Here is a 69883-nt window from a genome sequence, read left to right as displayed (position 1 = left end):
CAGCTATACATGCAGGCAAAACAGCCATACACCTAAGGGAAAATAATTATCTCTTTCGGACAGAGGACATAATAGAACTAGTAAGTCAGCACAGAGTTCTTTCCACGAAGGATTAATCCCAGGATCCTCCCATGCATGTGCTCTTCCTATGAACTTTCCATCCGGCCAGTGTATTAAAATGTTTTCTTTTCTAGGCCATCGAACAAGGACATAATCCTTTCCCTCATGAGTTTACAGATGTGCAGGGACAGACATAAACTGACATTTATTTAATTATAGAAATGATCATTTGCAGCCCTGTCTGGCTTGGTACTAGTTATGTAAACCACATTGGTCTTGACTTTGCCAAAATCCTCTTATCTCTGTTCCCTAAGTGTTGGGATTACAGGTATGACCCACCGTGGCTCGCTATACTGACATTTATGCATGTATCTGAGGCAGTTTTCATCTTAAGGTGAGCCTTGATTCAAATTTCAGTCATTTCAGCCTTCAACCCAGAAAACAGTAGGAACACAGTGCTTGTTTCTTTGCCTCTCTCTGTTTCTGTCTCTCTCCTCCATTTAATGCTGTTTTTACACCCTGATTACTTAATGCTGTTTAACTCATTGCCTCCAAAGGCAGGATATAAATAAATGTAGCTACTTGAAATTCTGTGCCCCAGGCAGGACCCGGCAGGGGCAGCCCATCTTTGTTCCTTGTGTAGCTGTTGGTTGGCTCTCCTGGGGATGGAGCTTGTGAAGGCTGATTGGTGGGAGCTCAACTGAGGCTTGGCTCTCAGTGTGGCTGATCTGGGATTCTCACAGCTCGGAGGCCATGAGCAGAAGCACCACACGACATTAGTCGCGTTGGTCACAACATCTAAGTTCTTCTCCAAGTGTTGCTCTGCCATGCTCGTTACTACTCCATTGGCCAAAGATGCTCCCAATCAGGTCCTGAGCCAGTGTAGTAGGGGAAATACCAGGGTGAGAATCGATGGATCTACCAAAGGAGAAACTGTCAGAGGGAGAAAGGCTAAACAGTTCCCAAGAGATTCATGTCTCTCTGCTCTAGTTTCCCTATCTTTAAAATATTCAGGAGGGTCTGGGCATGTAACTCAGTGGGAAAGTGCTTGGCTATTTATGCACAGCCTTGGGCTTAGCACCAGGTGGGGGAAATCCCTTTTAAACTTTTGCTGATGCACACATGCTCAGGAGTTGGAGGGCAGCAGGGCTGAGATCACTGCTCTCTCTTAAAGAAAAAAAACCTCTTAATTTAAACAGCATTAAGACAGACATTTTACAAGACAGAAATAGTCTTGCAACTCTTTGGTTTTATTTTTTCATAAGCATTCACATCCCATCACCTATATATTGATGGTCTGCTTCTTTTCTATTGTAGCTGATCTTTGCTACTTTGTGGGATCTTTATTTCCACTCCATATTTCTCCTCCTAATACTAGAAGGGAGAGAAAGAAAGATGGAGGGGAGAGATATTCCTGAATCTAATTTCTTTTCTTTGTTTCGTCTTTGACCACAGCTACTAACAAAATGCAAAACACCTTCCTAAATGATCAACAACCACCCACCCTGCCTGTGGGGCCCTAGCATTTATATGCGGAAAAAGTTCCCAGAATTCTAAGTGTCATACAAATTATCTGCAGCTGGCAAAACCACGCCTCTTCTAGAGCAAGATGCAAATCACAGTCAGTTGCTGTGGACAGTCTGAAACTGCCCAAATCCCTACACCTGGATTAAAATGAAAACACATTCTTGGAATAGTTCAGTATTTTGTTTTTTTTTTTTTTGTTTTTTTTTTGTTTTTTTTTTTAAAGAAACCCAAATTCTAGGATTCTCAAAAATGCTACTACATCCTATGGTCTTTTCAAGATGGTTTTAAATTTGTGTGTATGGGTATATATCTGTGTGCATCGAGGCTGGGCTCTCGACTCCCATCCTCTGAAGAGCAGCAATAGTCTTGACTGCTGAGCCACCCCTCTGATCTTTCTCTAGTTATTTAAGAACTATTGTAAGTGTATGGCGTAGTTGTGTGGGTGAGAGTGCCTCGGGACATGTGTGGAGGACATAGGACAGCTTATGGGAGTTCTTACCACGTGGGACCCAGGGATCAAAATGACATAGGGTGGGGAGGAGTGGAGGAAGCTCCACGTTGTTTGTACAAACCTGTGAATAAAGAGCTGCTGTGAGGTCAGTGGGGTGAGTCACACAGGGTCCCAGTGGGGTGAGTCACACAGGGTCCCAGTGGCTTCTGCTCCCCTATTTTGTGTGTCTTTATTAATGTTTATAAGAAATTCTACCATAGACCACAACATCCATAATTTACACAAATAAACATCACTGAACTGAAATAATTTCTAACAGGAACGGCAAGATGGCTTAGCAGCTAAAGGCCCTACCATGTACCGTATAAATGTTATACTTTTATCTGTGTGCCCGACACTCTGAACTGGATTCCCAGGACCCAGACGGAGAGGAGTGGGAGCTGACTTCAGAGGGTTATCCTCTGACCTGCATACACTTGATGTGTCACGAGCACACCCACATAAACACACACATAAATAAATGCTTAAAAAAAAGTTTTAAAAAGAGTTCTAACAATGTCCACCAGTGGCCAGGCAGTGGTGGCACACGCCTTTAGTCCCGGCACTTGGGAAGCAGAGGCAGGCAAATTTCTGAGTTTGAGGCCAGCCTGGTCTACAGAGTGAGTTCCAGGACAGCCAGGGCTACACAGAGAAGCCCTGCCTGGAAAAAAACAAAACAAATGTCTACCAGTGTGATGAATGTGGGTGCTGGGGGTCACACTGCCTCTTTGTGTTTAGAAAGTAGGCCCTTCAGAGAGGTGAGCCAGGACATGAACCCACTCGGGAGGTAGTCACCAGTCCTAAAAGCAGGGGTTGGAGACAATAAATGTAACTGGTAGGTGGAGTCCTTTAAGGGAAATTGTAGGGTACAGTTTGTGAACACATCAATGTTTATAAGGCAGAAACTCTCTACTGATGTGCCAAGTACAGATACAACAGCCAGGGATTTGAGAATATTATCACGAAAATACAATCATAAAGCCTGTCACTACTTCATCATGAAGAGCATATTCTCCAGAACAAGTTTCTCATAAAACTTAAATATTTTGCTATTTGGCCAACGTAGTATTAGTTTGTCAAGTATGTTTATTGGGGCCATGGATCAAACATGGGACCTTGTGCATGCTAGGAAAGTTCTGTGCCTCTGAAATATACCAGCTCCTAACTACTATGCTTTAAAGATCATTGCAATTATAATGAAAATATTTCACAGAAATTCCTCAAAGACTTTCCTCCAGGTTTTGTTGTTATTGAGGCTTGGTTTTAGAGACAGGGGTTCTCTGTGTAGCTCTGGCTGTCCTGAAATTCACTCTGTAGGTTGTTCTTGGACTCAGGGATCTTCCTGTTTCTGCCTTCCGAGTGTTGGGACTCACGTCCAATACCAAGCCTGTTTTTTTTTTTTTTTTAAACCCTCTTCTAATCTTTAAGACATCGTCTCATGTAGCTTAGGTTGTCCTTGAGCTCCAGATCCACCTGCCTCTAGTTTCCACGTGTTAGGGTTAAAAGCATGCACTACCACACCCCACACAGTGTGTTCTATAAATTTTATATTTTTATCTTTGTGTCATGGCATCAAATAGCTGGGAGGCAGTAGGAGTTATCTAAAAAGACAAGACAGCACTATTAGAGTCTGGTAGGAGTACCACCTCAGGTTGGATTTTTCCACAAGCAGATACTCATGAGAGGATTTGAGTAGTTTGGAGATGATGCTAAGGCATGCCAAAAGAGAGAAAAGAAGTGAGCTGGAGACGGGAAGGAAGATGCACAGGTGGGTAAGGGTGACAGCTCTGGATAGCGGGGTGCTCTGGGAGACAGTCTGCAGCAGGCTTCAGGATTATCCGTCGAGGCAAGGGAATGCTCGCCCGTGTCCCCATGCCAGTTTCGTTAATGATCGAGGGACAGAGATGCTCTCATTTCTAACAGGTATGTGGGCAGAGAGGACCCCTGGAGCTAGAGGAAGCTTGCAGACAAAAATCACACCTTTTACAGAGCTGCTTGTGGATGTATGAAACCTGCCTGCGTGTACGTCTGCTTCAGTGGGTTGGGTCCATTACTACTAGGTGAAGGGTATTAGGTAATTATGGTTCTCCAAGGAGGAGGCCGAGCAAAGCCAAGAACAAGCCAAGAAGTAGCATCCTCCATGGTCGGTCTCACTTCAGCTCCCGCCTCTAGATTCCCACCTTGAGTTTCTGCCCTGCCTTCCCCACATGATGGACCAAAAACTGTAAGCTGAAATGAACCATTTTCTCCCAAAGTTGCTTTTGGTTATGCTGTTTATTACAGCAATAGAAAGAAAACCCAGACATTTCCAGATGACTCTCCAGAGGTGTTTTTTTCTTTTTTTAAATGCGTGTGTGCATGTGTGTATTCATGCTCCCATGTAAACACTGGCCTCAGTATCTTCACTGATGGCTCTCCACCTTACAAACAGGGCAAGGAAGGTCTCTGTATTGAGCCCAGGGCTGGCTAGTACAGCTTGTCCTGCCAGTTGGTTTGCTTTGGGGATCCAGTTTCTGCTTCTGCCCACTGGAACCACATACAGGTGGGCTGCCACAATCACCACCAGGCTTTTGTATGTGTTGTTGGGATCCAGGCTGTGGGCTTTATGCTTGCAGTGCAAGCACTTTACTTGTTTAGCCATCCCCCAGTCCCCTTCCAGTTTTATTGTGTTTACTGAATGATGAGCCCACACACAGCCCTATGTCATCTACTGCTAGATGTCAGACCCTTGCTCAGATATGACTACTGGCTTCCCACTAACAACTCCACTGTACTCTCAGCTCCCTTGGAGTTTTGTCAGGGATAAAATCTCCAGTACAGGCTCTTTGTAGGTACAGTGCTTCTTCTCTCCCACCCCCTGCCCTGAGGCCTAGAGCCTAGCATATAGGCTCCTTAGAACCTCTCTGTCCTGAGGCTTAGAGCCTAGCACATACTTGGCACCTCTCAGTCATATCCCTAGCCCTCTCCCCTATTTGTTTGAGCCATCATTTCAGTTTTTAGCTATGGCTGGGCTTTAACTAAGTAGCCCACATCTGGAATTGAACTCATGATGCTCCTCCTTCTGCCCTGAGTGCTGGTGTAATAGGTGTAGACCATTATACTCAGCAAGAGATGGGTCTGTCTTGACTGTCCTCCTAATCCTTCTCCTCTTTACTGGTTCTCTGGAGAATCTTAGCATAGCCTCCCCAAATACCAAAACAGAAATACAGTTTCCTAGCTGTACTCTCTTTCAGAACTCTATTTTCCTTTGGAGCAGGTCTGTGTGGATCAGTGGACCAGCAGACCACAGCCTCTGGCTGCAATTGCTTTTCCCTTAGTCCTGGAGTCTTGAAGTCTTAAAATGTCTTAAAGATGATCTTTAAATCCCTCTCAGGAACAGCCAATGCATCAACAGTTGAGTGCAGCCACGGCTAACCCAGATGCTGGACATCACCAGAATTTGCTAGATTTATTGATTTGTTTTCAAGAAACCATGAAACTGATTTTCATCTCTGTTTGGCCAAAACAGCAAAATCCAGAGTAAAAACAGACAAAACGATCTGAAGAAGAACAAGGTTAGAGACCTTACACTTTCTGATTTTAAGTGTCTTTACAAAGAGGCAGCAATGAAAACTGTGATTCTGGAGCAAGCATACAGTCACAACTACATAAAGAAGATAGACCAGAACCTAGATGTGGAGCCTTACATACACGTACATGCATTTCTAAAAAGGATGACAAGACCAACAATGAGAGAACAGTCTTTTCAGCAAATGGTGTTGAGAACATGATAGTCACAGGGAAAGATGCAGGAATTCTATTTTATGCAGTATAAAAACAAACACAAACTGAGCCAAAGTCCTTAGAAGGAACACAGAACTTCATGGCATATTTGGCAATGATTTCTTAGGACTTGACACCAAAAGCAGAGGCAGCAAGATTACAGGCAGGTAAGTTAGACACAAAATAGAAAGCTCCTGTGCATCTAAGGTCACAGTTAACATACTGAAAGGGGGATCTGAAAAAAATGGGCAGGAATGCTGGCCAGCTGAACAACACTTAGAGCAGGGAAAAGCCCTATGGGTTCTTTGTGTGGTGCTGTGGCTTGAACCTAGGGCTTCACATATTCTTGGCAGATGCTCTACCACTGAACTATATATCACCAAGCATCCCACCCCACCCCACCCCCAACAATAAGACACAAACACCAGTAAGTTGATTTTAAGATGGCCAAAAGATTTGGACATTTCTCCAAAGATGACACACAACTGGAAAAATAATCACATAAAAAGAGCACCAACCATCAGGGAACTGTAAATCAAAACCATTGTGGGTGGCTGCTTTCAACAACAAAAACAGCTACAATAACAAGTGTTGGCAAGCACACAGAGAAACTGTGTCTGGGCACTGTTAGAGGAATATAAAACCATGCAGCTGCCATGGGAAAGCATTATGGAAGTTTTCAAAGTATTAAAAATAAAATGACCAGTTGGTAAAGTGTTTGTCCCAGAGGTCCCAGCACCTAAGTTTAGATCTCCAGCACCCATGTAAAAGAGCCCAGTGTAGCAGCTTGTTGCTATAATCCCAGTGCTGTAGAGCTAGACAGGATGATTCTGAAACTTATGGGCGAATTTAACCTCACTGGTGAGCTCCAGGCTCAGTGAGAGACTCTATCTTAAAATTAAGGTGGGTGCCTGGCATGGTCACTACCCTCTATTTACAGCAGAGGCAGGAGGCTCTCTGTGAGTTTGAGGCCAGCCTGGTCTACAGAGTGAGTACACAGAGAAACCCTGTCTCAGAAAACAAAAACAAAAAGGACACAAAACAAAACTTAAGGTGGAGAGTGAAGAAGACAGTCTGGCACACACACACACACACACACACACACACACACACACACTGTAACTCAACAGTTCTGCTTTCCAAAGTATCTGAAGGCAGATTTTGATGTTTTGAACATCCATGCTCATAAATGTAGCATTATTCTCAATAGTCAAAAGACAGGAACAACCCAAAAGTTCATTACTAATTATCTGTAATCGCAGCACTTGGGGAACTGAAGCAAAATTTGGCATGGTAGTGCTCAACTTTAATCCCAGTAGTCAAGAGGCAGAATTTACTTTGTGAGTTCAAGGCCAGTTTGGTCTACATAAAAAGTTTCTGGACAGCCAGAGCTACATAGTGAGGCCCTGTCTCCAACAACAACAACAACAACAACAACAACAAACAGAGGCAGGAAGATCAGGAATTTAAGGTTATCTTTTAAGGCCGTTTTGACCCTGTCATTAAGAAATGGGGGAAAAGCAAGCAAGAAAGAATGATATGGGGGTTGGAGAGATGGACCGGGAGGAACACTGTCTGCTCCTCCCTAGGATCTGGGTCTTATTCCCACCTCACAATCTATTATAACTCCTGTCCTAGGGTCTGCTTTCTACTGGCCTCAAGCACCAGGTACACACAAGGTCTACAGACATACATGCATGAAAAACATCCATATACAAATTAATAAATTAAAAAAGAAAGAATATGGGCTGGAGAGCTGGCTCACCGGTTAAGAGTACTGGCTGCTCTTTCAGAGGTCCTGAGTTCAACTCCCAGTAACCACATGGTGGCTCACAACCGTCTGTAATGGGATCTGATGCCCTTATCTAGTGTATCTGAAGACAGTGACAGTGTACTCATATAAAATAAATCTTAAAAAAATTTTAAAATAAATAAAAACGCAAAGGAAAAAAATTAGCCTTAAAATGGAACTTTTGATGTGTGCCACACTGTAGATGTAACTTGACACCATGCTAAGTGAAATAAGTTAATTACAAAACCCAATAGTACATGATTTCACTTAAATGATATTTCCAGACTGGTCAAACCCATGGAAGCTAAGAGCAGAATAGTGGGGCTTTAGGGAGACAAAAAAACTAGTTGTTTGATTCATAGAGAAGTTGAAAGACGTTTGGCACATAGTACCCTAACAATGTGAACCCCGTGAATGTCTTAAGTGCCTGCCACACCCTCAACCATGCATTGTTCCAAACAACTTTGCTTTTCTGGTCAGTGCACTGCAAACAATGGATTAAACCATTGGCTAGGAAAACTCTGCCCAATTTTGTATAAATGACCCAGTTTAATTTGTAGCTGTAAAAGACACAATGGAGACTGCATAGAAGCCTCGGCGAAGAGGCCTAATCCTGAGGGAAAATACAAACTGTCGGGTCACCAGATCTGCCTTGGTTTCTATGGACCATGTTCTCAGCCTCGAGGTTTGCACAGCTTGAAAATCCTCTTCCCTTCCTGCTCTGATCCCAACACACACCTGCATCTTCTCTGCTGACAAAAGCACATCTTTCCCTTGTTCCCATGGACATCCTCCCATCCTGTCAGCTCCATCAGACAGTGGAGCCTGTTTTTCCACCGAAGAAAACAATAGTAATCCATTGATCAAGACACAAAAGAGCTCCTAGCTGAGAATGAGGGTGAAGGCCTGTGATCCCAGTATTTCAGAGGTAGAGGCAAGGGGATCTTGAGTTTGAGATTAGTCTAGGGCACAGTGAAACCTTGTCTAAACAAACAAAACAAAAGAAAGACAGAAAGACAGACAGACAGAAAGAAAGAAAGAAAGAAAGAAAGAAAGAAAGAAAGGGGGCCTTGGTAAGATTCAGTTTCGACTGCGTTTTACTCACGAGATAGGAATTCTTTCATCTGCCAAGAAGTCTTTGGTGATTTACAATACAAGACTTTTAGGGAACGTCCTGGAATTGCTATAAAAATCAGCACAAATATGTCATCCCAACCTCCTGCCTTGCAGATTGCCCTCAGTTCATTTAGTAAAGACATCATAAAAAAAAAATCTTAGCAGGGTTCCTCTGTCTCTCTCTTCAGTCTTTTTTTTTTCTCCTTTAGAGAGAAAGAAAAGTGTAATTTGAACGTGGGTGGTAAGGCACTCCAGTCTGTAGCTTAAAAGATGGCTTCAAAGCTGTGTTTGGTAGCTCACACCTGCAATTCCAGCACTGGGGAATCTAAGGCAAGAGGCGATTTCTCGCGAGTTTAAGGCTAGTTTGGGCTACAGAATGAATTTCTCTTACTAACCCCAACCTCGTCCCTTTCAAAGATGGCTTTAACATATAGCAAGCTTCCTAAGGAGGAAGAGCTAAGAGACTACATGGCTGCGTAGATAAGCCACGGAAGACTGCTATCTGAAATCTCTCCGGATTCAGACACAGGAAGGCTGTGAGCAAAGGAGTTATCCTCACCAGGCACAACTAGCTGCTAGGACCACTTTTCTACCTGGATATCAGGTGAGAGAACGTTTCAGCCAGTTGTTGAAAAGATACTGGAATCATCACCGGTTGCTAGGCAGCCGTTTGTGACGTCATCTTTCAGCACCGGAAGCGGCGAGGCGCGGTAGAGTAGTGTGGAGGTTTGTGGGTGTCCGCTGTCGAGGTAAGCTAGTGGTCCGCCTGCCTTCGAAGGTGGTTGGGTTAGAAGCCCGCAGGGGCGTTTGGCCCGGGCTGCTAACTCGGAGCGGTGACCTTGAGGGTGGAGTAAGAGTTTTCTTTCTTCTGGATGGATTAGGCTCCACCCTTTCGTCCTGCTCAGGTGGGCGTGTTTCAGAGTTTTGGTTTCCGGCCGCATTGTTCCGGGCCTCTCTCACTCCCCGCCCCCCATCCCCACCCGACTCCTGTACCTAGTTGGCTGCAAGATCAGCATGTAAAGATTTATAGGTAAGAGTGGACACAGCCCATGCCAACGGGACTGTACCGCCTGACGGAAAAGTATTTCTGCCAGAAACGTCTTCCAAGAGTAACTAGAGGTGCACAAGCAGTGTCCTCAGCGGGCCTTAAGAATGCCGGAAGTAGAATAAAGTCTTTTACATACAGTGGAGAGATTGATTCAACAAAGCAGGGGGTTTTGAAATTGTACCAATTTGGAATTGATGGGTAATCACTTTTGAGAAATCGACATCTGTTGGGGATTTCTTAAGAGTCTCTGCCTCCCCACTTAATTTGAGAGGTCTTATGTAGCCCAGTTGGACTCAAATTCCTGATCCTATTGTCCCTACCTCCCAATGATGGGATGGATAAAGGCGTTTGCCACTGGGCTTGGACAATTTCTTTTCTTTTTCAAGATGGGTTACAGTAGTAGAGTAGTATGACCTTAAACTTCTGCATATCCTGTATTACCCAGGAGCATCCTGCATTCTTGAAAGATAGTATGTGCAGGTAAAGGTACCTGTGTGTGTGTCTGGGGAGGGAAGAGTGAGGAGGGTGGCCACTTGGGCCAGTTCTGTGAAATAAGTAACCTCTGAGGAATTAGATGCTGAGAGTCTTTTTTTTTTTTTTTTTTTGGTTTTGCAACACAGGGTTTCTGTGTTCCTGTGTAGCTCTGGCTGTCCTGGAACCCACTCTGTAGACCAGGTTGGCCTCGAACTCAGAAATCTGCCTCCCTTTGACTCCCAAGCTCCGGGATCAAAGGCGTGCGCCACCACTGCCCGGCTAGAAGAGAGTCTTAAATTCAAGTCTATGTTGGACATTCGTCCACAGTCACTTGTGCTTATGTAACTTTAAGTTTAAAGTAATTGGAAATTCAGTTCCTTACTTGTGCTAATGGCCCTTCAAAAGCTCAGTTATCAGGGCGGCTTGAAAGCTTACTACATTTCCATTGTTGCAGAAAATTCTTGTGCTGACAGTGCTTCAAGATAGATTTCTGGCCCATCACTTGCCCAGATCATTTGGGTTCCCTGATGTCATGGTTTGTATATGCTTGACTCAGGGAGTGGCATTAATAGGAGCTGTGGCCTTGTTGGAGTAGGTGTGTCACTGTGGGCATAGACTTAAGACCCTTGTCCTAGCTGCCTGGAAACCAGTCTTCTCCTAGCTGCCTTCAGAACAAGATGGGGGAGGCCCCCCCCCCCCCCCCCCCCCCGGGCCGGGGGAACCTCAGCTGGACAGTAATGATGCACACCTGTAGTCCCAGCACTTGGGAGACAGATGCAGATGGATTTCTGAGTTCCAGGCCAGCCTGGTCTACAGAGTGAGTTCCAGGACAGCCAGGGCTATACAGAGAAACCCTGTCTTGGAAAAAAAAAAAAAAAGAGAGATGGAACTCTCAGCTCCTCCAGCCCCATGTCTGCCTGGATGCTGCCATGCTCCCACCTTGATGATAATGGACTGAACTTCTGAACCTGTAAGCCAGCCCTAATTAAATGTTTTCCTTGTAAGAGTTGCCTTAGTCATGATGTCTCTTCACAGCAATGGAAGCCCTAACTAAGAAACCTAGAAATCAAAAATAGCTGGGTGGTGTTGGTGGTACATGACTTTTATCCCAGCAGGAGGCAGAGGCAGGTGAATCTCTGAGTTCAAGGACAGCCTTGTCTATAGATCTAGTTCTAGAACAGCCAAAGCTACACAAAGACACTGTCTGGAAAAAGAAAAACCAACCAACCGACCAACCAACCAACCAACCAACCAGAATTAATCGGGGAATAGTAACCAGTGGTGTAGTCAGCAAATGGGCCATTGCAGAAGGGAGAGGGAATGGCAGAATGAACTGTTTTGGGGCATTCTACTTTAGGACAAACCCAACTGGGTGTGTTTGCACCCTGTTCATCTGAACACTCAGGAGGCAGAGGCAGAGGCAGGTGAATCTCTGAGTTTAAAACCATCCATCCTGGCCTCTATAGCAAGTTTTAGGCCAGCCAGAGGTACATAGTGAGACCCTGTCTCAAGGAACCCAAGAAGGAGCAGGAAGCATAGAGAAGGCAGAAATCCCTGAGAACTTTGTGGGGTTATCATCTGATCAGTTATCTGCCAACATTGTCGTAAGCTTGCTGATTTTTGTAGGCTTGTTGTATGCTAAGTAGGAAGTGCTGGAAATAACAGTGCTAAGGTAGGCATGATATCTGCTGTCATGATGCTAGTCTGGCTAAGGTTCTGGAACACCCATCCTTCTATGTCCTTATATTCTACAGTCATTAATTCCTACAGATTGGGTCTGGAGGCCCACATGGGTCAACCTGCTGTTTAAGGTTTGTTGTGTAAGCATTGTGCAGTCACTGCATTGGCTTTCCAGGAAGCAGTACATCAGAACATCACAACTTAAAACTTCCGGGATGTGTGTCTGTTTGCGGCAGAAAGAGTGCTTTTGCCATTGTCTTGCCATGTTCCTCGCTGTTCATTGGATCCTGTTCGTACTCAGCTGCACTGTCTGCTGGCTTCGTCAATCATAAAGCTTGTTTCTCAATACCCTGTAAGGACATGCTTCACTTCCTGTCTCTTATCTGCCCATCCATCAATATGTAGCAGGTCCGACAGATGCCCCACGGAACATTGAGCATTATAAATGGATCTGCCTGTCGTACCATCACCCCTAGGCCTGGGTTTAGATCTTAGATGAACAGCTGACTTTATATGCATATCAGCTCCTCTCGGAGACCTGTTGAATTGTTTTTTGGACTTTCCAGTCACTGTTTTAATAGCAGCATCTGGATTAGTCTCTGGTCCCAGCTTCCTGCACTACTTTGCCCACACCTAGCCGTTGGCTAGGTGTACTTGGGCTTCTGTTGTTTCATCGTACTCTGGCATGTAAAACTTGGCTTTGTCTCCTGCTGAGGCTTAGTCTCTCATCCTGCTGTTCTTTCCTTACTTTGTCTTTTTTTGAGCGACTCTTGAAGCAGCCTATTGGGAGCAGCCCAAGTCCACCTTCTCCTGACCCATGCTTCCTTGTGGAAGCCTGTGCTGTTACTTGTGCTCTTTGACCTGAGATGCCTGCTTCAATCCTTCCTGCTCAGTCCCCTTGGCTCCTGGCCTCCTCTGACCTGGTGCTTTTGGAGGCCTTTTCTGACTAACAGAGGACTTTGAACTCAAGCGGTAAATTGTTAATCCACTCTGAACTCCCTGCACTTTTGCTACCATAAGCCAAAATGCTCTGAATTTGTGAATGTAAGACACCCCTGCTGCCAGCCTTATGTTTAATATGTCCTAAGCAGCTCAAAGGCTAGGCCACTCTTGCTATACCAGACCCGATTTGGGAAGTGGCCCCCGGGCTCTTACATGGCTGGATGCTTTCTTTCTTGCTCCCTCAAGTCTGATCTCTCTGCTTCTCCGGTGATTCTAAAAACTCTTTCTCCTGCTCCCTTGTCTAGGAAATCTAAAGTCCTGCCTCTGTCTCTTGTCTAGCCCTTGGCCACAGGCAACTTTATTTCACCAATCAAAGCCAACTGGGGGCAGGGACCCTCTCTCAGTGCCTTTCAGGCAGACATGCTGGTTCCCATGTGAGTTTGGGAGTCAAATGAACACAAATAACATTAGAGTCAATCTGCAGCACTGAACCTCCTTGGCCTGCATGTGCTCACAGTAATCAATCCCTGGGGATGTGCTCCTCTGGTTCATTCTGTCTCACACCCTCTTGTCTTCGCAGATGGTAACAATATTCTCATTTTTGAGAATATGGTTTCTTTGTTTTTCATTTCTTTCTTTCTTTCTTTCTTTCTTTCTTTCTTTTTTTTTTTTTTGGATTTTTTTTTTTCCCCTGAGACAGGGTTTCTCTGTATAGCCTTGGCTGTCCTGGAACTCACTCTGTAGACCAGGCTGGTCTTGAACTCAGAAATTCGCCTGCCTCTGCCTCCCAGAGTGCTGGGGTTACAACAGGCGTGTGCTACCAGTGCCCAGCTATTTTTCATTTCTGACTACAACAATTGTGCAGAAGGCATGCATGCTGCTTGGGTAGGAGGGAAGATATCTCCCGAGCACTGATTAAGTTCTAGAGCAGTGGTTCGCCACCTCTTTTGGGGTCATACAACCCTCTCACAGGGGTCACATATCAGATATTCTGCATACCAGATATTTACATTACAGTTCATCACAGTAGCAAAATTACAGTTACGAAGTAGCATGAAAATAAACTTTATGGTTGGGGTCACCAGAACATAAGGAACTGTATTAAAGGATTGTAGCATCAGGAAGGTTGAGAAACCACTGCACTAGAGGATAGAGAAACATCCTCTGAAGACTGAGTCGGAGCCTTGCCATGATTCTCTCCTTTTGCTGGGTCCTTTTTTCTTTGCTTCAACTTCTCTCAGATATGTCCAGTTCATCCATTCTTCTGAGCTTTCTACTTGTGTATCTCAGCTTCACTCTTGGATCTTCCACAGCCAAGTCAGTTCATTGTGTTCTGCTGTAAAGATCAGGGCTGGGGAGTTAGCTTAGTGGTAGAGGGCCAGTTTAGCAAGGGCAGGGCTCTGGGTTTGGATCCCAGCACACGCACACACACACACACACACACAACACACACACAAATAAAAACAAACTCATCCCCCAAAAGCAATAAAGAGAACCAATATGAAATTGCTTCTTCATCTCTTTTCCTTTTTAAAAGAAAAATATTTATTTTTATTTTTTTAAATTACGTGTATGTGCTTGTGGGGGAGGGGTGTGTGTACATGTGACTGCAGGTGCCAACAGAGGCCAGGAGTGTCAGAGCCCCTGGAGTCTTACAGGTGCTTGCAAACTTGGTATCTCTCCAAGAGTAGTATGTACGGTTAACCTTTGAGTCACCTCGGTACTTTTTCACCTCTATTTCTAAGTAGTGTCTTCTAGAAATCCTTCAGTTTGTTTAATGGCACCATCTAAGTTAGGACTGTAGCTCCCACCCATTTTTAATTTTTTTTATTATTTATTTAATTATTTTTGAGATACAGTCTCATGTAGCCCTGGCTGTCCTGGAACTCCTTAGGTACACAAGGCTGGTCTTGAACTCACAGAGGTCTGCCTGCCTTTGCCTCCTTAGTGCTGGGGTTAAAGTCATGCATGATGTCTGGCTAAATGAAATCTTTTGTTTGCTCTCTCTTTACTCTTTTTTATTTTCCAAATGTCACCAGAATATAAGTATGTTTTTTAGAATCCTTGCCCTGTGTTTGAGACCAGGTCTTACATTGTAGTCTTGGGTGGCTTGAGAATTTGCTATGTAGGAGACAGAGGTCTTAGATCTCTGAGTATTGGAGACCAGCTTTGTCCAAATGGTTCCAGGCTAGCCAGTGCTGATGTGAGAAAAAGAAAGAGCAGGGCTGGAGAGCTGGCTTAGCAGTTCGCACACTGGCTCTGTATGGTGGTCGTAATGGCCGTACTCCTAGGGCCAGGGATTTTGTTGTCCTTTTCTGGCTTCTGCAGGTATTGTGTGCATGCAGTGCACAAACCGACAAGCACACACATTCTCTCTCACAAATAAAATAAGGACTAGTAATGTAGTTCAGTGGGCCAACACTTGCCTAGCATGTGCAAAGCCCTGACTTCAGTTAATTCCCCCTAAACCCAACCAAAAGAAAAGAGAAAGAGAGAGAGAGGCCTAATACATAGAAAGACACCAGAGATCTGAAGAACTTTTTTTTAAATTTAGGATTGTTTTTTTCTTTAAGAGTGTTTTGTTTGTATATATGTAAATGTACCATACACATGTAATGCCCTTGGAGGTCAGGAGAGGGTATTAGATTCCCTAAAAATGAAGTTAGAGATGGTTGTGAACCACGACGATGTAGGTACTGGGAACCAAATATGGGTCCTCTGGAAGAGCTTTAAGTGCCGTTACTACTTAGCCATTTTTCTTGGTCCTACATCTTTGTTGTTCAGTTCTTGTTCTCTGACACGACCCACTATACCCCCTTCTTCACGAGAGCCTTTTTATCACTCTCCAGGAGCCAGTCCCCCTCTGGGCTAATGTCATGTTTGGTTTCTCTCTTAGAGTGCTTGTATCTTATCGCATAACTAGTGTATGCATTGTCTGCCCACATGCCCTACTCCAGGCTCTTCAGCTTACTTCTGAGGGATACTGTGCATCAACCCAGTGCCCAGCGTAGGGTATCAACAAATGTGTAACAAGTGTTTGAAAGCTGAGCATGATTGGCAGGGCTGAATACTTACCTGCATGATGTCATTAATCCTCAGCAGCCTCCGAGTCCTGTCATTATCACAACTTTATAGGTGAGGAAGTTGAGACTAGAGAGATGAAGTCACCTGTCTCAGTGACCATCCTCGAAGTCACGTGTATGGTGAGGCTGGGCGTGGCTTGGGTGATTTGTTTTTCAGTGATTCTGTTTTGTTTTTAGAGCCAAGATGAGGGTGTGCTGGTTGGTGAGACAAGACAGCCGGCACCAGCGAATCAAACTTCCCCATTTGGAAGCTGTTGTGATTGGTCGAAGCCCAGAGACCAAGATCACAGATAAGAAATGTTCCCGACAGCAAGGTAACTAACTGGTCATAGCAATGTGAAGATGACTGTGTTTAGTTATGGGAGATAATGATAACCAGAGAAACACATTTCTTGCTGAAAAACCTATTGTATTCCAAAAACGAGGCTCCTAAGTTGTGTTCTTTTAGCTAACACCTGGGCTGGATCATCCTGGATTCTGCCTTTGTTGTGTAGTAATACATAAGGTAGATTCAGGTAAGGGATGGGTGGCTGACATCTTGTTACAATGGGATGGCAAGATTGAGTCTTGTACTCTGCTGTGTCCAGTAATTATGCATTGAGCAGAAAAACGAGTAAATTCTGGAATCGCCAAGCTGAGACTCTGAGTCCTAGTGGGGTGGTGTCAGCCTTCACACACTGCCTCACACAGAGGGGGTAGGTCTCTGTAAGAATGTGGCATCTTGTCTTTCAAATGGCTTATGGGAAAAGCTAAAAGGGAAACACAAACACAGACACACACACACACACACACACACACACACACACACACACAATCTCCTGCAACCTGTAGGCATGCTCAGGGTAAATTCTAAGGTTCTGGATTTAGAGTTGGGGTTCTGCACTGCTTTCTTGAACATTTTTCTTCAGGCTGGCTTGAACTTCTGTTTTCCAAGATCATCTCTTTTACCTTCTTCTCTGCTGAAGTCACTCAATGGTAATAGTCCTTGCCCTGAAGCTTATGCTAGAGACGCCCTCTACGAGTCCTCTGCTACTTTAGCTTCAGCCCCAACTCTTGGTAGGTTTTTTTCTTCTCCCCTATAGTAGAATCATATCTAATCATGGGCTAGGAGTGTTTCTCCTGTTGGCGGCCTGTGATCCCAGCTGGCTAGGGGTCCGGAGCGATTCATGGAAGCTGTATCACAGGGGTTCTCTTTTTCTTTCTTTCTTTTTTTGAGGCTCACTATGTAGCCTTGGCTGTCCTGGAACTCACTATGTGGACCAGGCTGGTCTCTAACTCACAGACTCTGATGCACATAAGCCGGGATCTAAAGGTGTGTGCGCAGCAGCAAGCTTCAGAGAGTGAGAGACGCTGAGCGTTTGTTTGGTTTTCTGATTTATTTTTTATTATTTTTAAAATTACATGCATGTCTGTGTGGGTATATATTTGACTTCAGTTCCTTGTGGAGGCCAGAGGCATCAGATTCCTCTGGAACTGGGGTCAAAGGTGGTAATGAGCTGTCCAGTATTGGGAACCAAACTTAGGTTCTCTGGAAAAAGCAGCAGCAGCTAAGTACTATTAGCCAATGAGCCATCATTCCAGCCTCCCCTCCCTCCCTCCTTCTGCTTCCCTCCCTCCTTCCCCCCCTAACCCCGAATACACACACTAATATAGTGTGTGTGTGTGGGGGGGGGCAGTTAAGATATTCTTACATATTCCAGACTGCCCTCACATACTCGGCTGCCAAGGCTGCCCTTGAACTGGTCTTGACTCTTCTTCCCAAGCCTGAGATTGCCACCATGCCTACCTAGCTCACTGAAGGACATTTTATGGAAGGGTTTGAAGCTATTAGAAGTCGGTGGGATTTGTAGGCCCAGGCCAAGCAGCACAGGCCAGCTAGGGGCTGCCTGCAGCAGCCAAGCTTTGTTCTCCTTTAGGGACAACAGAGTTCCCGTTTGGTTGCATCTGTGTTTAATGTTTTCTTTTCTCGTTCAGTACAGTTGAAAGCAGAGTGTAACAAGGGATATGTCAAAGTACAGCAGGTACGTGTGTTCGTGACTTGTCTTTCCACTTTTATACTGGATAGTTTTCTTATGGTGTTGCTTTAGACCGTGTCAGCTAATGAACGCTCCTCTGTCATGGGGAAGTGATGGAGTGAGCAGCAGGCAGGTAGAGTAGGCCTTTAGTGTAGCAGCAGCTCTACCGCGGCATCACTGCTGTTATACTTACATTACAATGGTGTATCCACAGATGGGGGTTAATCCCAGCAGCATTGACTCGGTCGTCATTGGGAAGGACCAAGAGGTGAAGCTGCTGCCGGGTCAGGTCCTCTACATGGTGAATGAACTTTACCCGTATGCTGTAGAGTTTGAGGACGTGGCTGAGAGCCCGAAGCTAACGCAGAGGAAGAGAAAGAGGTCAGACTGCGAGAGTGAGGCAATGGAGGCTGAGGCTGGGGCAGGGCTGGCGCCGGGGAGCAGCCCCAGCCAGTGCTCTGTGCCCCCTAAGAAGGGCAAGGACGGAGCCACCAAGGAGGTGAGAACAGAGTGATTGAAGGATGCTGTGGAGATGGATTGAGATAATGACGGCTTAATTGTTTTGTACACTGTAAATTGTTTGAACACAGTGAGGTGGTATTAATCTAATGAGGGTTTTTAACCATGATGAAAGAGTCACTTGCTTGTGGCCTGAAAATCACTTGGTGAATGTCCCTTTAGATGCTTTTCTATTAAGTTCCTGAGGTAAACCATTTGAAGAAAGACAGGGCAGTCAGTAATGACTGTGTGCCACACCCTGCCCAGCTTAGGGAGGGAGTGAAGAAAGGACAGAGACACAGCCAGAGAAGCTGGAAGTGGGTGGGCTGTGCTCTCTAATGGAGCTGCAGCACCACCAAAGCCTGGAAACTCAGCATGAGTATTTTATACATCTGAAGTGAGGAGTGGGTTTATTGTATATAGCTGAACAGGGAGACAGGTTTAGGAGCTAGGGAGCAGTCTCAGGCTATAAACATCTTGCAGGAGGAGCTGTGGTTGATGGTTTCTGCATATACTGCATAGCCAGCCATTTGTAAACACTGGCACTTGGACCAGAGGAGTGGATTGCCATGGCTCTGGACCTGATCTGGGGAATCCATGTAGGCCCTGAGGTCCGTGCCATGACTGGTCATGGCAACAGCACACATTCATGCAGGACCTCATCCACTCCCTACACACTATTCCCATAATAGTGTAATTAATGTTTAATACTGAAATGGGTCATTTGCTTGTCTTCCTATTGGTAAACACTGAAGCCTTCATAGATAGTGTTTTTCACATGTTGATGTCAAAGGAGAAACTTGGCTAGGCTGCGGCTGGAGTGTAAACAGGCAAGGAGGCTGATTTGTACTCTGGCAGGTTTGGTTTTATGGAACTTTTCCTGGGGAGATGTGAACAGATATCTCTTCACCCCAGATATGGCACTGATGACAGACCAACCATTCCACTCAAGTCTTAAGTTGGTGAGACAGTGAGTCTAATCGTGGTTCCAGGAGCATGGGTAACTTAGGTGTGACCACCCCGTCAGAGAGAGGCTTCATCTCCACCAGCTGATAGCTGATTGCCTGTCCTCCCTCCTCATCCCCTCCTTAGTAAAGGAATATTTGGCCCAGTCCTGCCACCGTTACTCAGGTAATCATAGCCTAGTCAGGATAGCAGTCCTTGATATTGGACAAAGTTCCACGGTAGGCCTCCATCCTTACACCCAGTTGTAGATGCAGAAGACACTGGGGAGGCTTGTGGTCGTAAAAGGTGATGGGCTGAAGTGAAGGAAGCCTAGTGTAATTCTCAAAGACTTATCTTACTTCCATGTTTTATTTGCATTTTGCTGATAAGTAGTATAGCTACATTTAATTATTAGCATTTACATTTACAGTGTTTTTTTATTTAGGAATCACTGGGCCACTGGAGTCAAGGCTTGAAGATGTCTATGAAAGACCCCAAAATGCAGGTCAGAATAAAATTGTATAATTTTAGTGTCTGTCACGTAGCATATGACCATGCTACAAAAGACGTAATTATAAATGACGCCAGGGGGCGCCAGCTCTTCCCAGTGGGATTCTGTGGCTGCATGTTTCTGTGAGTACAAGTATCACTTAATGCTGCGTTTCTTGGTGTGCTCCCTAAATGTTATACTGGACCCACACTTAATAGCTGTTTCCACATATACACGCATACATTATAACTAGGAGCCATATGTAGGAAAATTTCCTGATTTTGAATCACCTTGCTTAGTATTATACTTCTGAGTTCATCCATTTTCCTGTAGCTTTTGTGATTTCATTTTTCTTTTTCTTTTGAAAAAATTTTTGGTTTATTTTAATGTGAAGGGTGTTTTGCCTGTATGTATGTCTGTGCACCATGTCTGTGCCTGGCACCCGAGGATGCCAGAAGAGTCCCCTGGGACTGGAGTTACAGATGAGTGTGGACCGCTATGTGGATATTGGGAGTCAAACCTGGCTCCTCTGGAAGAACAGCCAGTGCTCTTAAGATCCTCTCTCCAGCGCCCCTCCCCACTTTGAGACTGGGTGTCTTTCTATAGCCCTGAGTCCTGCAGTGCCATGTAGACCAGGCTCTCCCCAACTCACAGAGAGATGTCTGCCTGAGTGCTGGGATAGAACCGTACACCTCCTCACCGGCCCCTGAGTTCCTGACTACTGTTCCACTTTGCACACATGGCACATTATCCATTCATCGTTGATGGACACGTGGGTCATGAAAGCATGTGAGCTGTTTGTAGCCTGAGCTCTCCAGCTTTTTCTTTTTTTGTTGTACATAAGTGCATAAACTGTAATTGATAGTGAACGTGTTAAATCCTAAATGTTAATCCAAAATGTGTTAATCCAAAAATGGCCATTTTGACTGTAAAAGGTCACTGAGCTGTATAGCACTGGGTACTGGGTAAGTGTGTGTGAGTAGCTACCTTAATCTGTGTGCTGGTGTTTGATTGTGAGTTTGTTAAAGTGGTTTTATAAAAAGTAACTGGAGGTCGCTTGCTTCTTGAGATGAATGTGCCATCTGCTTTGTCTCTTTTTACCTTCTGGGTGCTGTGAGGAGGGATTGTGGACTGGCAAGATTGCTTAGTGGGTAAGGGTGCTTGCAGCCAAGGCTGGTGACTGGAGTTCAGTCCCTGGAGTCAACATGGCAGAAGGAGAGAACAAACTCCTTAAGTTGTTCTATGGTCTCCACAAGTAAATAATAAATGTTAAAAAAAGAAATTTTGCTAACCTAAGCCAGATCCCTTTGAAGAGATCATCAGAGGGTGACTGTAGTAATGCTGTCTTCATGTCACAAATTATCAGTCTTCTTTGGAGGAGACTTTGAGGTCTGCTTCAGTCCTGGCTCCTTGAGGTCTACACACATGTATGCCAGGTATGTGCCAGAGCTGGGATGGAATTCTGCCTGGGAGGTTGTGACATTGAGTCCTTGAGAGTTTTTGTGCCGTGTATCATCTCTGCAACCTATGTAGTGTGGTGTTTGAAAACATGGGCTCTGGAGTTGATGGGATTTGGGTTGGAAGCCTGATTCCTCACTGTGTGATGATGTAAGGTGCTGTCAGCGTATGTGCGTCTGCTCTACCGCCTAAAACTTTCCCCACTATGTTTTCCAGTGACTGACTGACTCAGTAGATACAGCACATGCACAGAGGTCTCAGCTGGTGTCTCTGTCCTTCCCTGTGCTCTCTTCTAGGTTTACAAAGATGATCAGGTGGTGGTGATTAAGGATAAATACCCCAAGGCCCGCCACCACTGGCTGGTCTTACCATGGGCCTCCATTTCCAGTCTGAAGGTTGTGACCAGTGAACACCTTGAACTTCTCAAACACATGCACGCTGTGGGGGAAAAGGTGATAGCAGATTTTGCTGGATCCAGCCAATTGCGCTTCCGATTGGGTTACCATGCCATTCCCAGCATGAGGTAAGCCTTGGGGTGAGGTGGTGCATGCTGGTTTGTCCTGGTGAGCAGCTTGGCCTTGAGTGGCTGAGTAGTTTTAAGGCCCAGGGGAGTCTTTGGGATGTTTCTGAGGCACATGGGCCAAATCTCATACTTGCCTAACATGCCTGTGAGCCCAGGTTCCTGCCTCTGCTTGTAATTCAGACCCTTGTAGGTTTTATTTCTCTCTGAGTTTAAGCGTTTTAACATGCAAGCTTCACTACCTTAGATGAGGACTCTGGCTTGTGGCTTGTTGGCATTCTTGGAGTTACCTATACTAAATAAATGATTAAGGACCATTGCTCTAAAGGAAACAAAGCATCATAGACTTCCGTAAACATAAGCTCAGGGTGTGCACAATTTCAAATAAAATGAAGGGAAAATGTGGGGTTTGTTCTTCATTGGCTTAGTTGCAGAAGAATTTGGGGCAAAATGGTTGTTTTTCTCCCCACAGAATACCTGCAGGATAAACTCCTTCAGTGTATTTGGTCCAAGCAATAAGATAATGTATGGGCTATACCTCTGGGCTATGCCTTAGACCCAACTTTTAAAAAACTATGCTATACCTCGAGTTTGTGCGGCGGTAGTGTCGGAGTCCGGTGGAGCTGGTCAGGATGATCACGGACGTGCAGCTCGCCATCTTCGCCAACATGCTGGGCGTGTCACTTTTCTTGCTTGTGGTCCTGTATCACTACGTGGCAGTAAACAACCCCAAGAAGCAGGAATGAAAGTGGCGCTTTCTCCGCCCCAGGGTTCCAGGACATAGTCTGAGGCAAGATGGAGGGTGTGAGGGGCCTTCACACTTCCCTTCATCTCTCCTACCCATCACAGCATACAAAGCAACTACACCTGGATTTTTCCAAACAACTTTTATTTCCTCAAAGTCTTCCTTAACCCTATGGAGCAAGAAGCTGCCACTGAATAGGGCCCAGTATAGGGGCTGCTTTCTTTTCTACTCCCTCCCCCCAATACAAAAATATAGATATATATATATAAAAAAAAAACTATGCTATAATAAACAACATAAAACTTAGATTTTAAAGTTTTGTTTTTTTTTTTTTTAACTCTTGTCACATCAGCTTCCTGAGGCTGGGGCTACAGGTGTTTTCTACTCCAGATAACCCAGATAACCACTTGAATATTTTTGAGATTTATTTTTATTTTGTGTGTATGGATGTTTTGCCTGCATATATAGCTATTATATGTGTGCTTGAGGCCCATGGAGGCCAGAAGGGGGCATGAGATCCCTTGGAGCTGGAGTTAGGGATGGTTGATAACTGCCATGTGGGTGGGAATCGAACCAGGTCCTCTGGAGGAGCAGCTCCTGCTCTGAACTGCTGAGTCATCCCTGTAGTCCCTTAACTAGCCATTTTAAGATGTGTCGTCCATTGGCATTAAGCATACTTTTATTTTTCCATTTTTATCTTTGTTATTTACCTATTTTGAGGGAGGGCTCCAGATAGCCAAGGCTGGCTGTGTGTTCCTGATCCTCCTGCTTCTATCTCCCAAATGCTGGGATTATAGAAATGTGTCTTGATGCTGGTTTGTGCAAGGTTGGGGGTCAGCCCAGTACTTCATGCAGGTGGATAAGTACTGTCTTAACTGATGATGGAATTTTCTTTTCTTTTTTTTCTTTTTTTTTTCTTTTTTTTCCTTTTTCTTTCTTTCTTTCTTTCTTTCTTTCTTTTTTTTTTTTGGTTTTCCGAGACAGGGTTTCTCTGTGTAGCCCTGGCTGTTCTGGAACTCACTCTGAAGACCAGGCTGGCCTTGAACTCAGAAATCCCTCCTGCCTCTGCCTCCCAAGTGCTGGGATTACAGGCGTGCGCCACCACCGCCTGGCTATGATGGAATTTTCAAATAAATATAGTAGAAAGGAACACAAGAGAGTGAGAACTTTCTAAATAAACAAAATCAACAATAAAGGAAAATGTTCCTACTGTAAAGCAATATTTTTAATTAAAAAAAAATATAAAATGCAAAGTAGAACAAAGACCTTCCACTGCTGACTGAAAGGCAGACTTGTTTGAATGTCTCCTGTTCTTGCTAACATGTCCTTGTCAGCTTCAGGATTCACACAGCACTTACTTCTACTCTGTGCTCAGCCTCCTCAGTCTGAGTCCCTCACCCTTGTACCTTTGAGTACTGGCGGCTGTAGGACGTTTGTCTTTTTCTTATTTTTCTTTTTGAGGAGGGGTTTCTTTGAGGTCCAGGCTAGCCCTGAACTCATATGGTTTAGGCTAGTCTTTAATTCATGATCTTTTGCTTCCTCTGAGTGTGTTGCTTATCCCTGGTAGGAGATCTCCTTCAGTGTAGGTACCTGTGTGACATCTGTGAAGTGTCCTTGTCCTGCCTGAGGTGTGTGCCGTTGAGATGACTTGTGAGCTTCATTATTTTGTCAAGACTGTTTCTATCCTGTCACTCGGATTTAGACCCATCATTTTATTATCTATTGGTGATTTTATTTTATTTTTATTTTTTATTTAATTGTTTGAGACAGGCTTCAGTCTGTCTCTAGGTCAGCCTAGATTTTGCTGTTTTGTTCAGGTCGACCTTGATCTCAGAGTTGTCCTCCTGCCTCAGTTTCCCAAGTGCTGGGATCACAGCTTGCTGGATTGGTGACTGCTTGGCCGCATTGCGGCTACTGTCCTCTCTTCTCTCGTGCTCTCCCATCTACTGTGCGAACTGTCCCTGTGTGAGGAAGCTGTGCAGGACGTCTCCTTTGTCTCTAGGATTGCTCGTGGAAGCTCTGTTCATTCTAATTCAGTACTTTCCTTTTTTTTGCTGCTTAAATTGTTCCATCTTTGGTCACTGGAAGCGCCTTTGGATTGGTTCTTTGTACTTGCTTCCCCCAACGTCTTTTAAGGTTTACATTATTTTATGTCCTTACATGGTATCCCAGGCTAATCTTCAGAGAGAAACCTAGGTACACCCAAGTTCTAGAACGATAGGAGCGGTTGAGTTTAGGGTGTCTTTGCTTCTACGTCCTCTCAGCAGGTAGAGCTAGGAAGTAACACACAAATCCTAAGGCCTTTCCCCATCTCTGATGTGTGTTCATGTGTGTCTATGCATGTATGTTTATGCATGTATGTCTATGGGAAGTGGTAATTCCTGCTGGTCCTCCTTCCAGACTTGACCAGGTCTGGTGGAACCTCCCTCCCAGTCCATCTCCACAAGCAACACATAGCTCGCCTTTTCTGTGTCTTCTTTCTCCACCACTGAGGAACTAGATGTTCATCACAATTAGTTCCCCGCGTGTTCAGTCCTAGCATACACATAACATACTTAGAGAATTGTCACCCACCTTCTGTGGAAAGACATTTACTACGGTAGTACAGTTTTGTGAGAAGCCTCCCCTCCCCCTCAGCTTTATAGCATCTAAGCCAAAACTGTTTCCAAAGCTGCCTTCTCACTCTCTTTAGTATGGCTCCCTTCACTTTGGCTCATTGCTGCTTGTCTTCCATTTGGATTCTGCACACATTCTAGTAGCTTTGATTATTAATGGGACAAAGTGAAATACCACTAATTCCAAGAATAAAAATTACACAAAAAGGCATTCTTTTTAGTTTAACAAAGTACAACTACTGGCACGCGCTCATGTGTGCATGTGTGTGTGTGTTGTGTGTGTGTGTGTATGTGTGTGTGTGTATGTGTGTGTGCGCATGTGTGTGCATGTGTGTGTGTGTGGTGTGTGTGTATGTGTGTGTGTATTGTGTGTGTTGTGTGTGTGCATGTGTGTGTTGTGTCTGTGTATGTGTGTGTGTGTTGTGTGTGTTATGTGTGGTGTGTGTGTGTGTTGTGTGTGTGTGTGTGTGTGTGTGTGTGTGTATGCATATGGAGGTCAGAGGTGAATGCCAAGTGTCTTTCCCCTCAGGTGCATCCACCTTTTGGTTTTGTTTTGTTTTTGTTTTTTTTTTTGAGACAGGGACTGTCACTGATGTGGGACTTGCTGATTAGGTTAAGCTGGCCAGCTAATCCCGGTAACCCACCTGTTTCCACCTCCCTAGTGTACGATTTCAAGTATGTGACACCATGATTGACTTTTTTTTTTTAAACATATGTGGGTTTTAGGGATCAACCTCAGATTCTCATGCTCACAGGGCAAGCACATTGTCAACAGAGCTATCAGCTCAGCCCAAACACCTTAGCAGGTGCCACTGCCCAGATGTGCACCCACGGAGTCCATCTGGTTAGCTTTATTCCACAACATGGTCAAAATTGGGCTGTTTCTCATCTTCTCTGCTGCAACTCTAGTGTAAGCTGTGCTGTTTTCTGACATTGACTGTTGCAGAGGCCTGGTATCAGGACTCCTGTCCTACGTATACACTCTCTGTCCCTTTCTTCCAACAGGCAGAGTTGTCTTTTAAAGGGACGTGGGATAATCTCTCCAGCGGTTGCTGATAGAGTTGGGACAAACCACAGCACTGGTGTTAGGGCTGGACTGGGTTAGGGTAGGGTCAGGCCGCTGTTCCATTTCTCCCTTTTCCTCCTTTTACTTCCTCCTTTTAATTCCTTTTTATTTTTGTTGGTATATATTATATATAATGGATTTCATTATAATATTTCCATACACTTGTATAATGTGTGTTGATTATATCCTGCTGTTCTTCTCCTTCCTGATGCTCCCAACTAGTTATTTTTCTCTCCCCTCCCCTCCCCTCCCCTCCCCTCCCCTCCCCTCTCCTCTCCTCTCCTTTCCTCTCCTCTCCTCCTTCCTGTCTGTCTGTCTGTCTCTCCTTCCCCCTTTCCCCCTCTCCCTCTCTTTCAGACAGGTTCTCACTGTTAAGAGAACTGTTCAGGCTGGCCTTAAATTCAGAACCATCCTACTTCAGCTTCCCACGTGCTAGGATTTCAGGCATGTCCCAGCATGCATAGTATGTTCTTTTTTTTTAAATTTTATTCTTTATTTAAATTTTTCTTACTTATTTGTTTTTCTTCATTAGAATTTAATTATTCTAGATCCAAAGTTCTTTCCTGTATTATTCACTATATATTCATGTATATGTGTGTGTGTGTGGGGGGGGCAATTGCTTTATTATTTACTTTTGTATTTATGAATTTATTTGAGACAGTCTCTCTCACTATTGCTTTCTTATTTATTTATTTAAGACAGCACCTCACTATTGCTTTTCCATCCATCCATCCATCCATCCATCCATCCATCCGTTTGAGGCGGCATCTCACTGTGTAGCTCTAGATGGCTTAGAACTTGCTATGCAAATCAGGCTTCCCTTGACCTCTCAGAACTCTTGCTATCCATGCCTCCAGAGCGCTGAGATTGAAGGCATACACTACCATACCTAGCTTTTACCTTAGTTTTTGAGTCAGGGGAACCCACTGAACCTGGAACTTGCTGAATTGTTAGACTGCCTCTTCAGTGCTAGGAAAGTGTGTATTGTTGTGCCTGGTTTTTTCACCTCAGTGCTAAAAATTAAATGTAGGTCTTTGTGCTTCCATGATGTCTTGATTAGGGTTGCTACTGTTGTTATGAAACACCATAACCAAAGAAATTTGAGGAGGAAAGGGTTTATTTGGCTTATCCTTCCATATTGCTGTTTATTATCAAAGGAAGTCAGGACAGAAACTCAGAGCAGGAACCTGGAGGCAGGGGCTGATGCAGAGGCTATGGAGGGGTGCTGCTTACTGGCTCACTCCTCATGACTTGCTCAGCATGTTTTCTTATAGAACCCAGAACCACAGCCCAGGGATGGCACCACCCACAATTGGATGGGCCCTCCTCCATTAATCACTAATTAAGAAAATACCTTATAGCCCTTCATACAGCCTGATCTTATGGAGTCATTTTCTTTTATTTATTTATTTATTTTATTTTAATTAATTAATTTATTTTTTTGAGACAGGGTTTCTCTGTGCAGCCCTGGCTATTATAGAATACATTCTGCAGACCAAGCTGGCCTTGAAGTCACCGAGATCTGCCTGCTATTGCCTCCAGAGTGCTGGGTTTAGAGGCCTATGCCACTGCCGCCCGGCTGGAAGAATTTTCTTAGTTGAGGGTTCCTCCTCTCAGATGACTTTAGCTTGTGTCAAGTTGATATGAAACTGTCTAGCACACATGGCAATCACTAACTGTTCTCAACTAAGTGACTGAGTGAACCCAGCATCAGATCTTTATGTACCTATACTTACTTTGACTGCTGTCATTCTGATTAAACCATAGTTTTTAATACTTGGTTCTTTTTTGTTCTCCAACTTTCTACCAGCCACGTACATCTTCATGTGATCAGCCAGGATTTTGATTCTCCATGCCTTAAAAACAAAAAGCATTGGAATTCTTTCAATACAGAGTACTTTCTGGAATCACAAGGTAAATAATATTCTGTTTTTATTTTTTATTTTTATTTTTTAATATTTACTTCATTTTCTTAGATGTTTTACTATCTGGCTCAGTTGCTTCCCTAAGTAACATAAGAACCTGGCCTCAAATGACCCTCATATATTTAGTGATCTCGATAAAAAAGCCACTCCTAAAATGAACAAGGATGCTTCATTGTAATAGGATGGCTACTTTACTGTGAACATCCTGGAGGGTCCCAGGTAGCTGCTATGTCAGCATCAAACGTGGGGTTTTTTGACAGCAGAGGAGTTAATGCCTGCTCAGTAATGTTAAAGCCAGCCAATGCCGGGTGTTCTGACGCTAGTAAGCTGGGTTAGACTCTCCGCTGGGAAGATGTGCGTGGACAGGTTCTGAGCCTGACAGTTGCTAGAGCCTGTGGTAGCCAGGCTTTGTCACTGTGTCATGTTGACATACCTAAGAGGTTGAAACTGTATGTGGGTTCATCTGAGAGGACTTGTCCGAGGCTCTGACGCTGGGCCATGGTGAGGCTGAACACGGCAGGGAGGACGGGGAGGAGGAGCAAAGCGGCTCACTTCTTGGCAGAGGGGAGAGGGACTCAGGGAAGGGCGCCGGGACAAAACCTAGCCTCAGAGGTGTCCCCAGTGACATTTCTTCCAGCTAGGTCCCATCTCCTCAAGTTGCTGCCACCTCATTGAGTGCTACCACGAGCTGGGGACCACACTTCACAGCACAGGCTTCAGAGGGGCACTGCATGTCCAGAGGCAAAGGAGTGCTTACATCAGGAGGGACTCAGGAGTTCTGGGTTCTTGTGGCAGGAGTTGAGCAGGTGCCTCCCTCATTAGCAGTGGGGCAGGAGTGTCATGTATATTTGGGATGTAAGCATTTCCCAGTATATTCTCTATGCAGCCTCAATACTGCTGGGGTGGTAGCATGGCAGCTACCATTTTGCAAAGAGCCACCTGGGGAAAGCACAGTGATAAGCCCATGATGTGGTTACGTGGAGTGTGTCCTGAAGGAGTGTATCATCTCAAATGTAGGCTGCTCAGATTAGAATCTGGCCCAGTACATTTTCTCAGTGTGAAGTCTAACTCTAAAGTATGAGCTTTAGGATACTGGATATGTTGATTAGTTATGCTTTTTAGCTTTTTTCTTAGTGTTCTAGTGGCTTTCCAAATTAACTGGAATCTGCACTTTACCTTTGTTTGTAGCTGTGATCAAGATGGTTCAGGAAGCTGGCAGAGTGACTGTTAAAGATGGGACTTGTGAACTCTTGAAGCAGCCTCTCCGTTGCCATGAGTGTCAGCAGCTGTTGCCTTCCATCCCGCAGCTGAAAGAGCATCTCAAGAAACACTGGGGCGGGTGATGCTCGCCTTGGCGACAGAGTGCAGTGCTAGCATCTGTCTGCAGTGCCTCTGCTCCATTCAATCCTGAACTAAAGCGTACAGTTCTTCAAAACGAAGTTTACTTATCTTTGAGCGGCCACACCTAGGGTGACTCTGGTGCAGGAACTGGGAATTGAGGTCTGTGTGGGTGTATTCTCTGGTAATGGAGGCTGAGCCGTGCCTGACCACCCTTCCCAGGGCCGTGACAGGCCTGAGTAATGAGAGGCAGAGCCAGCTTGAGACTCAAAGCACAATGGAGAAGCAGAGGACTGGTAATATATTTTGTTCTACTCTTGCCCCTGGATTGTGGAGTGTCTGTTCATCTAGGTAGCTGAGGGTTCCGCGGGGCCTGGTTCTGTCGCTTCAGTCTGCTCCATGATGCTCTTCTTCCCTCCGTGAGGAGGCTGTCAATCTACTGTACCAGGCCGAGTGTCTAGTGGAAAATATGTGGCAGTCATCTGCACAGAGCGATAATTTGTGAATGACTGTGCCAGGGAAGAGGAAGTGGTGATATTGGGCACAGTATATTAACAGTACAGTCTGTGCTGAGGGCAGCCTAGAGTGGTGTGAACTGTACAATCTGTGCTGAGGGCAGCCTGGAGTGGTGTGAATTGTACAGTCTGTGCTGAGGGCAGCCTTGAGTGGTATGAACTGTACAGTCTGTGCTGAGGGCAGCCTGGAGTGGTGTGAATTGTACAGTCTGTGCTGAGGGCAGCCTTGAGTGGTGTGAACTGTACATTCTGTTGAGGGCAGCCTGGAGTGGTGTGAACTGTACAGTCTGTGCTGAGGGCAGCCTGGAGTGGTGTGAACTGTACAGTCTGTGCTGAGGGCAGCCTGGAGTGGTGTGAATTGTACAGTCTGTGCTGAGGGCAGCCTGGAGTGGTGTGAACTGTACAGTCTGTGCTGAGGGCAGCCTGGAGTGGTGTGAACTGTACAGTCTGTGCTGAGGGCAGCCTGGAGTGGTGTGAATTGTACAGTCTGTGCTGAGGGCAGCCTGGAGTGGTATGAACTGTATAGTCTGTACTGAGGGCAGCCTGGGATGGTGTGAACTGTATAGTTTGTACTGAGGGCAGCCTGAGGTGATGTTAACTGTACAGTCTGTGCTGAGGGCAGCCTGAGGTGGTGTGAACTGTACAGTCTGTGCTGAGGGCAGCCTGAGGTGGTGTGAACTGTACAGTCTGTGCTGAAGGCAGCCTTAGGTGGTGTGAACTGTACAGTCTGTGCTGAGGGCAGCCTTAGGTGGTGTGAACTGTACAGTCTGTGCTGAGGGCAGCCTGGGCAATGCGTATTGTTAGCTTCAGGCAGATTTTACTGAGGCTTCAGCCACAGCTCTTGAGAATTATAGAACATTTAACTAAACTTCAGATGAAGCTTATCTTGGAAAAAAAGATGTCGCAAATAGTTCATTTAATTTCTACCTAATACTATCTAGTTTAGCACATCAGTATTAAAATGAATATTTGGTTTTAAACTACTAGAAGTGTGTATGAGACAACGTAAGGATGACTGGTATGATGAAGAACATTCAGAGAGTGAGGTCAGCATGCTTACATTCTTCATTCTGCCCAGAATAGATTTTTTAAGGCTGGGGTGAGTGCATGCTGCTCTTCCTGAGGACCCGAGTTTTGTTCCAGCACCTACATCAGGTGTCTCACAACTACCTATAGCTCCCGGGGATCCTACACCCTTGTCTGCCCTCTGTGGGCACTGCATTCAAGTACACAAACCTGAATACACACACACACACACATTCATACTCAATTAAAATTTTTAAAAAATTAGCCGTTAGAGGAAAAATGTAAATTATGGCTTGCAGGAAGCAGGTAGTGAGGTACTGAGGGGTATAGCTATATTCATCCCATAGCTCTTCTCTCCCAATGGGCTTTTGTCACTAGGGGGACAAAGACTGTCTGGACTCTGGATTACTTGACAGACGTGCCCTTGCACGATTAGTTGAAGCCTTCCTTCAGAAGCAGAGGGAGGGATGACGGGAGACTGCAGAGTGGAAGAACACATTTAAAGCCACATTGAAAGCCAGGCACAGTGGCAGAGTCCTGCAATCCCAGCTTTAGGAGGCGGTGGAGCAAGGAGGGCGAGGAGTTCCAGGTCACCCTTGTCTATGGTGAACTTGAAGTCTGCACTACGTGAGACCCTGGGTCACATAAGCAAATAAAACATTTGAAAGGAGGAAATAAAGTTATATCTCAGGTGCCAAAGCGTATTATTTTGCCTTGTCCGCATCATAGCCAGGCAAGACAGTTTCATCAAACAGTTGTTATGGTTCAAATATGGACTAACTCCCACAGGCTCCTGTTTTGGAGTGGTAGGTTGGTCCTGTCCTTGCAGTGTTATTTAGATGCTGTGGAGCCATTAGGGAAAGCTTGGCTGGTTGGGCTTCTTTACCTCCTGTGAAGAGGCCACCTATCTCTGCCACTGTGGACTGACACACTGTGTGTGTGTGTGGGGGGGGGCAAGAGGATAATTTCTGGAAGTCAGTTGTCTCCACCATGTGGGTCCTGGGGATTGGACTCACGTCACTGGGCTTGGCTGTAAGTGTCTTTACCCATTGAGTTTCAGGAAGTCAGAAGTACTCTTCTTAAAAAGCAATAATTTAATTCTCAAGTAAACACACACACACACCAACTTATCCTAGAACTCACCTTGTAGACTAGAATGGCTTTGATCTTGCAGAGATCCCCCAGTCTGCGCATCCAGGGTACTGGGATTCAAGTACATCACCAGAAAGAAAAAAAATGAATGTACAAGGATTAAGTAGACATTGCCTATATTTAATTAAAATTCAGTGTTTTCTGAGAGTGAGATATTGTCATGAAATGTTACTCCCTTTGCAGTAATGTTCAGATCGCCTCTTTTGAATGTTCTTTCCTTTGAATGTCAATAATGGTGCATTGGCTGGTTCTGCGTGTCAATTTGACATAAGCTAGGAGTCATCAGAGAAGGAGGACCTTCAGGTGGAAAATGCCTCCATCAGAGAGATCCAGATGCTGTAAGGCATTTTCATAATTAGTGATCAGTGGGGATAGCACCATTGTAGGTGGCGCCATCCCTGGACCGTTGGTCCCCGGTCCAAGGAGAGGCAGGCTGAGCAAGCCAGGGGAACAAGCCAGGGGAAGCGAGCCTTTGGGCGGCATCCCGCTCGTGGTCTCTGCCTTAGTTCCTACTCCCAGGTTCCTGCCCTGACTTCCTCTGGTGATGGACGTGCTGGCTGTGGGATTGCCTGTCTGTCATGGGGTACCAGGACATTCAAAATTTGGAGGTGTATAGTGGAGCATGATTTAAGTCATAAATTAGAATGAAATCATGTCCTTTGCCAGAAGACAGACACCCTGGACACCACCCTGTGAAACAATCAGCCAGACTCAACAATTCCCTAAGATTGGCGCTTTCAAAGTTCTTGGTCCTCTGACTGTAGGCCATTGTGAGGCAGAGTGTGGCAGAGGTTGAAGCATGTTCAAAGCTTGCTTAGCACACGGACAAAGAGGCAGAGACAGCGCTTATTTATGCTGAGATTGGTCATACTGTTAGCCAAGGCTAGCCCAGAATTCATTCAGCTCAGGTTGGTCTTGAATTCAAGACCCAACTGCTGTAGTAGTTCTGGGTATGCGCTACCGTGCCCAGCCAGGAACTGTTCTCAGAATACTGTTTTCATAGCATGAGACACCTTCATGTGTGGTCGCGAGTCAACTAACCCTTCTGCGGCTGGCCCCTGCAGGTAAGGGGTGGGCGCAGGGCAGAGGAGGGGCTTCTGGCACTCGGTTCTAAGGAGCTGGTGGACCAGCTGGATTCTTTTCTGTGCTGACAACATTTCCACACCACAGACACTCTAGTTCATGGCAGCTGGAACTTACTTTAGCTTTTATGGACCCAGTGAAGTGATAGGTCAGATTCTCAAATACAGCTGATTGCGGCTGGCTGCGAGGGAGGAGAGACTCAGGATTTTAGGAAGAGACCCAGTGTGTGTAGACCTGGCTGAACTTGCCCCTGACAAGCTGACAGCCCATTTCATCATCTTTACATGAATGAGGAAAAGGTGCCTGTTGCTGTGGAAGTCTTCTTTGAACCTGAGTCCCTGAGGCCAGAGCCCATTTGAGGCACAACTGCATGACTGTATAGGGTGGGGACCTTGTTTCCCATGGGGTCCTCTGTCACCTTTACAATGGAATTCTGACTTCCTGTAAATAAAGGACAGAAGATTTTGCTGAGTAAATAAAATTGGGTTCTGTGTTTTGCAAGCAAATAGTAGAGACTTCTCTCACACTGGGATGTCAGGAGTCAGTGTGCTGTCTGGTCAGCCAGTTTGTTCATCTCATAAACCTCTTAATGCCTTCCTGAGTGGGCAAAGGATCTCGTACAGGTAGGAATGAGGGGGATGCAGAGAAGACAGGATGTTTTCCACCTAATATTTTAGATTTTCAGCTAACAAAATTGGTTTCTTCTGTGGTAGGATTTCAGAGTTTTCTCACTTTGGCCACTAGGTGGCAGCATGTGAATAAAGAATTTTTAATCATCGGTTGGCCTAAGGTTTTTGGGAAGATATTATATAAGTCTCCTGATTCAGAATCAAAAATGTACGTGCTCTAACTCTTATCAGCATATGTGAGTTGCACAAAATAATAGACTCTCTTTTTTTTTAGGACAGGTTTTCTCTGTCATATGGCCTTAGCTGTCCTGAAACTCAAGAGGTCTTGTATCTTGAGGTTTTGTGCCTCCTCAGTGCTGGAACTGAAGTCTCACACCACCACACCTGGCACATCGCAGCACTTCCATAGATAGATATGGTGTATATTGGTCATATTTATTTCCTGCAAGGGTTTTCTTGTTGTCCTTTGTGTTTTGAAGCAGGGTTTTGTGTGGCCTGAAATTCACCAAGTAGTGGAGGATTACCTTGGCTGATCCTGCTTATAGCCACGTCCACTACCCCAGTGCTGGGACTACAGGCCTGATTTTTTTTTTTTTTTTTTGATTTTGTTTTTTCTGAGACAGGGTTTCTCTGTGTAGCCCTGGCTGTCCTGGAACTCACTCTGTTGACCAGGCTGGCCTCGAACTCAGAAATCTGCCTGCCTCTGCCTCCCAGAGTGCTGGGATTACAGGCGTGAGCCACCACCACCCAGCTGATTTTTTTTTTAAATAAGGCGAATAATCTAATTAAAATTGGAATTTGAAAGAGAAGCATGTATAGATAATTAGAGTTTAACATATACACAGCCGCCAACTGACAGGAAAGGACTCTTGGCTCTGAGGTGGCTGGCTGGAATCCAGGCTGAGTCCTGACTCTGTGCTCCTGAGGGTCTTTAGAACATGTCAAGTTCCTGGTGACCACAGGAGCGTGCCGCCTCATTTCTCTGTTTCTTACTTGGATCCCAAGTTAGTGTATTTTTATTACATCTTTGAGAATTTTATGTAATCTTTTCCCCACTTACAGACAAGGTTTCTCTGTGTAGCCCTGGCTGTCTTGGAAACTCTCTGTAGACCAGGCTGGCCTAGAACTCAGAGATCCACCTGCCTCTGCCTCCTGAGCACTGGGACTACAGGCGTGCGCTACTGCTCCCCAGTCACACAGTGCATGTTGTCGTAGTGACCCTTCCCCTGACAGCATTGGACCCATCCTCCTCTCTGTGTCCCCACAAGTTCATGCTACTTTTTAAAAATAGCCTATTGAGTCCTGTTTGCTGTTCATGTACGTGTGGGTGTGAGACCCCCCACCTCCCAGGATCCACAGCTGTAGAGAAAATGGTCTCTGCGTCCTCCAGATGCCTTCAACTGTCTATAGCTTTTCATCTAGGGGTCGGGCCACAACCCCTAATTCCTAGCTAGAATGTTGGTGGACTTGATCTTCTTTCAGATTGATTTTCATGTATGTGTATGTGCGTGTCCATGTGTATGTGCATCTGCAAGAAGTGATGGTTCCGTTTTGGCACTGCTAACAAAGGACATAGGGTAGCTAAAGCCCAACTCACCTCCAGGAGTAATGCAATAGCACATCTAAAGTGCCTGGCATGAGCCTGGCCCTGGGTTTGTTTTTTTTTTTTTTTTTTTTTTTTTTTTTTTGGTTTTTCGAGACAGGGTTTCTCTGTAGCCCTGGCTGTCCTGGAACTCACTTTATAGATCAGGCCTCGAACTCAGAGATCCACCTGCCTCTGCCTCCCAAGTGCTGGGATTAAAGGTGTGCGCCACCACCACCCGGCAAGCCCTGGGGGTTTTAAGATCCTCTCTTTTTCCAGGCAGGGAGCAGAGGGGTGCTAGCGACCAGAGATGTGCTACTACTCCTGGACCTTCCCATACTCCATCCCTCTGCTGTCCACCGAGGAGGCCCACTGCTTGCCCAGCAGGCTTTGGGGTGGGGTTGCGAGGAAGTGCAGTGGCGATTTGGGTTCTCAAATCTGCAGGAGAGAGAGTGGGAGTCCTGCTCCCAGATGACTGGAGGTGGAGCCTGCTAAGCCTCTGGCCCTGCCCCAGATGCCGGCAAGAAACTACTAGGTCTCTGGTTGTGGCTTGGATAAGATCAGAGCAACTTGCGGGCCTGCAGACAGCAGATGGCGCAAGCACTTTGCGAGGTGGTGTGGGAGCTCTGTGAGGTGCTCCTCAGCCCTCAGCTCCAGGCTTGGGTGCTGTCTGGGCTTGGCCACCAGCAAGAGCCTTAGAACAGCTCCAGAGTAGCCAGCCTCTGAGTGGGTTTTCTGCTGCCTTGGGATGAAATAGCAACATAGTTTTTGTTTCATTGACCAATCTTGACTTTCATTAGTTTTATGTTAACCAAAACCACCCACACGCTAGATATCATTAGAAGCTGCTGAGTCTCTGGGTTCGATTCCCAGATCTACCACCTAGCAACAGCGTGACTCTGGCAAGCTGTAACTCTATGATCCTTGGATTTCTCACCTATAAAAGTCTCAGAAATTCCATTTACTGGTAGGATTACTGTGAACATAAAACAGCAGGAAGAGGGCAAAGCAGTGTGTGGTCATAAAATAAAGATGTTTGTGAACTATTCTTCATTTCCTTTTTAAATTTTTTTTTTTTAAACTATGAGTACACTGAAGCTATCTTCAAACACACCAGAAGAAGGCATCAGATCCCATTAGGGATGGTTGTGAGCCACCATGTGGTTGCTGGGAGTTGAACTCAGGACCTCTGGAAGAGCAGTCAGTGCTCTTAACAGCAGAGCCATCTCTATCCCCCCCTCCCCCCCTCCGCTTTTAAAAACCAGAGACTAGATAGCCCAGAGAGCTAGGCTCAAACCAAACATTGCTGATAAATAATAATAAAGCAGATCAATAACGTGACTCCTAACTATACTATACTCCCACTATACTCATAGATCAGTGCCTTACCCAGTCACCATGAGAGAAGGAAGCTTCCTCTGGCAACGTATGTGAACAGATGTGGAGGCCCACAGCTACACATCACACACACACACACACACACACACACACACACACACACACACACACACACACAGAGAGAGAGAGAGAGAGAGAGAGAGAGAGAGAGAGAGAGAGAGAGAGAGAGAGAGAGTTGAGGTTTCAAACAGTTGATTCTAAGCCCAGAGTCTTTCTCCCTGTGGCTTGTGGATCCGGATGTAGAACTCTCAACTCCTTCTCCAGTACCGCGTCTTCCTGCATGCCACCATACTCCTTCCCTGCCATGATGACAATGGACGAAACCTCTGAAACTCGAAGCAAGCCCCAATTAGATGTTTTCCTGTAACAATTGCTGTGGCTGGGTGGTGGCAGCGCCGGATACCTTTAATTCTAGTACTCTGGAGACAGGCAGGCAGATCTCTATGTGTTTGAGCTCCTGTTCTACAGATCAAGTTCCAGGACGCGCAAGGTCCCGGCATGAATGGCGCTGCGCTTGGTTCTTGCGGTAGAGCCCATCAGCCTTGGTCTGGCCCTGACCTGCTTACTCATCGGCTATAGCTCCTACCCCCGCCCCGCCCCCAGCCTCTTCGCCAGGTGCTGCGGCCAGAAGCGGAGCCTCATCTGGGAGGCACTGCAGAAGGATCTGGATAACAATCTCTTTGGATAGCATCTTGAAAAAAAAAGTCATCTTAAACGCTGTGTCTGGTTTCCTAAGCAACCCGAAGCCCAAGAAAGCCCCTTTCCCTCTTCCTGCACAGGTGGATAGGTACTGGCGAAAACTTTGTCGGCAAGGTCTTAACAGAGAATATTTACGAGGGTGGTCTGAACGGTGACATGTACACCTGCTCGCTACACATCCCCCATGCCTCTAACATCATCCTGTATAGGCATTAATTGGCCACCTTTGTGGATGACCTGGGATTGGGGTTTCTCTGTTGTGGGCTGGGATGCGGGAGTTCCATGTCAGTGTGTGAGCCTCAGTGTGGCTCTGGTATGTCAGTTCCTCTTCAAAAGGTGCACACGGAACTGGCTGTGGGTCATATCCGTTGGAGGAAGGACAGCTGAGGCTAGGGATAGCCTGTGCACACTGTTTCAAAGGGAACCATCAAGGGCAGGGGGTAGCTTAGAGTAGAGAGCGCTTGCCTAGAATGTGGCTAGTGCGCTCTGGATTAAGTATCTCTATCCCAACCCCTACCCCGCTGCAGCGCGCGCGGGGGTGGGGGGTAGTACGGTGGGGGTGTGTGTGGATATGTAAGTTACAAAGATAAAGGGTTTGACATACGTAGAGCAATTAGACCACCAAAGTTTCCTGAGTGACCTCCAAGCTCGCTAAGGTAAGGCTTGGCTGAGGAAGTGAGGATCTAATCAGCTCCAGGGTCTTTAGGAGTGCGTCCAGCCCCACGCCCCCCTATTGTGAACCGGAAACCTGGAGAGCCAAGCTTTGATTCCTTGGTTACAGCCTGCTGTTGGAGTTTAATTCTGATAACGGGCTTGCACCAGAATTCAGGTTCTGCCCCCCCCTCCAGCTGTGCAGTAGGGGCTGTCACGGAACCTGAGAAGGGACACTGTTTTAGATGGTGCTTCGCCCTCACTTATGTTCACACACTACCTTTTCTATTAAGCATCGTTGTCGCCGTAATTGTGTGCCTTTGTGCACGTTGTTTGATCTCAGTACCTGAGATTAGCTGGGTGTTTTCCTACACACCTGTATTCCTGGCAGGCTGAGGTAGGAGGATCACACCTTTGAGGTTAGTCTGGGCTACATAGTAAAATAAGGCCCAGTGTAATTTCCTCACTGGCTTTGGGGAGGAGATACAAATGTTCAACAAACAGAGCTCCGGAGGGTGTTTCGCTGTAGTGTGCGCCTGCGCACTGTCTGTTATTCTGGTAGACTGGGGCAGGAGACTGGGCAAACCTCTGTTGGGTTCTAACAACTGAGAGAGTTGTATGGGAATGTTCACTTGCCACATGGTGTTAGCCGGCCGCTTCAGGGGTCTGAAGGTTCCTCTACAGCAGTTTCTCAACCTTCCTAGCGCTGTGACCTTTTAATTCAGTTTCTCATAAAATGATGTCGGTGTTACTTCATTTAAAAAAAAGTTCCAGTTCAACAGCCAGGGCTACACAGAGAAACCTTGTCTCAAACAAAAACAAACAAACAAACAAACAAACAAACAAACAAACAAACAAACCCAAAAACATACCCCCAACTGAAAAAATATTGCTGTGGTCATGGTATCTTTTCACAACAATAGAATATACTAAGACAGTCCCTATCCCTAATCCAGAATCTATTTCTAATTGATAAGCACTTGCAAATAAAAATTTGGTTTTCTTCATTGGAATTTCATGGGGAATACAAACAAACCACTCTCAATGGCAGACCCTGTGCCTAGCAGTAGAGACTCACATGTGTGTAGGGCAATGATTAAGTCAAGTAATTTGAGCAGGTGCAGACTAACCTCCCAACTGGTTTGTTGCACCTCTGGGAAAGGAGCGTTTATCCATTGTTACTACAATCCTCTTGTCTGGAGCCTTTCCTATGGATGTCTCCACAAAACCAAAGCTTAAAGCACTGTGATCAATGGCCAAGGTGGTCAGGGCTTCTCTTCTTTTGGCCTCACTGCTTTGTGTCTGGCTCTCCCCATGGGTGTTTGTAATTACATTCTGCATATTATCTATCCTTAATTTAAAAGTGAAGCAGGAGTTCCGGAATAGAAGAGATGAAAGCTCAGGAGAGGAACAAGACGGGCGGCGGGCTCCCTCTGTGATTTCCTTTGTTGTCTGGTGCAGCAGGACTTTGTTTTTTAATAAAATGTGTTTTCAAATTGCTTTTTAAGTTTCTCATCACCATACTAGTTATGGCTTTGTTTCTTGAGAGAAAAGGCCTATTTAAAAAAACAGAATTACCTAATTATAATAATTTTTAACCAGACAAAAGCGAACATTAAAAATGAATCAAGGGAATTAATTATGATTTTCTGGCTGTAATGAAGCAAATGACATTGATTTGACATCAGCAGAAAGAAGAGCATTTGTGTGTGTGTGTGTGTGTGTAAAGGAAAAAAATCTTGTAATCTACTCCTCAGTGTATTAAGCTACATTTAATTGTACATGACCTGATGTCTCTTAATTTTTTTTTCTGGATTCATGTGGTGCTTAACAGAGAGATCACTTTAGCTCATACATCTCAATTATTCTCAATTTATTATACAATTCCTTAATTATAATTCTTACTGATTACCGAGATAAACAATAGAAGAGATCTTCATGACTACATATCAAGATGAGATGTCTCCAGTAGACAAAAATAAATTAGGACAGAAGTGAGGTAATCATGTTCTGAGGGGATGTCTTGGTGGGGAACGGCCCTTGCTGGCCACCTGAGTCTGACCCCAGAGCACACAGAGATGTACAAGGAGAGAACCAACTTCCCAATGTTGTTTTCTGATTTCTGCTCACTAATTGTGGCATGTGTGTGCACATGCACCAAACAAACAAGTGAAAATAAGAAAGCAAGAGTTAAACAATACAATAGACTCTGTGGATGTACCTAGGTATGTGCACATGCACTCAGATATATAGGGGAAAAATAAATCCTTATATCTGTGGAGTAGAGGGAATACATTATCTCTTGCATATGTTCATGGAATAATTAAAGGGTTGAAGCTGATTGTGCTGGAAATTTTTATGTCAACTTGACACAGCTAGAGTCATCCGAGAGGAGGGGGTGCCTTCACAGGATGGGGCTGGAGGCTGGCACGGAGGGCATTTTCTTAGTGATTGATGGGCAGTGTCCATCCCAGAGAGGTACCACCCATGGGCTGGTGGGCCTGGGTTCTATACGAAAGCAGGCTGAACAAACTACAAGGAGCAAGCTAGAAGCTCTGCTCCACTCCTTCCCTGTTTGAGTTCCTGTCCTGATTCCCTTTGATGATGAACAGCGATATGGAAGTGTGAGCAGAACAAGCCCTTTCCTCCCCAACTTGCTTTTGCTCACCGTGTTTCATTACAGCAATGGAAACTCTAACTAGGACGCTGGAGCTCAGAGTATTTTAGAGATAGGGCATATGCTAGCCTGTGCGATGCCCAGAGTTCAGTCCTCAGCACTGTTAAGTAAGTACCCTCGGGAACTTACCTCAAACACAGAGGCAGATATTCTAGATGGGAAAACCTTGATGTAACCACACTGACTGCAGGGGACAGGAGCTCCTTGACATTCTATGCTTCGGTGTTAGAAGTGACTAGGCAGGTTAAAGAAAAGAAGCTGCTATAAGCTCGAAGGGAAGGAAATGACAAAACTTTTTGTTTTGTTTATAATTTGGTTATTTGCTTAGAAAACTCAAGAGACTTGAATAACAAATGGTTAGAATTTTAGATGACTTTTAGAAAAGTGGAACAATTCAAGACAATAAACAAAAAGCACCAATTCCTTTCTGTATTAACAGTCTATAAAGTAGAAAAATACCTTATTTAACACAATGATAAAACTTAAAGTACTTGGGATAACGTCGAAACATCTAAGCACACACGAGAGCACAGGGAACAGCAGAGCAGCCAACTCCAGAGACCGGCTCTACCGAGGTGTTTTGAAACAAAATCCAGGAATCAAATCTGCACATGTATAAGATATGACTTATTTAATCAAGGCTTAAAGGGTCAAAGTTATACCCGATCGAAGGCATACCATGTCCTTTGAAGGGTAGGAAGGGCAGTGTATTTATTGTTTCCACGTTAGCCATACGTTTAGTGAAGGTTCTCTAGTGAAGGCTGAGAGAGGTGCTAACCTCTGGCTACAACACTAAGTCGTTAGAGGTCAGACCATTACTAGGTCTGCTTACCAGAATAATGGAGTGGGTTCTCCCATAAGGCTTATGACCTGTCTAGTCACAGGCACTTGGCTCTGATCACAGGGCCAGCTATAGGTTTAAACTTGTAAGTGGTTGTTTCCACGACACTCCTGCCACTACTGCGCCAGGGGAGAGTGTCTTCCCAGGACATTCACTGTTAGAGCTTGCAGGACTCACAGGTGGTTAAGACCCACCATCACTTTTCTTCTCCAGCAGTGTATGTAGCACCTCCCAGCACTGTGAAAGCTAGTCAGGGTTTTAAAAGCATGCTTTTTCCTAGTCATAACCAGGATAAATAATGCTATTATAAAATTTACATTTTTACATTGATTTCAGAGAAAATATGAATTTGAGTGCTTCTTGGTGTTATGGGCTGATCTCAACAATGCATTTGTGATAGTGTTTGTCTGATAAAACCAAATACTCTGTATTTAAAATGGAATCAAATACTGCTTGCTCTCATGGACTCTCCCCACATATGCCTTGGGGAATAGAAAACAGGGAAGGAACCCCACCTGTACCTGATTACATTCTTTGATTAAAAGAAGTGAATCACTTGGGAAGAAGTGGTCCAGAGGAAGCAGAGGGGGCCCAAGGGAGGAATATGATAAAAACATCATATACATGCATGACATTGTGAAAGAATAGGTGAAAATATTAAAGATAATAAAAGACGCCCATCAGGTTTGGCTCATTTATACAAAGGCACACACTGGTAAGGCGAGAGGACAGTTCATGACTTGAGGAACTCGGGGGTGAGAGGGGATGTAGAGAGATCAGGAACACGGAGCAACTGTGACGTTCTCAGAGGAAGTAACTACATGACAGCCTCTTCTGGCAGCCACAGAAGGAACAAGCTTTTAAAACATTATTTTTTTAATTTTCATGTGTATGAGTGTTTTGCTTGCATGTGTGTATTTGTTTGTGCATATCTGGTGCCCACGGAGGCCAGAAGAGGACTTTGGATTCCCTGGCACTGGTTACAGATGATTGTGAGCTGCCATGTGGGTGCTTGGGTGCTGTGAACTAAACTTGGGTCCTCTGCAGGAGCAGACAGTGCTTATAACTGCTGAGCCCTCTTTACAGCCCGTGGGTGAGCTTTTGAACTAGATTTGATCTCCCTGTATTCAGGTTCAAGTTCTAAGAAGTTACTTATCTGCTTAGTATTAGAAAGAATTGTTTGAGCCGGGCGGTGGTGGCGCACGCCTGTAATCCCAGCACTCTGGGAGGCAGAGGCAGGCGGATTTCTGAGTTGGAGGCCAGCCTGGTCTACGGAGTGAGTTCCAGGACAGCCAGGGCTATACAGAGAACCCTGCCTTGAAAAAGCCAAATCCAAAAAACAAACAAATAAACAAACAAACAAAAAAAAACAAAAAAGAAAGAAAGAAAGAAAGAAATAATTGTTTGTATGTATGCATAGTTATACATACATTTATTCTTCTAGACAGTGGTTCTCAACCTACAGGTGGAGACCCTTTCACAGTGACAAAGACTAAGACTGTTGGAAAGCACAGAGATTTACATTTCGATTCATAACAGTAGTAAAATTATAGTTATGATGTAGCAACAAAAATAATGTTATGCTTGGGGGTCGCCACAGCATGAGGAACTGGAGAAAGTGGTCGCAGCGTTAGGAAGGTTGGGAACCCTAAGTCATAAACAAGAGATGACAGACAGGCGGGCACGCAAGGAATAAAACACATTTTACGCCTGGCTTCTCTGCATAGTTTTCTTAAAATGTGTCTTTCTCTGGGAATGTCTCTCATCTTTTAGACATCTGTTTTGTGTAGCTTTTCTTGAGCTCTGGCTTTTCACCGGAATTCTCCTGGAATTTCATCCAGGAGGACATTTGGTTTCATTATGACATCTTCCAGGGTCCTTCCCGCCCCAGCCCTTCCTTCTTTCCTAAGTTGTGTTCATAATGATCCCACATTTCCTTCCTTCTTCCTGTAGTGCTTCCTATTGAGATCAGCAACACATAAGAATAGTTATTGTACAGCAATAACTATTGATAACTATTGATAAATATTGATCAGCAGTGAATTCACCCGAGATTTGAAAGACTTCACTACTGCCCCGAATCCCTCACCCCTCCTTCTGGCCCCGTCTCTTCCCACGGAACCCCCTTTTTTCTTACTGGAATGCATTGCCCTGACTCACTGAGTTTTAGGACTGGCTTGGACAGTGGGATTTTGGTATGCACACTGATAGTATACACTTCATTTGTGCTGCTGGCTTTTGACTTCCCCTCTTGTTGTGAGCTGCAATGAACGTACTTCAGAAGAAGAGTGAATGGCAGAAGGAACAGTCACTCTAGCAGCCCACGTGTCCAACCTGAGTTTGAGCTGCCCCAGGTAGACCTGACCCAGCTAGACACATCTAATAAATGCTTCTTGTTTCACACCCTATAACTTAAGAAATATGTCTGTGAGCTTTTGTTAACCTGACACAAATGTAGACATACTGAGAAGGAATCGGCTCATTTGGGGACATTTTCTTAATTCCTAATTGATGGAGGAGGACTCAGTCCACTGTGGGTGGTGCCATTCCTGGGCAGGTGGGCCTGGGCTATGCACGAGTGGGCTGAGCCAGCTAGGGGAAATGGGCAAGTAAGCAGTGTTCCCCCCCGGCTTCTGCTCTAGTTCCTGCCTTAGCTGCCCTGGATGATGGACTGTGATTTGGAAATCAAATAAACCTTTTCCTCCCCAGGTTGCTTCTGGCCAGTGTATTATCACAGCAACAGAAATCCACGCTAACAAAAGGGGATTCTGAAGTTGATGCTTTAATCTATGTGAATGTTTGAGAGAAGGATGGGAGTGGGGAAGAAATGAGCTCCTTGGGGTGTTTCAGGATGCTTCAGAAGCAAAGTACGTGTTAGTTTTGTGCACCAAACGATCCATGTTTCTATCAGAAACTCAAGCTGACTTTGGAGCACCTTTAACACTGCTAGGATGCCTCTGGTGTAGGGTAGCGATGGCTCTCCGTATCACAGCTTATGAGGGCTTCGGCTGCTGTTGAAATTCCACTTATCACCCATTTCTGGCAGATTTCCGGACCAAAGTCTCCCGGTGGGGAGGGGAGTGACAGTTCCTGAAACTCCCTTGGCTGTGACCCTAATGTTGAGTTCAATATACTTTTTTCTGACTTAACAAGGCCAATGTTTATTAGAAGGTCTTTATTCCTGGCAACAGGCAGCACAGAGAGGAGCCCTTAGCTATCATCAAATCTTCCAGAAAGACAGCACGAACATGCTTGGCATCCTTACTGTTTTTATTTGTATTAATTACTTTTCTGCGGCTGTGATGAAACACCATGGCTAAGGCAATTTATAGAAAAAAGAAAAGAGCACATTTTGCTTGTGGTCCCAGAGGGATGAGAGAGTTCATCTTGTCCTGGGAGCTAGCATCAGGCATGGCGGCAGAGGAGGGAAGCTGAGAGATCGTGTGCCTTACTGGAAACTTGGAACAGAGAAGGGAAGTGAAATCGAGCAAGGTTACAAACCCTCAAAGCCAACCCCAGTGACATATGTCCCCCAGCAAGACCACATATCTGAACCTTATGCAAATCATTGTATTACGTTTATAAAACCCATGTGTGACATCTTGAATGAGGGTGGGTCCTCATAGGCTCATGTATTAGAATGTTCTCTTCCCCGTTAGTAGAACTGTTTGGGAAGGGTGAGGAGGTATGGCCTTGTTAGAGGAGGTGTGTCACTGATATTTGAGTTTTGAGCTTTGAGGCTTCAGAAGCCCTCACCAGGTCCAGTCTTGGTCTCTCTCTGCCTGTTGTTTGTAGATCAGGATTCGAGCTCCCAGCTACTGCTCCAGTGCCATTTCTACCTGTGGCTCTGCTTCCTGCTCTGATGGTTGTGGATTCAGCCTCTAAAACTGTAAGCAAGGGCATAACTAGCTGCTTCTTTTTGTAAGTTGTCTTGGTCATGGTATCCCTTTGCAGCGATAGGACAGTAACCAAGATACCATGCTTCTACACACCAGTCCAACATTGTACAGATGAATGGATTAGAAACAAAGGTTCCCCGTAGTCCTATACCCCAGAAAGAACTATTCTCAGTTCCTTTTATGTATATACAAAATTTCTAAAAATAGGATTGGCACCACGATAGCCATTTTCAGCTTGCTTTTATTTGTGTGTGTGTGTGTGTGTGTGTGTGTGTGTGTATGTTTTGCAGGCCTGCTTCCTTGTTACTCACTATCACAGCTTTGTTTTGTCTTTTTTCAGTGTGTCCCCCCGCCCCCCCAGACAGAGCTATTTGTAACGTGGTTCTTCTTGAGGCATGATTTATGTTCTTTTCTAGTGTCATGTCATAGAACAACATATTGTTTATTAGCAATGGTTAAAACCAAAACAAAAAAAGAAAATCAGTCAAAGTCAAATCACATTAAAAAAGAAAAAAAAAGCCAGATGATGAAACTTTTTGTTCTTTACTCAGAATGGGCCTTCATCTGCTCCAAGCATTTGCTTTTACATCAGTCATAGTGAAAATGAGATCAAATCTTAGCAGAAACAGACATCAGTGGGGGAAAGGGCTTCCAGAAGCCTGTGGTGGTGACAGTGGTCGGAGTTGATGGGTGTCACTCTTACTTTGAGAAGACGTGAAGGATAAACGGTCTCGTGAGGAGTGTTTAGGAGAATAGAATAATCTAGAACCTTTGGTTATGGGAGTGGAGGACCAGAAACTCTCCAAGATTCCCTGAAGGCAGTGCCAGGGAAGGCCTGGTGGTCCTGATGAGAGTCCTGAGCCAGACCAAAGGCCTGTATTTGTCTATTGTTCAAGTGCTGTGTATCAGCTGGCGCATTTAATCCCAGCGCTCGGGAGGCAGAGGCAGGTGGATCTCTGAGTCTGAGGTCAGCCTGGTCACAGAGCAAGTTCCAGAACAGCCAGGGCCACATAGAAAACAACCCTGTCATGAAGAGGGGTGCTGGAGAGGGGGAGAAATGTATGAATGATAAAAAGAAATAAAAAGGAAAGGAAAGAACATGACGGCTCCTGGGTGTGATGGAGGAGAGAGCTTATTGTGGGGGAGCACAGCCAGAGGCAGGGACATCTGGGAGAGCCTAGAGTGGACCTGACCAGACTGAGTTGTGCCCTGTGGAGAGGGGGGAGGAAAGGAGAGCAGAGGCAAGGGAACAAGGTGCAACAGTCTAAAGGTACAAAAAGTGCGGGTAACAAATTGGTTGGATTTTATAAGAAATTGTAGTCCAGCCCCTGAGACTGGAGAGTTCAGGGTAGGGGGCAGGGAGTGCCAGCCAGGAGTGCCCTGGATCAGGCAGGGACTGAGGGAGGCAGGGACAACCTGGCAGCCAGGTCTGCTTTGATATGTTAAATAGACACCTCAGGTATCCGTCCCAGACTTGAAACCTAACATTGTGTATCTTCAGAAAAGTCCACAGTGTATAAAGCTCAGAAACCATGGAAAGGACCAGATCCAGTTCCAACAAGATAGTTGGTTGCTCCTGTCTTTATTGTGTAACCCCGTGTTAGACGGATGGTGAGGCAGTGAGCTCCGGCTCCGGTACCGTGCTCTCTGGCCATGACACTGGGTGGACTCAGTAGATGGGAGCAGGTCTGAGGGATGTCTCATTTAGATCTGACAAAGATGTTTTTCTTTTCCTCTGTTTGCATGATGTTAATGTCCATGGCAACCAGAGGAGTCATCTATATTGATTTTTATTTTTCTATTGGGATAAAATACTGTGACCAAGGAAACTTATAAAAGAAACAGTTTAATTGGGCTTATGATCTGTAATGGCAGAGTGAGGATATGGTAGCAAGAACAGCTGAGAGCTCACATCTCAGACCACGAGAAGGAGGTAGAGAGCAACCAGGCAATGCATCCCAGCCCTTCCCAAACAGTTCTGCCCACTGGGGACCAAGGTTTCAAACCTAAGAGCCATTGGGGGAGGGGCTGTTCTCATTTGACCTATTAAATCACAGATGAAAGATGACAGAGATCCTCCCAATTTGATTCTTCTCTCTTCTCTTTCCCTTGGGATGACTGGACTTAAAAATTATTTTATTCAAAAATAGAGCTAGAAAGAATCATTCTGAGCATGGCAACCCAAACCAAGAAAGGCAAATTGTCACATGTTTACTCTCATATGTGCTTGTTAGCTTTGAGTCTTCAGATATGTGTGTTTCATTTGGTAAATCCACAGAGGTCAGGAAGCTACTAAGGGTGTGTGGAGGTGTATATTAGGGGATAGGACATACTAGTATGAAGGATTAGAAGGGAACAGTGGAATAGGAAGGGTTAAACTGGGGAGAGGAAGTGGAGCCTAGGCTAGAGGAGGGAATATAGGGACAGAGAAACGTGTCTTAGTTAGGGTTCTCTTGATGTGGAGAGACACCTTGGCCAAGGCAACTCTTAAAGACTCTTATGAGGCCCCCCTTACCACTGAAACACGTTGACCAGTGGAACTGGGCCTTTTGTGATGATGTCATTTGCAATGTCCAGTGACTGATGGTTGGAACCCTTCAGGAAACTCCTTTTTTTCTGGGTTTGGCATCACTCAGACTATTGGTCTTGTGCGGTCCTTCTTTGGGCATGTGTGTGTGGGGGGGTGTCACCTTTGTATCTGTTGACTTCCATGGCAACAGGTTCAAATCTTTTTTGTGCAGCGGCACAATTTTGTACTTTCTCCATCCCATATCGTCTACATTCCTTGTTGTTTTCCAGGTGGTCATTCGTTATATACAAAGGGATACTGTGGCAACTGAAATGGGTTTTATGATTTCATATTTAAAGTAAATTCATGCTTGGCATGGTGGCTCAGGCCTCTCAAGCACTTGGGAGGTGGAGGTAGGCAGATCTCTGAGACTGAGTCCAAGGCCAGCCTGGTCTACATAGTGGGTTCCAGGACAGCCAGGGCTACCTACACAGTGAGACCATGTCTCAAAAAACAAAACAAAACAAAACAACAACAAAAATTGAGCAAATTTTAAATTTAGTTTTAGCTTGTGTGCACACATGTTTGTGCACACGTGTTTGTGCATATGTGCACGAGCTATGTATGGTCCATGTAGATGTCAGACAACAACTTGCTTGAGTTGGCTCTCATGTTCCATCACGAGGGTACTAAGGACTGAGTTCAGTTGTCAGGCAGGGAGGGCAGTAGGCACCTTCAGTTACTGAGCTATCCTATAGATTTATATTTTTAAAAATGTGTGTGTGCGCGTATCCCCATACATGCATGCAAGAAAGGAGGCCAGAGGTTGAACTCAGAATCTCTTCCTCAATTTTTCCTCCACTTTGTTTTTTGAGAAAGGGTCTCCTACTGAACCTTGAGCTCACTGACTGGCTAGACTCGCACCCAGCTCCAGGGAGCTTCCTGCCTCCAAATGGATGCTGTGTTCCTGGCTTCTCTGTGGGAGCCGGGTCTGAACTGAGGTTCCCATGCTGGCGTGATAATCCCTTCACTCTGGGCCGGCTTCTCAGCTCTTGTTTTTATTTATTATTATTATTATTTTTTTAATATTCAATCACTATAGGAAAGTTACTGATTTGAGTAATTTATTTTCTAACTAGCTTCTTAGTGTGTGTCTTGATTGGTTTTGATAGCTTGGCAGTTGTACTGAATGAAGGTTTTAGGTAAACTAACATAATAAATTTTTCCTTTTGGTAGTTATTGATTTTTATTGCATCCCTTACAAAAGCCATTTGCTAAAATATTGGGAACAATTTAAAATCTAGCTGTGATATTGGGCAGCCCTGCCTTGACCCCCAGATTTACACGTGTGTAAAAGGCTTGGCTTCTCATTTTGTGTTCAAGGCTCATGAATCTTGTCAGTTAAAGGAAATTGTCCTGGCCTTAATGCCATGGAATAGGTTACAGGCATTATCTGAACCTTGGAGCTATGCCATTTTCTAATTATGTCAACTGGATTGTGGAAGAAAAATATAAAATTTTTCAAAAAGAAAAGTATAAGGAGAGAAAAGGCGCCTGTTGGCTGCATATTGAAAGTTCAGAACTCTGTGAGCTGGATTCATTTGCTTTGATTTATCTCACTGCTCTCTTGCTCCCAACACCTATAAAGATTCTGGTTTTTCTTCTTTCTGTCCCCCCTCCCCCACCCTCCAACAGGGTTTCTTTGTGTACCCCTGGATATCCTAGTTCTGTAGATAACCTCATACTCACAGAGATTTGCTCTGCTTCCCCAGTGCTGGGACTAAAGGCATATGCCACCACCATGTAGCCGTTTAGGGGTTTTCTACTACATATTCCTGTTAATTCTTTTTTTATTGTATGTAATAGATTTTTTATTAATATCTAGTGATTGGGAGATATTTTTAAATTTATTATTATTATTATTGTTATTATTTTTATTGTTGAGATAGGGTCACTCATAGCCCAGGCTGGCTTATGCTTCCAAAGTGCTACAATTACAGCACTACTGCATTTCATCTATATATGTGTCTTATTTTGGCTTCTACAGCTGTGATAAATATCATGAGGCAAAAGAAACTTGGAGAGGAAAGGGTTTGTTTCAATTTACAGCAACCAGGTCACAATCTGTCATGGAGGGATGTAAGGGCAGGAACTTAAGGTAAGAATCTAGAGGCAGGAACTGCTGCAGAGACCATGGGGAAGTGCTGTTTATTGGCTTGCTTCTCCTGGCTTGCTCAGTTTGTTTTCTTATACACTTTAGGACTACCTACCTAGAGGTCACCACCTACAGTGGGCTGGGTCCTCCACACCATTCGTGAAGGAGAAGGAGAAGAGGAGGAGGGGAGGAGTGGGAGGAGGGGGAGGAGGAGAAGGAGGGGGAGGGGGCAAAAAGGAGGAAGAGGGGGAGGAGGGGGTGGGAGAGGAGGGGAGGGGGAGAAGGTAAAGAGGGGGGAGGGGCAAAGAGGGAGAGGGGTGGAGGGGGAGGAAGGAGAAGGGGGGTCAAAGAAGGGAAGAGGAGGAGGAGGAGGGGGAGGAGGGGAGGAGGAGCTGCCACTGCTGCAGCTACCGCCTCTTAGGCATCCATCCCATGGTCCAGTCTTATTTCTCAATTGAGAGCTCTAGCTTTGTCATGTTGTCCCCTGCACCAATCCCCCAATCAATCAGTACAATTATATTATTTTCATAACTACTTAGTGATGAAGGATAATGAGAGGACTTTTGTTGTATTGTTGTGTTGGGGACGGAGCCCAGCATCTGTGCTAACTAAGCATGTGTTCTACGGCATCAAACCAGAGCCCCACCCCATGCAGTAAAAATGACTGATATGAGATAATACACTGAAGCTTTGCTTAAAGGTGAATCATAATGAACCTTAACAAAAATGTACACCAGGCTTATCCTACAATAGTAGATTAAGAAGATAAAAAGTAATTCTCCACAGCTTTGCCCCTCTGAGTAAATGGTTGGTTGTGGGTAACCCCACTTTACGCAGTAAACTCAAGTTAAGGCAGAGCACAAGATGGACTCCTTGCCAGCTTCGTTGATGCCTGCGGCCAAGAACAAGCACCCGCTTCCTGCACGTGTGTGCGTGTGCACCTTCACCTGAGGTGTGCACCTCAGTCCCTCTACTGCACTGAGAAACCCGCCCCAGAAGGACCTTCCTCTTCCGAGCCTTCTTTCCTTCCCTTCCCTCCACTTCCCTCCCAAGCTCTAAGCCTGCAGGCCACCACAGATGACTGTGCGGTGACTGCCTGGGCTCCTTTCCCCGTGTAGGGACAAAAGGCACACAGGACTGCCTGCCAACACTCCTGCCTCACTGCCAGCCCGCTCCTCTGCCTGTCTGCAGGGGAACTGTCCCCCATTCTGTCTGAGTCACTTCCTGTGCCTGAAATATTGCAGAGATGGTTGACTCATGGTGGACTGATCGCATTCAGAGGTGTTTGAAGCCTGGATGGAGGCGACACTGGGGGCCAGACTTTTAACAGCAGGACCTGAGCTACCAGGGAGTTGCTCTCCAGGAGTTTCTTGCCCCCTTGGCTACTCCATGCTTTGTGACTGGAGATGTGGATGTTGCTGGAAATGGAGGGTGTGGCCAGCAGGCCTCACTGGCTGCCCCGCTGCTGGCTGCCTGTCTGGTGAGAGAAAGGCCATCATGGCCGAATGTGTGTGTACCACCTCCCGTGTCATGTTCTGAGCCTGCCTCCCAGCGTAACTGTGTTGGATCTGGTGGTCTTGGAAACAATTAGGTGTAGATGATGTGATAAGGACTCCTCAAGATGAGATCGTGCTTTGCTGCAAGAAGAGCGAGAGACAAAGGGAACGTAGCTCAGTGGTGAGCACTTGCTTATCATGTACAAGGCCCTGAACTCAGTCTCCCTTAACATGCACACACACATGCACATGCAAACATACAAAAGGGCAGGGAGTATTCTCTCCAAGTACAAGTATCAAGGAAAATGCACATGAGCTCACTGTTAGATGGCCGCTAGCTAGAGTGAGGTGAGCATGGTTAGTAAGAACCAAATCTTCCATCACCTTCATTGTGGACTTCCCAGCAGTGTTTTGAGCTAAGGAGTCTCCGGTGCTTTGCTACAGCAAAGACTAGGGCCTTTCCACACAGCGGAGCATGATGGGACGTCTGCCCTCTGTGTTTTCAAGCAGTAGATACCGTCGGAAGTATAAATTCTTGTTCCTATAATTTAAAAGTTTCTCACCATTTCAGTAATATATATGTGATTGTATGTTAATATTTGCATAATGTATTATGTTTCCTTATTAAAGTAAGGTTATGGCAAAAATATACATCGTGCAATTTGAAAAGAACTTTAGCATCTAATGAAATGACCATGTGGTGTTTTTTCTTTGAGTTTGCTTATGTAGTGGATTACATTGATGGATTTCCATATATTGAACCATCTCTACATCCCTGGGATGAAGCCTACCTGATCATGATGAATGATTGTTTTGATGTGTTCTTGGATTTGATTGGCAAGAATTTTATTGAGTATTTTTGCATCGATATTCATAAGGAAAATTTGTCTAAAGTTCTCTTTCTTTGTTGGATCTTTGGGTGGTTTTGGTATCAGTGAAATTGTGGTTTCATAGAATGAGTTGGGCAGTGTTCCTTCTGTTTCTATTTTGTGCAATAGTTTGAAGAGTATTGGTGTTAGGTCTTCTTTGAAGGGCTGATAGGATTCTGCACTAAAACCATCTGGTCCTGTGCTTTTTTTGGTTGGGAGACTGTCAATGACCACTTCTATTTCTTTAGGGGTTATGGGACTGTTTAGATGGTCTATCTGATCCTGATTAAACTTTGGTAGTTGGTATCTGTTTAGAAATTTGTCCATTTCATCCAGATTTTTCAGTTGTGTTGAGTATAGGCTTTTGTAGTAGGATCTCATAATTTTTCGAATTTCCTCAGTTTCTGTTGTTATTTCTACCTTTTCATTTCTGATTTTGTTAATTTGGATACTATCTCTGTGCCCTCTGGTTAGTCTGGCTAAAGGTTTATCTATCTTGTTGATTTTCTCAAAGAACCAGCTCCTGGTTTTGTTGATTCTTTATATAGTTCTTTTTGTTTCTATTTGGTTGATTTCAGCCCCAAGTTTGATGATTTTCTGCCTTCTACTCCTCTCGAGTGTATTAGCTTCTTTCTGTTCTAGAGCTTTCAGGTGTGCTGTTAAGCTGCTAGTATATGCTCTTTCCAGCTTCTTTTAGGAGGCACTCAGAGCTATGAATTTTCCTCTTAGCACTGCTTTCATTGTGTCCCATAAATTTGGGTATGATTCCCTTTTGAATTTGATAGATTTTAGGTAGTAGCTTAGTTACATAAATTTAAGAGCATTTTCAAATCACCATGTTCTTTGGCTTGGTCCTTTGCAGCTATAACAAAGTTCTATAAACTGAGTAGCTTCTAAATGACAGGGGCCTGGAAGCAGAATAGTCTAAGGCTGAAGGCACGGGCATATTCAGGGACAGATAAGAGCTATCTCCTCACTCACAGATAACCACTCAGCTGTGGCCCCCTTTGGACCTTTCCTGAAAGATACTAAACTCACTCATGAGATCTTCTTGTATGACTGAGGGCCTTCTGAACAATGGCACAAATTCTTCATTTTAACACATGGGAAGGTGGGCACAAACATTCAGATATCACATTTTCATTATTTAAAATTTCCATAAAATAGAATGAATTAAAACAACATTTCACATTAAAAAAAAAAAGAGCCTCAGGGTAAAAAAAACTTTTCTGTAGTCTCAGATGATTTTAAATTGATTTCCTATAGCATGGCCTACTTTTGCACTCTCTCTCTCTCTCTCTCTCTCTCTCTCACACACACACACACACACACACACACACATGCCCACACACATTATCATCATTATTATTAAATCTTAAAGAAATGAACCTGGAACATGTCACATCCCTGGACCATTCAGAATCTCATTTACATGTATGATGGTTTTTTTGTATTGCTTTGACACAGGTTTCATGTCATCAGATGGGCCTTGAACTCACTATGTGGCTAGGGAGAACCTTGAACTGATGATCCTCCTGCCTCTGTCTTGTGAGGACTATAGGGGTGCACCTCCTGAGCCCAGCGCTTTGCATGCTGGGTAAGCTCTGTGCCGACATAGCTACCATCTTATGTCTATTTTCTATACTGTGCATCTTTTGTGACACTGTGATATTTTGAATAAATAGCATATCTATAATTGTTTGAACTTTTATCCTGTTGCCACTGCAGCGCTCACCACAGTCTGCTGTTCCTGTCTCTTGCCAGGCTTTGGGCTCGGTCTGTCAGCTCGGACAGCCGGCTGAGGAGTTACCAGGAAGGCTGTGTGGGCGTAAGGTGCTCGCCCGACCTTGCACATCTCAGCAAGCCATGCTTCTTCTCGTGGGAAACAGCTCGCTGGTGGGAATATCTAAATTACGGTGTTCACCCTTGGAGTTCTATTTATTTTATTTTTTTTTGTGGTAAAAGTTTGTCTCACTGTTATTTCTTTGCAGAGACCTTTGATTTTTGTCTGCCTGAAGATTCATGGATTGGTGTCTTATGTTGAAATTCTTTATTTGTATCCTTAAAAACCCAAGAGTAAGTGAATAAAAACAAACAAACAAATTATTGAAAAAAAAAACCCTGAAAGTTAATCTTTGGTTATCAGTTCTATGCGGCTCCAAATAATTCTTTCCCCCTCAAACCCCTAAGCCTCCTCAACCCCCCCAAGCCCCCTCAACCCCCCCAAGCATATAGTTCTTTCTTTCTCTTTTTCTCCACCTCAGACTCATTTTTCCTTTCTTGTGAAGACTGTTCTCAGTAGCTCATATTCTCTCCCGACTGCCCTATTAGTTATTCTTATTTCCGTTCTCATCATTTTAGTTCTGTTTCTGTTTTTTTTACCTTTCTGAGAAACATCTCAGAATGATCCAAACACCAATATAGTTTTCTACTGTATTAATTCTACTCTGCAATCTTTTCAACTCTTTTTTAAAAAGATCATTTTTAGGCTTATTTATTTTATATGTATGAATGTTTTCGTGTGTGTATATGTGCCCCGTGCATGCTTGGTGCCTGTAGAGATTAGAAGAAGGCACTGGATCCTCTGAAACTGGAATCACTGTGTCAATTCTAGGATACGACCCCAGCTCTTTTGCAAGATCAACAAGTACTATTAACCACAGAGGCATCTCCAGCCTCTTCTTTTCAACTCTTCTCACCAGAGCTCTGTCACAACATTCCTTCCTAATCACATCTACACCTCAGCCAGACTTGTTTCCAGTACAGACAACTCCCTTACTTACCCCCTTGTTCCCTGGAACAGGTGTGGGATGCAAGAGGCACCGCCTTCCTTTGCTGGCTGGGTTGAATAGTTTAGAGATGGACATTTGGAAGAAGAGGCAACATCTCTCAAGGATCCAAAGAAAGAAGCAGAGTAAGTTAGGCAGATGTTTTAGGGTCTATTTGTTTCATACAATTCATTCTAAAATCAGACACACCAGAAACAGAATTATACATGTGATGGGGTCTCATGTAATACAACATAATGCTAAAATCAGGTGAAACATTTTTTATCTCCTCAAGCATTATCTTTTATTGGAAATATTTGAAGTCATTTCTTGCTTTTCCAGGACCCATCGTTACCTACTGTCACTCACTAGCACAGCAGGGTGTCTGGTCTTGTCTAAGTGTAACTTAGTACCACTGCTTGACCTTGCCCCAGACTCTCTGTATCTTTCTTCAACTTCTAGTAACTACCACTCTGTTCTTGTAAATGTGCCTTTTATTTCCTGAGATGAAAGGATGAGATGAGAGCTGTACCCAAGCTATGTGAATTCATGGCTTGGGTTGGGCCCAGGGTCTTTTTCTGTTCTAAATATCCCTAGGCCTAGGCCTGGAAGCTTCTAGCCTCTGTACAATCTAATCTTCCAAGCTGACTGATTCAGTCTTGCTTCTCTCTGCTCCTGACTGAATTGTTCTGCTCGGGCACTAACTGTGGCAATGTGTTCCAATCTTACGGCTTTTTCTCATTCTCTGGCTCCTTTCTGTCTTCATTGTGTCTAGCTTGTTCTCCTTGCAACCTGTTTCTGTAAAACTGTCCACACATAACATACATACAGCACATTGTAAGACCCCAAAAACCGACGGTGCCCCAGCACCCCACGCCTTGGAAGGCGACACCCAAATCACTTGCGAGAAATGGTCTTGATGCAATAGCATGAGGATTTCTTTATTCCAGAATTCTGGGTTCCACAGCCGTACACCACGCAGGGTTAGAGGACTGAGGACCACGAGTGCCGAATTGCGACAGCTTTTATACGTTTACGACAAAGCCCGCGAATCACAAACCAATCATTTCTTAGCATGGAGAGCCTGTGAAATGAGAGCCAATTGATTTGTACCACTCCATAATTTTTAGGCCAATCAGTTTAAATTATCAGAGCCCGTGCTCAGTGGACCAATTAGTTTCCTATTTTCTTGAATGTCTATAGCTGCATGGACTCCTGTATAGGGGTAAAGGTGTAAGCAGTTTATAGAAGCAAGATAAGCTTAGCCCATTTCCAGTTACCTTGTGGGGCCAGGATCACCTATTCAAGGCCTTTCTGCTAGGTCTAAACAAAGGGCGGGCTCTGGAATGTGACCTTTTACCTAGTTTCTAACAAAGCGAGATAGCATTTTAAACTTCTGACTTCTTGGGGTCATTAGAGTTAGGCTGTATTATTTTCTATCCTTTCAACATCACCTCACCACCCTTCTCTCTGTGTGCTGCTCTTAAGTAGTCTCTCCTTCCTGTCTGTTCCCATTTGAGTTGGGTGTGTCCTCTCTCTGACTCACTCTGTTGTACCCTGCCCCCTAGCCTTTGAGCAGGAATTTCAGACCTTGATGCTCCACTACTTCCCACCTAGGGTGGAGCGGACCTGCAGTTTCCTGAGAGGCACTAGTCACCTGCTGAGCAATTGTTCTGTGGACAAGTTTCCAGCCTTTGGGGGGGAAGGGTTTTCCCCATGCCTTTATATTTGGAGACCTCCATTAAACCTTGAGACTTTGAACAGCAGCTGTTGTCTTGGTCTCATTTCTTCTCGCAGGCCCGTTCTATTTCATCCCACATTTTCCTTCCAGGTAACCTGTTCATGTAACTGCGGGCAGTTGCATTCTGTCAAATCTTTCTCTGATTTGTCACTTAGTCTGCCACTCAATTAGACATCACTTTCATACACCGGTGCGTCCTTCTCCAAACTAACTTTATCTTCTGTGTTAGGGATAAAGGTGTGTACTAAGGGCGTGTTTGTATTCCCGCCAGATCACATAGATCTAGATGGTTTTGGATGTGATCCCTCGACAGAGCAGCCTTGTTGCTGAGTTAAGCTTCCTCTACAATTCTCATCTTTCATGAGGTCAGGGTTTCAGATGCAACAGGAGTGAGGCCATATACACTTGCCTTTTTGTGTCTGTCTTAATTCACTTAAGTTCTAGTTCTATTCATGGTGCCACAAACAGCAGGATTTCCTTCTTGTTTTATGTTTTATAGTATCCTACTGTGCATCTGTACACATTGTCTGTCTGTCTGTCTGTCCTCTGTGGTGTATTTGCATGTGCATATGTACAATGGGTGAATGTGTAGAGGCTGAGAGTTGATGTTGACTGTCTTCTTCAACTGTGCCTCACTCTATTTTTTTGAGACAGGGTCTGTCTCTACACCTGAGGTCTAGCTGGCTAGCAGTCCTCAGGGATCCCTTTGCCTCAGCTCCTGAGGCCTGAGATTACAGGTGTGCACTTCCCTACCTAGATTTTAGAATGTGGGTGCTGAGGCTAGAGCTCAGGTCTTCATGTGTGCACAGCACATCCATTATGGACACAGTCATCGCTCTAGTCCTGCATATATTTTCTTTCTTTTTTTCTTTTTAAAATTCTTTTTTAAATTTTTTTTTCCAGCCCTGCTTGCTCCAGCTGTATTTATTTTATATATGAAGACTGTCAATGTCTTCATTACAGATGATTGTGAGCCACCATGTGGTTACTGGGAATTGAACTCAGGACCTCTGGAAGAGCAGCTGGTGCTCTTAACCACTGAGCCATCTCCCCCCCCCCCCCCCCCATGTATTTTCTTTCTGCTTCCATACATTGATGGTCATTTAGGTTGTATCTATTTGTTAGCTTTTGGGAATGGCACTATTTTGACCACAAGAGTGCAGAAAGTTCTTTGATGTACTAATTTCATTTACTTTGGATATATATACAGTAATGGGATTATTAGATTACGAGGCAGTTGGATTTTTTTTTTTTGAGGACTGTCTTTTTGCACTAATTTACCCCTTCCCAACAGTGTACAAAGTTTCCTCTTTCTCTCAAATCTTTGAGAAGACTTATTACCTTTAGTCATTTTTGTTGTTTCTTCTTTTTCTTTTTGAGAGATTTTCCCAGGTAGCTTAAGTGGACCTGGAACTTGCAGGATGTAGCCCAGCCTGGCTTTGAATTAGTATTCCTCTTGTCTGTAAGTGCTGGATTACAGGTATGTGCTACCATGTATGTGCTGAATTACAGGCATGTGCCACCATGTATGTGCTGGATTACAGGCATGTGCCACCATGTATGTGCTGAATTACAGGCATGTGCCACCATGTATGTGCCGGATTACAGGCATGTGCCACCATGTATGTGCTGGATTACAGGCATGTGCCACCATGTATGTGCTGGATTACAGGCATGTGTCACCATGTGCTGGATTGTAGGCATGTGTTACCATGTGCTGGATTGCAGGCATGTATTACCATGTGCTGGATTATAGGCATGTGCCACCATGCACTGGATTGCAGGCATCTTGAGTCTTTTTTGTAATCACCATCCTTCCTGGGGTGAGGTGGGCTCTGACTGTAGTTTTCATATACATTTTCCTGATGACTAGAGATGCTGAACATTTTGCATTTACCTCTGAGCCTCCCTCATTAGATGGGCAGGGAGTTAACTTAATTGTTTTAGTGGGCTCTTCTGTTTTGTGTTGGTTGTGGGGTCTTACAGAACTGTAGGCATTTAATTGTTGAGCACTGATATCTGTGGGCCTGCCTGGGTAAGAGCTTCAGATCAGAGTTCTGCTGTGCTGCTGTGGAGCACTGGCCTGTGGAGGACTGGTCTGTGGAGCACTGGCCTATGGAGCACTGGCCTGTGCAGCTAGATATCTCAGCATTTCTTTGCTGACTCCAGGCATTGCCAGGTAGAGGGCTTAGTGTTCACTGGCCTCAGGCACCCCGGCAGGTTCCTGAAGTCTTTTCTGAGTCTGAGGAAATACACTGACACCTTCTCCCAGTCCCCACAGAGATTCTTTTCTCCCTCAGGACATTTGGCAAATCTCCCAAATGCTTTAGGCTTTGGAGCCACCATCAGGGAGAGGAAGCCCTGTAGCAGTCCCTGCTTTGTGTCCTGTCACAATCCACAGGAAGTACAGAGTCTGCTCCTGCTTGAGGCCACACAGAGGGGATCTCTATTGCACATTGTTATGATCCTGTATTCCTTTGGAATTCTGTGGTCTTTGACATGTATTAGATTTCAGTCAGACAGTCAGTCAATCAATCAATCAATCAACCAATCAACCAGACAAATGTTTGAGAGAGGGACCCACTCTGTATGTAGCTGAGGTTGGCCTGAACTCATCCAGGTTGGCCAAGAGTTCTCTAATTTTTTTTTTTGCTGTTGAGTTTCTCTGTGTAGCCCTGGCTGTCCTGGAAATCACTCTGTAGACCAGGTTGGCCTCGAACTCAGAAATCCGCCTGACTCTGCCTCCCAAGTGCTGGGATTAAAGGCGTGCGCCACCACCGCCCAGCTCATTACTTCATTTTTAATTTGTTTATTTTTATTTATTTACTTACTATATTTACACAAACTTGGTCTGGGATCCTAGCCAAGGTTGCCATGCAGCTCTCAGACTAGGCAAGTTATTTCTGAGCTGTGAAGTTGGTTTTGGGACAAAGGCCAAGATGGTATTGACGAGGAGGCTCCCCTTCCCCTGCTTGCAAAAGCCCTGGAACAACACTCACAAAACACGGGACAAAGCAGACACTTAGTTCGGGACTCAGACCGCCATACAGGGCCCTAAACTCACCTGATATGGCAAAACCTAGTACCTAACCAGCACACCACCACTTTCCCTCCATTCCTCTATAAAAGCCCCTATCCCAGCTCAGGTGATTGACCACCCTGACCTCCTCCTGTGAGATCAGTGAATTCACCCTGGGGCAATCAATTCCCATTAAAACCTGCTTTTATGCTTTTAATTTGGCCTCTTTGGATTTATTGAGTCAGTGGAGAAACCTTTCAGTGGCACTCGCCTTGCTCTTGAATGCTTTTAGTGTCTCCCTGCTAACTGAGCTGGAGGTCTCTTGCGACCCAGCAATGGCGTGTGGCTACGCATACAGGCTGTGAGCCTTAGGTACTCACAAAGCGCATGCGCAGGCTTGTTACTGAGACATGACTGTGTCAGGCACTGGGTTTGCCGTGGCTTCATGCTTCCCACCTCTGGAAGCGCTTCTGATTCCTGTGCAGATTCTGAACATCCCATGGTTTTTGGATCTATCTTTCATGCTACCCCAGAAGGGTGTGGTACCTCCTACACTGCTGCCACTCTGGGCTGGAGTCTGTGCTCTGATGTTCTTCCCTGACCCCACTGCCCCATGTCTCTGGTTTACTGATGGAGGAGAGGTATTTCAGAGATTAAGCTTTCTGTTTTCTTTCTCCCAAGACTGTCTCTGGGCAGTGAGTGGGCATTGGCTCATGCCTTCTTTGTCTCAGAGTCTTCAGAATGTTCTGGTGTGTGGGTGGTACCTTTCCTTAGTTTACCCTGGTTTTCTAGCTCTTTGGTCATTTGGACAATAAGGCCTGGTATTCATCTAATATTCTGAGTTGTCTGTTGATTTTGATTAGTATCTAAACAGCTAACACATTCTCCTACAATTGAAAAAAGTCAGGTATGTTTTTGGCAAATGCCTAGGCAAGAGTGGGACTAGTCAAGTTGACAGTCAGACATTAGGCAGTGGCCTCCATGCAGCCTGGACCATTGGCTTTTGGGGACTGAGGTGAATACCTGCAGGCTGGCATGGTTTTGACTTCTTCTGGCACCTGAGTATTGAGTCTCCTCTTCTTAAATCCTGATTTACCTGGGTTTTGTATATTATTGTGTATCCCCTGAATGGTAAAAACTGGAGAGGAGAAGTACCAGGTGTCAAGAAAGGCAGTGTCAGCTGGAGTCATCCCCCAAGTACAGTCATTTGAGAGTAAATCAAGCATGACTGTGCGACTAATTTAGTTATTTCTCTCCTGCAGAGATAAGACATCATGATCAAGGCAACTTATACAAGAATGAATTTATTAGGAGCTTGTCATTTCAATGAGTGAATCTGTGAACATCATGGTGGGGGCAGTGGAACAGGCAGACAGGCATGGTGCTGTAGCTGGCCGCTTACACCTGATCCTCAACCGTGAGTGAGGCGGCGAGCTAACTACCTGGGAATGAAAATCTCAAGTCTCATCCCTAGTGACACACCTCCTGCAGTAAGGCAACACCTTCCAATCATTTCCAAATAGTTCCACCAACTGGGGACCAAGTATTCAAACAGTATGGGGGCCTTTCTCATTCAAACCTCTATGGCGGCACCATATGAGGAGAATGCCTACAGCCGAAATAAGAAGTTGGTAACTGGTGGTGTTCTAGTATTTCATGAAAAACCCACCTCTGCAAACCAGTTCTGCTGGTTTGGTGCAGAGAGTGAAACAGTCTTCAACGACACAGCATCTTTTCTGGCTTAGAGCTGGGCTGAGTCCAGACCACCCTGTGTCTGTGGTCAGCAAGGAGCCTTTTCAGAATGATGTGTACAGAGCTCCGTTCAGGTAACTCTTGTGGCCCAAATCCTCCCTTGAGGCATGTCCAGGCCCAGGATGTCTCTGAGTGCTGTTCTGTGAACTGAAATTCTTAGGACGAAAAAAATACCGTTAATGGTTCTTCTACAAGGCTGAGTGACTGATTAGAACTTGGTAACTTGGGGGCTGGGGAGAGAGTTCAGCTTGTAAAGCGAGTGAGCGAGCTCAAGGACCTGAGTCGGAATCCATGCTGGAAGGAGAGAAGCATCCCTCACAAGGGGCCCTTTACTCTACTAAACATCAACTTCCCATCATCCTCAGCCCTGGGAGCTTCTCGTCTACTTTTTGTCTCTGTGAATGTGGATACACTGTGGGTACTTAACACAGGTCAAATCACACGGAGTGTGTCCTGTTTTGACTGGCTTACTTCCCTTAGCACAATGTCCTTAAGGTTCATCTTGTGGCACTGCTGCAATTCCGTTCCTTTTAAGACTGAAGAGCATCTCATTGTATCTATATTTGATAGACTTGGCTGGTCTTAAATGTAGCCAGGATGACCTTAAACACGAGAGTGGAAGGCCTGTACGGAATTGACTTGCTTGACTAGGAGACTGAGATGTCCCAAAGTATCCTGAGGCTGCGACCCAAGAGACCCAAGAGACCCAATGTATAGTTCTCCATCAAGTCGTAAGGGCCAAGAGTCAGAAGAGGATGGTATCAGTTCCAGCCTGAGTAGTAAGAAAAGTCAGCGTTTCAGTCTGAGCCTGGGTTCCAGAAAAGCTCAGCCTCTTATGTGGCCCTTTTCTGTCATATTCACGTTTTATCAGTGGGACAAGGGTCATTCATGATGCCAGGAAAGGAGGCAGCTGTAGAGTTTGCCTGAATGGCTTGGTGAAATTAAAAATGTAAAACTAGTCACCATGATGGCAGTATAGCATTCTCTCAGATGGTAACGCTGTGAGCACGGGCAACTAAAAGAGCTTTGTGGTATGCAAATTCACCGTGAGGTCAGACACCACGAGCCCTAGGGCCAGGCCTGGCTGGCGTGCTAAGGGTATTTCCTTTTTTCCCTCTGTTCATGAAAGAACTTTAGTTTGATTTTCATAGAACATGAGCTTTAAGAAATGAATTCTTTTAGAGATTTATTTTTCTTTTATGTGTATGAGCATTTCCCCTTCATAGAAGCAAGTGCTTGCAATGCCTGCAGAGGCCAGAGGAGGGTGCCAGATCCTCTGGAAATGACATTATAGATGGTTGTGAGTCACTGAGTGGGTGCTGGGAATTGATCCTGGGTCCTCTTCAAGAACAACAAGTACTCTTGACCACTGAGCCATCTTTCCACCCCCAGAACCTGAGCCTTTGAATGGTACTGAGTTCAAGAGTCTGCCAAAATTAAGATAAGTTAGTTATATAAAAAATTAATCAATAATATACGTATATTGTATATATTATAAATTATAGCCAGATACATGTAGTATTTTTCCCACATAACATATCGATTTTTTTGGGAGTTTCACATCATGAACCTCAATCACAATCCCTTCCCAGTATTTTCATGTCTGCCCCCACCCTTGAGACCTCTCCATCAAAGGAAGTAAAATATAAAAACAATTTAAAAAAAAAGAAAGAAAGCAAGTATTTATCTACTCACTGGAGTATGGTCAAATTCTTAGTGCTCTGCCCTTACTACCACACCTCTGCCAGAAGTTATTGATTGTAGAGAGCTATTCTTTGGCATCTCCAGTACCCTTAAAAAAAGATTTATGTATCTATTTTATATATATGAGTGCTCTATCTTTGTTCCAGAAGAGAATATCAAATCCCGTTACAGATGGTTGTGAGCCACCATGTGGTTGCTGGGAATTGAACTCAGGACCATTGGAAGAGCTGCTGATGTTCTTAACCACTGAGCCATCTCTCCATGTTCTCCTTACACTTTTTAAGAGTTCTCTTTGGTTGCTTCCTATCTAGGCTGTTACTGTTTTGGGGGAGGGGGTTGATGTGGGGACAGGGGCTGTCACAGAAGCCTTCCATGTCTCTCCTTCTCAACTGTGCATCAGCAGTCATCAATAACATGGCAAAAGTAGCCACCTTGCTCTTCACAGTGATCAGGAGCATAGACCATGGGCCACTACTTGGTTTTTGGTGACATCACACAGATCATAAACATGGCCCAGAAAAGGGTCCCAGAGGCTGCCCCCAGGACCATGAGTATCAACATGGTCTCAGGTGTCAGTGTAGACCACCCACATCAATATGGCCCCTGACAGCAGTACAGCTTATGACATTGACCCGGCTTCAGGTTACAGCACGTACCACAGACATTTGCAAGGTCTTCAGTGATAACATAGGTCAAAGACATCAACACAGAACTCTGCTGCAGCAGGACCATGGACCCAGACATGGCCCCCAGTGGCAGTAAGGGGCCAAGACACCACCATAGCCTCAGGTGACAGTGCAGGCCACTTATGTATGTATATGTGTGTGTGTGTGTGTGTGTATGAGTGTGTATGTATGTGTATGTATATACATATTCAGTGAAGCCAGCATGAGTGAGGAAAGGCTATGAAGAATGGACAAGGGAGTTAGACTGTGTTGGAACATTGTCCACAGAGGAAGGGAGATTATACAGTTTACTTGGCACAGGAGGTGAGAAAGATTGTCTTAGTTAAGGTTTTACTGCTGTGAACAGACACCATGACCAAGGCAAGACCTATAAAGGACAACATTTAATTGGGGCTGTCTTACAGGTTCAGAGGTTCAGTCTATTATCATCAAGGTGGGAGCATGGCAGCATCCAGGCAGACACGGTGCAGGAGGAGCTGAGAGTTCTACATCTTCATCTGAAGTCTATTAGTAGAAAACTGACTTCTAGGCAGCTAGGGTGAGGGCCTTAAGCCCACAGTGACACATTTTCTCCAATAGGGCCACACCTTTTACTAGTGCCACTCCCTGGGCTGAACTTATAAAAGCCATCACACAGAGAAACAGTCTATAGAGAAGGCTTCCAAGTATGGGAGGGGCTAAAGTATCAAGATGGAGTGAGAAACCCAGTGGGCCTGGTTTGGGGGCACATAATACAGAGTATAGGGAACTGAGTCAGGCATCCCCAGTAGGGCAAGGTCCTTTCACTTCTATCCAAGAAGCTTGGGCTCTCTCCTGCTGGACAGTGGTTCTCTACCATTAGTGGTTACAAAAATCACCTGGGGACCTCATTAAAAATGGAGACCCCTGTGACTTCTCTCCCAGGAGATGGACGCTGCAGGAGATGACAGTGTAATGAGCTCCCCAGTCGACTCTAGTGTGTTTGGTTCACAGAAGCCATCACTGTTAAGGGATACGAATGCTATAAGCAGAAGAAATGACATGACCCATTTTTTTTTTTTTTTTTTTTTTTTAGGAAGAGGAGTCTGGCAATTGTAGAGGGTGGACTGATTTTACTGACAGGGGAAAAATGTAAGAGGTACATCCTGGTGAGAAGGTCTGAAGGCTGAAGCCCACTTGGGGGTGGGGCAGAAGGGCTGCGTCTGAGTTATAGAGGGTGGAACACAGAGATGACTGGGGCAGGAAAAGATTGGGAAGAATAGATGTTTATTCTCAAGTGTCTGGCTCGGGAGAATGGGTGGCCAGGGACGCCTGGTACTTAGCAGCCATCAGTTGAATGGATGAGTGGGGAGATACAGGTCAGAAAGCAAGCAGGATGGACAGGAGCAAGGAAGACTCCACACTGTGTGTGTACACATGAATCAGATGCAAAAGTACCTCTCTGCTGTTTGCCAGGATGGTTCTCAGAGGGTTGGAGATATGGGCCAGGCAGTTGCCGGTAGAAACAGAGTCCTGCAGAAGTGGAGTCTGGAAGTCTCACTCTCCACACTGGAAGGCAAAACCCTGAAAGAGAGTGTCTTAGTCAGGGTTTCTATTCCTGCAAACACGAAGCAAGTTGAGGAGGAAAGGGCTTATTCAGCTTACACTTCCACGATGCTGTTCATCAACAAAGGAAGTCAGAACTGGAACTTATGCAGATCAGGAAGCAGGAGCTGATGCAGAGGCCATGAGGGATGTTTCTTACTGGCTTGCTTCCTTTGGCTTGCTCAGTCTGCTCTCTTATAGAATCCAAGAATACCAGCCCAGGGATGGTACTACCTACAAAGGGCCCTCACCCCTTGATCACTAATTGAGAAACTGCCCCACAGTTGGATCTCATGGAGGCACTTCCCCAACTGAAGCTTCTTTCTCTGTGATTACTCCAGCCTGTGTCAAGTTGACACATAAAACTAGCCAGTACAATTGACCCCTTGTCAACTTGACACACAACACATCACTATTAAGCCTCAACCCTTACTTTCTTATTCATTCCCAAGATGTAAATAACTTTAAAAGTACCACAGTCTTTACATATTAAAAATTCAATCCCCTTTAAAGGTCTAATATCTTTTAAAATTCAAAGTCTTTTAAAAATTCAAAGTCTCTTAACTGTGGGCTCCACTAAAATACCTTTCTTTTTTCAAGAGGGAAAAATATCAGGGCACAGTCACAATCAAAAGCAAAACTAAAACTCCAATGGTTCAATGTCTGGGATCAAACTCATGATCTTCCGGGCTCCTCCAAGGGCCTGGGTCACTTCTCTAGCTCTGCCCTTTTTAGCACACACCTTGTCTTCTAGGCTCCAGCTGCCTGCACTCCACTGCTGCTGCTGTTCTTGGTGGTCATTGCGCGGCACTGGTAACTCCAAAACACTGCTGTCTTCTGTTGTAACTAGGCTTCATCAATAGCCGCTCATAGGCTCTTTACATGGTGCCAAGCCTCAACTCCTATGCATGACCCCTTCAGTCCTGGGTCATCAACTGCAACTGAGGCTGCACCTTCACCAATGGCCTTCTATGGCCTCTCACAGTGCTGAGCCTCAACTGTTCTTCATGACTCCTTCATGCCTTCAAAACCAGTACCACCTGGGTGACTCTTAATAAACATTACCAAGTACTGCTGCAGTATGAGGTACAACCTTGGCTATCTCTGGAACACAGCCTCTGTGCTCTCAGAAAACACTTCCCAGAAGATTTCATCTCAGTGATACTGGTCTCTTTTTAATCACTGCTAATTTCTTAGTTCCAGCTAACCAGCATCAATAGTCCCAGTAACACAAAGGTTTGCTTTAGTGGTTCTGGTATCTTGTTAATCACAGCTGATTCTTCAGCCTCAGTTAACCAAAACCACAGAATCTTCACAATCAAAACATGGCCCTGATAAGAGTCTTTAATCTTCCCTCTGAAATTTCACAAGCTAGGCTCCATCTTCTATGCTGTTCTCAACATTATTTTCCAAGCTCCTACAGAACATCCCACAGAGGTCTCAACACTGAATGGACCATCTAGCCCAAAGTTCCAAAGTCCTTCCACAGTTCTCCCCAAAACATGGTCAAGTTGTCACAGGAATACCCCACTCCTGGTACCAACTTCTGTATTAGTCAGGGTTCTCTAGAATCACAGAACGTATGGGCAGTCTCTATATAGTTAGGGAATTTGTCAGTGACTTATAGCTTGTAGTCCAACTCCCCAGCAATGGTCAGCAACAGCTGTGGATGGAAGTCCAAGGATCTAGCAGTTGCTCAGTCCCACAAGGCAACAGGCAAGGAAGAGTGAGTGAGTCTTCCTTCGTCCAATGTCCTTATATAGGTCTCCAGCAGAGAGTGTGGCCCAGATTAAAGGTGTGCACCACTGCGCCTTTAATCCAGATGACCTTGAACTGGGAGATCTCCTTGTCTTAATCTTCTGTAATTCATAGCCACTGTCCTTCAAGATCTCCATGTCAAGATCCAGATCAGAAACTTGTGTCTCTGAGCCTCCAGATTAGGATCATGGGTGAGCCTTCCAATTCTTTATTGTAGTTCATTCCAGATATAGTCAAGTTGACAACCAGGAATAGCCACTACAGAGAGGAAAAGCTGAGAGGGCAAATTAGTTGGGGATATTCCAGGGACTCTGCCAACCTTTTGCTTTTTGTTTGTGATGCTGGGGATGGAGTCAGGGCCTTGCCCATGCCAGGCGAGTACTTTGTCTCTGAACTACATCAACAACCTTGTTTCCAAATTAAATGCAAATTAAAACTACTTGGAGATTTCATCTCACCCCAGCCAGAATCAATGACGAATGCTGGCAAACATGTAGGAAAAAACGTCTTCACTGTTGGTGAACTGTGTTTGCACCTACTGTGGAATCAGTGTGGAGGTTTCTCCAAAAACCAGAGCTAGATCTACCACCCGAGCAGCTGTACCACTCTTGAGCATCTGCCTAAGTGTACCTTGCCACAGAGATACCTGCTCATCCGTGGCCATTGCTTTTCTATTCTTCCTCTTATTAAAAACAAAACAAAACAAAATATATCTCCTGTCAACCTCCTTTGCTAAGCCAGTTTCCCCTCTGTCCTAATGAGTGTTTATTCTTTTGGGTATTTGCTTTGCTAAGCTATTTGTATAGTCTAGATTTCAGCTCCTGTCAGATGTAGAGCTGGAAAAGATTTATTTTCCCATTCTGTAGGCTGCGTCCAATGATGGTGTGCAAAAGCGAAAAAGTTTTATTAGGCCTCACTTATCAACTGTTCATCTCAGTGCCTGCTGTCCTGGTGTCCTGCCCAGGAAGCTCTTTCCGGTGCCTGAACGTGAAGTGTACCTCCTTCTTTCTCCTCTGTCAGATTGAGGGTGTCCTGTTGAAGTCCTTGAACCATGTGGTGTTGAGTATGTGCTGGGTGGGAGATAAGAATCTAGCATAAAACTAAGATGTTGTCCCAAAGTTTTATCTTTAGCAGAGGATCTGGCAATTGATTTTACAGAGGGAGGAGGGGCAGGACTGGAGGCAGAGAGTGTTTTTTTTAAGGATGTGGTCCTGACAGTGGACAACATGCACTCCTGTGAACAGCTCCATACCCACGAGTGTATGGACAGTAAAAATTGGATTTTTTTCCTCTTATTTTAAAAAGACTTGAAGTGTGTGTGCATGTGTGTGTGTGTGTGTAAGGAATAGTGAGGTTGGGTTGGATCTGGGAGGGGCTTTAGGGGAAGAATGGACATGAATACGAAAAGTATCTTGTATGAAATTCTCAAAGAACTAATCAGGATATTAAAGACAAAAGGAAGAAATGATTTAATAAAGTAACCCTCCCCGCCTCTCTGTACCTGTGGATTTTAGAGGGTTATATTGGGAAAAGCTTGTCAATATAAATGCTGAAATATTTTCTACCTGAACTCTTCTAATATAGCTTGCCAGTCAATGTAGCTCCCTCTCTTAAGGTCATTTCTGAGTCATGACTGAAAAACCAGGTCAGCAGCATAAAGGAAGGTGTTAGACTTCCCGCATGCACTGGCCAGAGCAGCCCTTATTTCAAGGAAAAGCTGTTTCAGCTTATTTCAACACCACGTGCCCACTGCATACACCCTGACTCTGCTCCTCGGCCCCAGCCCCACCCTCACTTCAGCCCATCCTCCAACCTCAGCTGCCCTTCTACCCCCTCACCCCTCTCCTCCCACCCCCACTCTTCACCCCTGGCATTTGTTTCTTTATAGTATTTAGGGTAGAACCAGGCCTACTGGAATCCCTCTCCACCTCTTGTCAGCTTCCACAGATTTTGAAAATCTATTAATATGCTCCCGCCATTGTTTTGGAGAATTGTCCCGCGCTTCCGTCTCACCAGCAAGAACGACGCGACACACTCAGGATCCTTCTGCAGAAAGCTTTAATGCATCTTGAGAGGGAGAGCATAACCTTACAGGGCGGAGACCCCGAGGGAGCACGAACCC

At 45.0% G+C, this 69883-nt stretch overlaps 2 protein-coding genes across 5 annotated transcripts; both read left to right on the top strand.

Annotated features, from left to right (window-relative positions):
- Window positions 1-9434: 9434 nt before the first annotated feature.
- Aptx (aprataxin) lies at window positions 9435-30470 on the top strand. Of its 4 annotated transcripts, none has more exons than XM_052176251.1 (8): window positions 9435-9496; window positions 16152-16288; window positions 17949-17995; window positions 18204-18488; window positions 19878-19937; window positions 21677-21903; window positions 28137-28240; window positions 29440-30470. In XM_052176251.1, the coding sequence occupies exons 2-8, from the start codon at window positions 16159-16161 to the stop codon at window positions 29592-29594; spliced, it is 1008 nt and encodes a 335-aa protein (XP_052032211.1). In that variant the 5' UTR covers window positions 9435-9496; window positions 16152-16158; the 3' UTR covers window positions 29595-30470. The 4 variants fall into 4 exon arrangements, with proteins under 4 accessions (XP_052032211.1, XP_052032212.1, XP_052032210.1 ...); XM_052176252.1 differs by lacking the exon at window positions 9435-9496 and adding an exon at window positions 9526-9652; XM_052176250.1 differs by lacking the exon at window positions 9435-9496 and adding an exon at window positions 9678-9777.
- On the top strand, window positions 22487-22905 carry LOC127680652 (dolichyl-diphosphooligosaccharide--protein glycosyltransferase subunit 4). Its single transcript, XM_052176254.1, has one exon. It carries the CDS (start codon window positions 22533-22535, stop codon window positions 22644-22646), a length of 114 nt encoding a protein of 37 aa, XP_052032214.1. The 5' UTR covers window positions 22487-22532; the 3' UTR covers window positions 22647-22905.
- Window positions 30471-69883: the final 39413 nt, after the last annotated feature.

Source organism: Apodemus sylvaticus, chromosome 3 (assembly GCF_947179515.1).
Source record: "Apodemus sylvaticus chromosome 3, mApoSyl1.1, whole genome shotgun sequence".
NCBI classification, from domain to species: domain Eukaryota; kingdom Metazoa; phylum Chordata; class Mammalia; order Rodentia; family Muridae; genus Apodemus; species Apodemus sylvaticus.
The sequence above is the reverse complement of the archived record's forward strand: the minus strand, read 5'-3'. Positions and strand labels throughout refer to the sequence as shown.

Excerpts from the sequence above, each read along its gene's own strand:
- Aptx (XM_052176251.1), top strand. The coding sequence starts at position 16,159 with ATGAGGGTGTGCTGGTTGGTGAGACAAGACAGCCGGCACCAGCGAATC. Across the intron at positions 18,489-19,877 it reads AGGACGGAGCCACCAAGGAG|GAATCACTGGGCCACTGGAG; the intron begins GTGAGAACAGAG and ends TTTTTTATTTAG. Across the intron at positions 21,904-28,136 it reads CATGCCATTCCCAGCATGAG|CCACGTACATCTTCATGTGA; the intron begins GTAAGCCTTGGG and ends ACTTTCTACCAG.
- LOC127680652 (XM_052176254.1), top strand. The coding sequence starts at position 22,533 with ATGATCACGGACGTGCAGCTCGCCATCTTCGCCAACATGCTGGGCGTG.